Raw genomic sequence first — 70355 nt, 5'->3', positions numbered from 1 at the left:
TTACATAATTACTGTAATATATCAGTGGCCATGTAGTTTTAATTTCTAGAGCCCAGACTTTACCGCAACTGATGCTATGCATATTTCTTTTCTTTTTTTACAGCCACCGTGGTATATATGTTCTCGTGATGGATGTCATGATCATGAAACATCCATGGAGCTGCTGATGTTGGACGCTTACAGCGGCTTCGTTTGAAAACTGAAATTCGAGGGAGGAAGGACACATGGTTTTACTTGGCGCCATGCATACTGTACTGCTACTGCCACAACAGGTATCTGGATTCTGGAATATGTACATAACATCCATCCATGCATGAAGGTGCTGCGATAAAGCGTTCTGGTTCAGTCATTGGAATTGTTAAATTGATCTATGTTCAGGATTAAATTTTTTTCCAAGGGGCGATCAGGACATGCGGTACCGACTGACTCGTCTGATTTATATTTCCCTGATACTGAATACGGGATTCAGTTGTTTGACCCTGCAAAGAGTTTGACATGCATGGCTTGTATGAAATCATACGTTAGCATCATGCATTCACATATATGTTCGACGTATAAATCATAGAAGCACCTCCAAATATGAATGGCTTTGTGAATTGCCTGAAAGAATAGAGGAATGTTGGGCAGTGCGCACAACTGCGATCTTACTATATATTTTTGAAAGATATATGTATATGTGATAAATTCATGTTACTCGTTTTCGTCCTTTTTGATTAGTTGATTTCTTGTTATGATCACTGGTAAGGTATTGGTAACTAACTCGTGCTGTTATGGCTTTGACATGAAGACGCTGTTATGGCTTGCAACTATTTTTTTTAGCATGATCCACTTTCTCTTTCTGTACTTTACACGTTTGCAACTCCCGTTGCAAGTGTGCAGTATGGAAACACTGTTATATTCCAGTATTCTCCCAAAGCTATTTGCATCTGTTCATGCATAGGCAGGAAATTTTTTATTGCATTTTCTAGGAAAGGGAAATTGCAAATTCCCCATACAAGTTACCTGAAGTTTAATACATTCTTACAAGTAACATAGTTATATTAACCACCCCATAAGTCTACCCCGGTGTAAAATCCCCCAAGTGTTCTTACTCGATCTCTTATCAAAATATTTGTCGTGATGTGACATTAAATATTGTGCATACTCCATATAAGATGGGATTTCTCAGTTGGTCTAGTTAGTGGAACGAAGTGATATGAAATAGTCGATCCATATAATGCGCAGTTAATACCCTGAATATTACCTCCTCTTGAATGAGATTCGGATCCAAAACACCATTTGTATTGATCACCGATGAGGCATCGTGTACAACAAGATATCTTGTGCCTAACTAACTTCCTGATCCTATTGTTGTAATTTATGGAAATTTCAATGTTTATGCCTTGAGTCGCTTTATAGGCTGTCAGAACTAGGCTATGATCTGCTTTGGCCCAGGCCCACGATGGGCACCATATAAGTGCGGCTTCTAGGGTTGGGAAGGGAATTTTTCCCCTGGCTGTGGCGCTCTTCGATGGCTCAGGTGCTGGCGGCGGCGGCAGCAACGTCCGGCCGATTTCCCGGGTCGCTTGGCTGGTTGCAGGAGCACTGGAGGCCATCGGTTCGTTGGGTGGCGCGCGGGAATCTCGCTGGGGAGCTGGCGCCGGTTCTCTGCGATGAGGATAAGGCCCCTATTTCTTCCCCTCTCCCTCTCTCGGTGTGAAGGCATGAGCTTTGGCTAATTCCTCTCCCCTGTGATTTCTCTCTGTGTTGTATCGGGAACTAGAGCCCGAGGTTTCTCTCGTGCTGTCTCTGGTACTCTACTCTAGAGAAAGGGTGTTGGTGGCCGGAACTACAGCGTCGAGGCTCGCCGGTATTGCAGTGGCAGTACGGTGGAGGACTTTGTATCTCCGATCTCCTCTCACCGCCGGCAACGGAGGGTGATAGGTTTTTTGGGTCAGCGGCTTGCTAGCCGTACCTAGCCATTCTTTATTTTGATTTCGGTCAAATTTTCACTATGAGTTTTCTTCCACTTCCTCTGGACAGCATGCTCTGTGATGATTATATATGTTTAGATTGGGCTATTAGATGAGTACAATAGCTATAGACTTGTGATCTGGACAGGGTGCTGATGTTCCTATAGTAGGCACAATTTTGGACATAATTCTGTTATTGCTGTGAAAAGAATAGCAGCTGCAGACTTGTGTGCACATGTGGTTGTATGTTGACTGTAACCTTATGCGCATGTGTTGCTGATCTTGCTTGTAGCACTGTCAGTTCCTTTGAAGGTGCAGTGTGCAGCTCTATTCTGAAATGTCTAGCCATAACATACTTCTGTTGATCTCATATTTTTGTATGGCTTAGTTGGTTCTGTTATGGCTAGATGGATTATGTTAAAGAATTCTTTTTAGTCACTGTCCAGAACATAAATTGTTTAGCTGTCCAAGTTCTTTGAGCTAGTTGAGATCTCATTAATAGTCCAATCTATGATAAAGAGAAAAGAACAATTAGGGAGCAAGACTTCTAAGTCTTGGGGCCAATTGTTACACAAATCTGAGAGCAATATATTCTCTTTCACTTTTATGCTGTCATTACATTCTGGAGATCATACTCATATGCTTTATTTTAGTATTCAGCTATTGGTGATACACCTGTTTGAGATGTTTGCTGCTGTTAGTTTTAATTCTCTCAGCTGCTTATTCATGTGTATAAATAGCTCGAATATTTGGTATAATATTTGTATATTTGGAATAAGGTATATGCTCATTATATGGCATTATATTCTTCAACACCTATGTGAACTATGCCACCAGAAAAGGAGCTGAGCAGGCGACGTGCATGGCGAGCGTGGCGAGGGAACCGGTCAGCAACAAACTTTGGGTATTTTTGTTTTCTTTGTTCACTCTTATCTACTAACCTTATTTGGTAAGATTAGGTTAGACAAATCTTGCTAGAAGAGGAGAGCTAATTTGGCTCTCTTAAAAGCAAGAAAATTCTTACCCATCTTGCCCATATTCAAACAAAGCAAATGAACCAAACATGCAAGGTTAGCCAAGGGTGGGCAAAGGATCCAAACATTTTATTGCCAACACCCCGCCGCGGTCGATGCGTCCGGAAGGCCGATGCAGAGACTGGACTTGATCCAAGCAAATTGCCAAAGCAATTGACGGAACTCGTTGAACGTCGTAGTTTGGAGGCCCTTCATCATGATATTTGCGAATTGCTGACGGGTAGGAACGTGCAGAACACGCAGAGCGCCGTTGTCCACCTTCTCTTGGATGAAGTGTATGTCCAGTTCTATGTGCTTGGTCTACCCATGATGCATAGGGGCTGCCATGTAAACTGCATATATAAGTTGCAGCGGACTTCACCGAGCAATTGTTGAAGCCAAATGCACTCATCGACCGTGTTAGCGACGGTGCAATATTCGGCTTCTGCGCTCAATCAGGATATGGACAGTTGTTGCTTTGAAGACCAAGAGTACACCAAAGACGCACCAAGACATACGCAATAGCCTGACGTCGATCTTCGAGTGTAGTTCTCTTCTGGTCGTTTTACTAAGCATTTTTAGTTCACTGGATTTGTATGTGAAAAAGGTGATTGGCCCTATGTTCGGCTCAATTTACAAGTTGATTTTTCCAATTAGCCCAGGATTGAGAATAAGTGATTGTCTGACAATGAGCAAGAATATATGTCTTTCTATTAAAAAAGATCTATTAAACTCATAATTTATTATATCTTTGTTAGCAATATTAACTAGGTATTCTAGGCAACCTGCCTGCCTAGTCCCACGGGCAGATTTACCAATATGGCAAGCTATGGCAGCCATTACCGAGTAAGGAGGAGCAAACTAGCGATTGCAGAAGCCAGAAGGAGGAAGGCTGTGAGTCTGCGCCGAACCGTTGATTGAATTTTTTGGGCCTGGTGCAGTGGTGCCTACCGGTCCATGTGGCCTCGATGCCTTACGGCTTATGAACTGGTACGGTACACAACTAACTAAAGTAGTGTTTGATTCCTAGGACTGAGTGGGACGGAGCGGATTTATCCAATTTTTTAGCTGCTTGGTTGGAGTTCAGTAGGATAAGATGATTCTGAATTAGAGAATATTTTTTAAAGATTCGAGACGGATCTGTTTAAAAAAAAAGATGAACGTAGCGGTCCCGAGTGGGACGTGTCGCTAACAGTGGGCCCAAAGTCCAAAATAGACTCGTTGCATCCCACCAAACAAACATCTATATATAAATGTAATCATCTCATTCTCAAATATATGAATAGAATCATTCCATCTCACCTCACTCTGCAACCAAACACTATATAAAGGACTAGTTGATGTGACTACTTGGACTTGCAAGCCTAGCCAAAAAGATGTTGAACTTGAAAGACACATCGTGTTCCCTTCATTATATCGCCTCATGGAGTTGCCATTGCTTTTACCGGTGGTGACAACATCAATTGAAATGGCATTCTCGGCAATAAAGATTATTAAGACCGAGTTACGCAACAAGACATCCAATGATTGATTTAATAACTTGATAGTGTGCTACATAAAGGACTTGATATTCAAAACGGGCGACAAGTTCAAAAGGGACATATATTTGCATTTTTTAGATTTAAAAATATAAAAATAAAAAATTGTGGCCGTCAAAGCTTGGGTTGGTGTCTCTAGGCGAGGCCAAGCAGGCTAGATCTGGGAGTTTTTATTTTATTTAAATTTTTTAATATAATACATAGCATATCATGGTGGTACGAGTACCTCTACCGCGCTCTCAGGAGGGCGGTTAGGCCTCACCCCTTGAGCGTAGAGCCTGTACCACCCCTATCTGCCCACTCAGAGAGCATGTAGGCTCCCTCGAGCGCCCCCCACTTACCGCCTACAGAGAGCGATAAGGCCCTTGCCGCCCTCTCAGGAGCGGTTAGCCCCCCACCACGCGCCTCTCCTCCATCCAACATACTACAAATATGTTGAAAATCAATTAAAATAGATATTTAAATTCAGAAAAAAAGGAAGAGAGGGGACGAGAGGAGAGGGAGGCAGCGCGACGAAGCCCTACTATTTTTGATCTGTAGATTTAGGATCTCGATTTTCAGTAATTTTTCTAGACTTATGTTTTTATTAGTAATTAAAATATCACTAGATCAAGGGTTTAGTGACATAATAGTAGTTACATTATATGAGACCTGGAGTTTAGCAAGCTAATCAGAAAATAAAGTTTTTCTATCTTTTGTAGTATATTATAAATATATATTTCAACATGGTAGAACAGTCATTTGATATATAGCCATATTTAGAGTACGGTAGTTTCGATTATCTAGATTTTACAAAAATAGTTATTTAGGTAATAATTATAGATATTTAGAAATTGTATTAAGTTGATGGGGGTTTAATTAGTTTAAATTAGCTAGTTTGCTTAGGAGCAATATTAATTGTAGTGAATTAAACGTATTGTTAGGTGATCATTGGTTCCAGTAATTTTGTCATAGTTTCGATAATCAGAAGTATAGTTTTCTGGTATTAACGTTGGACATATTTTCGGATGTTTCTAGGATGTCCAATACGCTATATTTTCATATATATTATGGTGAAAGACATATTGGTTATGATCCTACCGGTGTAGATGTCTCTGGATTTTAGCATGTCATCAAGAGACTTAGTAGAGCCAATGAGAGGACTATAGTGGGCGTGCTACTCAAGGGTACTTCAAAGAGCTCGTACCGATTAATGTGACATCTACTTGGAGACAATAAGTACATATAGCATGTGAACGTGGTCTCCCTCTTGTGCTGCTAGCTGAGGCGTACCAGAAGGATCCAACAGAGAAAAACATTAGGAAAGTAGTAGCAGAAACAAGTTAGGTAGTGGTGGATGAAGCACACCCGACTATGGGGCACGAGCAAGACGTTAGGAATGTGCAGGAGATGCAACCGAGGGGTGTAGCCAATGAGGGGAGCACATCTCTAGCATAATTGTAGAGATGGAGAGGGAGGATCAGCAGCTCGAGGAAGCCATTGCCGATGAGGATTTATCTGATGAGGAGGAAAATACTCATGTTCTTGCAGAGTGGAGGAATCAGAAATTTTCATAGCTAGTGTTCAGTGAGGGTCATCGGGCACCGAGTGTAAGTGGTATGGCTAGGAATCTGGGCACTTTATTGATGAATTGGAAGGGAATTATAGTGGCTAACTTAATTGGAATAGCAGTTGCAGAGGAGATCGCCCTCCCTGGGAGGCTCTGACCGACTAACTCTGCTTCTGCTTGTCCCCTAATGCCCAGCCGCACCAGTGGTTATATCTCCCACCTGGGCGGCTGAGGCACTAACCACTCCCTATTATTTCTCCAGATCCTATTCTTTAGCTAGCTAATCCAAATAACTGAGCCTAATCCAACCAACTGAGCCGGCTCTAGCCACTAGAGGCAGCCGCACCCTTCTTCTTCTTCCTAGTGTACTGCTGCCCAATGAAGGAGTCCACAACAGTAAGACCCTGTTCCTGAGATCTCATGTATCTCCTATATTAGTCCCTAGATCAAGTAGCTGAAAAAATAGTATAACAGTTGTAGTATCACAGTCAAACTTTGTACAAGATTATTAAGGTTACATAGTATAAAAGGTTACAAACCATAGCGTATACATTACAAACCTAGCCGAATGGCAAATAAAACACAGCGGAGAGCAGAGACCCAAGCCACAAGCAGCTAGGGTGCGAACGTAACTTCTACGACTACTTTTCATCCTCGCCTTCACCCCGTGCGAAGTCTGCATTGGCTTCCATATCTGAAAGACAACAAGAGTGAGTACGGAAGGTACTCAGCAAGCCATTTACTACTTCAAGGTGTTTGATAGATTCATAAAGGGGTAATCCAAGGGTAAGGCTTTACGGTTTAGTTTTACGCTAAAGCATTTTATGCATGTATTCAATTGTATCATCTAGATTGACTTGAAAACAATTTGAATAGTTCAAACCAAGTAACAGACTATATCTAGGAGGATTTTCGGTCCTGGGAGGGGCTAGACCTCGCTCTGCAGTCCCTATTATCACATCTGGTGTACCTCTAGTACCACACAGCTTCTGACGGATTGAGGTAGGAATCTCATCACACGGATATCTACTCCACACACTCACTCATCAAGACACATGACCCTGATACTAATCAAGTGAGGTCAGTGCTTCATATGTCCATGACCATGAACACGACTATTCAAATAGATTTATACTCTGCAGAGGTTGTACACTATTTCCACACGATATGCTCATCCTCCATCCGTTGTAAGCAGAGGAGCGAATCATACCGATACACTTGAATCACTTTTTTTTACCGGGTTTTTCTACATGATTCATCAAGTTCTTCAGGTCTCGTATAGAGGGTATACCCCCAATGATCGACTGGGCGGAAAATCTTTCGCACAGAACCTGAAGACACATGGCTCAACGTTGCCTCTCAGGCCTCCTAGTATTATGCCCAAACCAGTTCGGTGAAAGAAGAGTCAAGTCCTGCCCATTCAGGACGCATGGTTGCACTGAGGTGGTTTAGCATGATGGCCCAAGACTCTTTGCTTAAGCGGCTGGGGCAGACATCTTCAGCATTGGTAATGAGTATCACCTTAAGCCCCCAACGTATGAGATAACCTCCAACTCTGAGGACTATCCAGCTTGTCCCTGCCAAAATAGTTTTCACCCATTTTTACACATCTCGCGTCATATCCCACACGATATCAAGGATTTAACAACCATCATAGAATTCACAACCATCAAGGATTATGAGTTATCATTGATAACAATAAATCGATATCACCGAAGAGATATATTTTAAAAGCGGCATCTCCGAGGAGGCGTATTCCATCCTAAGCATGCTACATATCAAAGTGTCCCCCATCGTTAATAAATTTAACAACAGGTACTCCTAGGGTGATATGTATTCTGGATGATGACATGTAAGATATGACAGTGTTGATAGGATTAACTACTACAAGTAATTTGAAAGAAAATGCACTATATAGCACGTGCGATAATAAGTCTGGTTTTAGTTGACATGTAGGTTATTTTAAAACATAGGCTCAATATGAACAAGAAAATAGGACTTGACTTCTTTGAAGTTTGCTTCAAAGTCTTGGTCGAAATCTGGATCCTCCGAGTTCTCCACAAAGTCTTCCAGTTTTGCAAACGTGACTACGATCAATAACAGACTACTAGAAAAGAAACAATTAACACCAAATGAAAATCCAAATGGGTCCTAAAGGATATCACACTGTGATAGATATGTAGATCTCGAATTTAGATGAATTTCGGTGAAAGAATCACTAGATTCAGAGTTGGAACAGAGGAGATATGGTGCTCCGAATATTTACCGGAAAGGAAAATGCTAGAAATTAGAAAATGAGCACTAATTCGCGAACTTAGTTTACTAAAATTGTGGCCCGGGGGAGGGTTGTGAGGGGAGTCCACTGTGGACCGGAGGGATGGTGCTGTCGGTGGGCTCGGTGCATGGATTTGGTGGAACAATGGGGCTGTGGGTGGCCGGTCCACCGTAGACCAGCTTGTGGACAGGGCTAGTCTGGTGGGGTCCATCAGTCGGTGGGGTTGCCAAAGGGATAAGGTTAGCTTGGTGGTCTCACGAGCGCGTAGGCTCATGGAGAGAGAGAGAGGACTCCGGAGGGAGGAGAGGAGACCGAAGAGGTAGGGGCGACGCTGACGGTGGAGAGATGACCAAAGGGGCCAGCTCACCGGTGAATGGGGAGAGAGAGACCAGAGGGAGGTCAACGGAGAAGACGTGGTGGCCGACTAGGGGAGAAAGGAGGTAGCGCCATCGGGGATCTTGCCGGGCAGGCATAGGAAAAGGTGGCCGGCGAAGAAAGCTCGGGGATAGGAGGTAGACAGAGAGGAAGGGGATGGGCACCGGGAAGATGAAGGGGAGCGGTGCGTGGTGAGATGGTCGGGTGGCACGTGCGACGTCAACACAGCGCGCGCACAATCGGCGCAGCGTGATACGGTGCGGCGCATGGGAGGAGGCCAGGCGGATCAGCGCGCCGGTGGTGCATGCGACGACAGCATGGCGGCGGCCAGAGAAGGGTGCAGCCGAGCTGTGGTGTGAGCTAACGACGCGAGGGCGGGGCAATGGTGTGGACCAACAAAGAGGAGGGTCGGGCAGATGGAGAGAAAACCGGCCATGGTTTCTTGGCCGAGCAGCGAGCGGCTACAGTGGCGTGGGCCACGGTGGCTCAATGGGGAAGAGTAGAGAGGGTCGAGGGAGCAGAGGGGCTCACCGGGACGGTGCGGCAACACAGGTGGCGGCACTGGCCGGCTACGCTCAAGGAGGCCCATGGTTGCTCGGTGGGGAGCGGAGCGCGGCACGATGGCGGCGCGCATGCCAAGTAGGGCAAAGGAGCAGCAACATGGCTGGCGGCACTGCTTGGTGTGCTTGCAAGGCTCGAAGAGGAGCGAAGGGGTGTTGCTGCTATGAGTGTGTTGTGGTTGTGTGTTTGTATGCATGTGTGTTTGCTTGCAGGTGAAGGAATAGGGAGAAGGAGAGGAAATTGGTTTTTGCTTGCTCGTGGAAAGATCGTGGAGAGGGGGATGGGCATGGGCCGCTGCTCGGTGTGAACGCAGAGGAGAACAGCGGCAGGGTCTTTGATCTATTGCAGCCTAGGGTGAGAGCAAGCAGAGGGGTGAGAGGCTGAGAGAGATCAGAGAGAGTGGGAGATGGAAAGGGAATATTTGAAGGACAATTCAATTGTGTGTAATTGAATGTTCGATAATTCAATTTGGATGTATTTGAATCGAATGGATTTGTAATGATTCAAATAAAGTATTCAAATTTGAAATATTGATCTGTGATACTTCCATCAAAGGTATTTGAATTTTGAATTGGATTGTATGGTGAGTCAATGAATGACTTTGAAATTGAATCGATTGGGTGGAAATTCCAATTGGATTTGAATTGACATGCTTTTTGGAACGAGGGTTCGAATATGAGATTCGAACTTAGAACTTGATTTGAATGAGTCTGGATTTGAATATGATAGGATTTGAGCTGAATAAAATCTAAGAATAGATTTGAAATTCTGAGATACATAATTCCTTGATTTTAGTTAGCTTAATTAATCACAAAAAGTTTTAATTTGGAGTGAAATTTGTAATTAATTAACATGCTAAAACTCAGGATGTTACAAACCTACCACACTTAAATGAAATCTCGACCTCGAGATACAAAAAGCTCATCGAAGAGTTGGGGAAACTCTTTCATCAGGTCCTCTTCACGCTCCTACGTAGCTTCTGCTTCTGTGTGATTACTCCACTGTACTCGGTAGAACGGCAGAACCTGTCTGTTGTTCTTCTAGTTTAACGAGTTGCCACATCCAAGATTCGGATGGGTCTCTCCTCATACTGAAGATCTTGCTAAAGATCCATGATTCTAGGTGAACATGATCCTCTGGAACTCTCAAATATTTCTTTAATTGTGATACATGAAACACATTGTGCACATCGAACATTTCTTCTATAAGTGCTAACTCATAAGCCACTGCTCCAATCTTTTTCAATATTTCATATGGTCTCACATATCGAGGTGTCAATTTTCCATAAACTTGAAATCTCCAGGTGTCTTTTATTGGGGATACCTTGAGGTAAACGTAGTTTCTGACCTTAAAAGTTCCTTCTTCGGTTATCGGCATAACCTTTCTGTTTACTCTGATCTGCTCTCAGATTTTCTCTAATTTTGGCAACTTGTTCTTCATGTCCCTGATTAACGCAGGTCCGAAAAGTGAACACTCTCCAACTTTTGACCATAGCAGAGGTGTTCTACATTTCCTTTTGTACAATACCTCAAAAGGTGACATCTTCAGGCTAGCTTGCATACTGTTATTGTAGGAGAATTTTGCAAATGATAGACTCTTCTCCTAGTCATTTCCATTGGTTATCACACAAGCTCTTAGAAGATCCTCCAGAATCTAGTTTACTCTTTCTGTCTACCCATCAGTCTGTGGGTGGTAAGTAGAACTAAGGTCCAATTTAGTTCCATGTGCAGTGTTGAGGCTTTTCCAAAACCTTGATTTGAACTGGAGTCCTCGATCAGAGACGATCCTGCTAGGAACTCCGTGAAGTCTTAGAATATTATCAATATACAAGTATGTCAACTTGTCTCCGCTATAGGTCGTCTTGACTGGTATGAAGTGGGCTACCTTGGTCAGGCGATCCACTATGACCTATATACAGTTTTTACCCTTCTGAGTTATGGGTAATCCAACTATGAAATCCATACCAATTTCATCCTACTTTCATGTCGGGACCTGCAATGGTGCAGTAATCATGCTGGTCTTTGGTGCTCTGCTTTGACCCTTTGACAGGTGTCACATCGAGCGACAAAATCTGATATGTCAAACTTCATACCTGTCCACCAGTATTTGGCCCTTAGATCTGTGAACATCTTGGTACATCCAGGATGAATAGAATAGGGAGAGTTGTGGGCTTCATCCATGGTTAACTCTCTAAGATTTTTCCAATCTGGCACGCATAACCGATCCTTGTACCACACAGTTCATCGTGGATCTATTCTGAACCCTGGTGCTTTATCTAACCCGAGATTCTTCTTGACTTCCAGAATCCCTGCATCTTCTGACCGGGCCCTACAAATTTTATCCTCTATTATCGGATGTACCATTAGAGTGTGAACTTTTCGTTGTGTTATGTGCAGATTCAGATGTTGCATCTCTGCAAGAAGCTCTAAACTCATGCACTTGTATGTTGTTGCAACAAGCTTTCCTGCTCATGGCGTCAACCATAACATTAGCCTTGCCTGGGTGATATTGGATACTTAGATTGCAATCATTTATCAATTCTAACCATCTTCGTTGCCTCAGGTTCAATTCTGACTGAGTGAAAATATAATTTAGGTCCTTATAATCTGTATAGATCTCGCACTTATTCCCAAGAAGATAGTTTCTCCGTATCTTGAGTGCATGTACAACTGATGCTAACTCCAGGTCATGGGTTAGGTAATTCTCTTCATGTGGCTTCAGTTGATTGGATACATAAGCCACAACATTTTCATCTTGCATCAATATACAGCCTAAACCCTAGTGTGATGCATCATAATAGACCACAAAGTCCTTCTAGATATCTGGTAACTTTAGCACTGAGGCTGTGGTTAGCCTCTTCTTGAGTTCTTGGCATCTTTTTGGAGGAGCTTGGTTATTGGTTTAGCCAACTTTAAAAATCCCTCAATAATATGTCAATCTAAGGAAGCTTCTAATTTCTGTGATATTGATTGGTTGAATCAAATGGACCACTGCTTCAACTTTGAAAGGGTCCACTGAGACTCTTTCTGTTGTCAGCACATGACCAAGAAATGTTACTTCTTGAAGCCAAAACTCACACTTGCTGAATTTGGCGTAGAGCTGGTGTGCTCTTAGCCTTTCCATAATCACTCTCAGATGTTGTTCGTACTCTTCGGCATTCTTTGAGTAGATGAGGATGTCATCAATGAACACTATCACAAACCTGTCCACTTCTTTCATGAATACCTTATTCATCATATTCATGAAGTATGATTTTTGGAACGAGGGTTCGAATAAAAGATTCAAACTTAGAACTTGATTTGAATGAGTCTAGATTTGAATATGATTGGATTTGAGATGAATAGAATCTAAGAATATATTTGAAATTGAGAGGCATTTAATTTCAAATCTCCACTGAAAGAACCATAAAAACAATAAACCAACACACATGAATCAATTTAATGCATGGAGAAGTTTAGAAATTTATTTAGTGTATTTTGGAATACTTAGCCAAACTAACACATATGAATATATATATATATATATATATGTGTGTGTGTGTGTGTGTGTGTGTGTGTGTGTGTGTGTGTGTGTGTGTGTGTGTGTGTGTGTGTGTGTGTGTGTGTGTGTGTGTGTGTGTGTGTGTGTGTGTGTGTGTGTGTGTGTGTGTGTGTATGTATGTATGTATGTATGTATGTATGTGTGTGTACATATTCATATACATAATTCCTTGATTTTAGTTAGCTTAATTAATCACAATTTTTTTTTTTAATTTGAAGCGAAATATGCAATTAATTAATATGCTAAAATTCAGGATGTTAAACCATAGGAATATCATGAGAACGAGGTGTCTCAGGGTGCTTTGTACGCAACTAATGATGTTGTTATTGATGTAGTGAAATTTAGTCGCTATCTCTTTAGAGGCAGTTCAAGGTTGTGAAGTTAAGCAAAAGGGAGTACGACATCAAGTGTTTGGTGTTTGATTGTCCATGACGGGTGCACATATTCAAAGGGAAATAGGTTGACCACTGGGAGTGCTCAATAGTTATGGAGCATAATTGTCACATTGAGAAAATAGAGTTATCACATAGGAACCTATCATCTCCTTTTGTTGCCAATATTTTCTATGGACGGATTATGGACAACCTAAAGTATGAGCCACATTCAATAATCCGTGCTATTGAGGAAAGATTACAGTACACAATAAACTACACCAAGGCATAGAGGACGAAATAGAAGGCTATTGAGAGGAGGTTAGGGACATACGAAGATTTATATGACAACTTACCACGTCAATTGGCCACAATATGTGCGAGAAACCCTGTAAGTTACTTTAACATGAAGCATTACCCCTTGAGTGAGAAGCCTGGAAAGCGAGTATCACGGCGTGCTTTCTTTGCATTTGCAGCAACCATCAAGGCGTTTAGGCACTATGGACCTATCATTTGCTTAGACGGGATGTTCCTCACTGGAAAGTATAAATGATAGGTATTATCTGCAATTGGGGTAGACGGGAACAATCAAGTCATGATACAGGGGTTTGCCTTCGTGAAGAGCGAGAATAGGGACTGTTGGTATTGGTTCCTTGAGCAGTTGAGCGGGTCAAGCATGCTATTGTTCTAGACCGGTCTGATGTATGTTTGATTTATAATAGACATGTAGAACTGTTGCAGGCTTTGCTAGATATGCAATACGGTAGTGTTCCATGGTGTGTAAGAGCAAAGTGGCCCGACTTGAAGAGTATATGGTGCATGAGGTATATGGGTGTAAACTTTTATAAACAATTCAAAAACAAGAACATGATGAATTTTTTCAAGGAATTGTGCAGCTAAAACTAGCAGAGAAAGTTCAGCGCACTATGGGCAAGACTAGATGAACTAACCACGAAGCAAACAACTGAGGTAGCAGACATTGGAGATGAGCCGGTTGCTCTTGGACTCATCCCAATAGATACTCCCTAGATAGTAAGGAGGTTAGGATCAACTATTAGGAATTTTTCGCAGTGGATACAAAATGAACCACAAGAGAAATAAGCATTGATGTACGACACTAGAGGGGCAAGGTCTGGGATAATGACAACAAATCTTATTGAGATCTACAACTGGGTTATGCAAGGTATGAGGTCGCTCCCACTTGTTGGAATTGTTGAAGGCATTTTGCATAAAACTTGAATATATTTCATTGATTGCTACGTAGCTACTTCAAAGATAATGACAGATAACTGTATGTTGTATGGATCGATACTATGTGACTACATGAAGAAGGCCACAAATAAGGCACATATACCGTACAAATCAAGAGAGAACTGCGGAGCACATGTTCAGTGTCTTATGCCGAGATAAGGGTCATAGGGGTGGAAGACATGAGCGTCATGTGCAAGTGTACTTAGGAATGGAACATGCATTTGTACGTGCCAGAAGCTACAATTGGTATACAGGTCATGTACACACGTTATAGCTGCATGTGGAAAGTCTAATATGCTGTCCCGATAATATGTTTCATGCTACTTTATGAAGTATCAGATACTAAAGACATAGAATCATGAGTGTTATGGCTACGACATTGTTGACACGTTTACAAGTAATTCAGGTCCCGTGCGAATGTACGTGGTAGACAAAGAGAAGATGAAGTACACACCACGCAGAGTCCAGTGGGGTCCACGCAATGGGGTCCGCGCAGAGTCGTCCAGGAGGTCTGATGTGCAATGACCTCCACCGAAACTGGCATCCACATCTCCACCTCGTCCACAGCCTCTAGGGCTGGTAACAACAGGTACGCATTTTTCATACGCATAACGTTTAGCGATATCCTTTTGTTACTGATGCATTAATTTCAAAAATTATATTAGGTGTGCCTACACACTTATCAGCGCTGACACCTATACCATGGCCAGTGTCGACACCTTCACCGTTTGTAGGCCACTCAGGTAATGAGCGCCAATATACTGTCGCATTCAACATATTCAATAGTATATCTAATGTAATCATCCTTTTGCAGGTTACTACGATGATGAAGCTGAGACGTCTTCATCTGCACCTCCACCGTTCGCACCCTGCTTCGGCACCCAGGCCTGGCCATCTATAGCTGCCTCTGCATACCATACAGGTACAACATTGCATTTTTACTAATACATTCATTTCCACATATATCATATCTAATGCATTCATCCGTTCACATGCTCCTCTTGTGATTAGCATGGATGACAGTGGCACCATCGTAGTCGTCTTACTCGAGTCACGAGGATGAGCCTAGGTCAGACACCCCATTTGACCTCTTTAGGGACTTCTTTGAGACACACCGGACTACGACGTCGTCACGCGGTTCCAGTTGCCCGTTTCTCCACTACTGACGCAGTAGACCCAAGATGAGGCCTCGACTATCTTGATTGCTATGAGGCTTACTAGGCAGGTTGTTCTACCGAACAACCTGACCTACTCTAGGGGCCACGTGAGGGCGAACCAGCGGCAGCAGGGACAGAACCATGATAGTGGGAACAACTGACGACAACGGGGGAGGCAGTAGTAGGATTTTATCTTTGCTTTCGTAACTTAGATGTTTGTTTCATGATGCATGTTCGATTCGCAAACTAGTCTTATATATTTCGGATGTGTCTATTTTTTATGTACTACATGTGACCACACGCTAGTGCCTTTTCAGATTAACGAAACTGCTTTTTATGAGCAATGTGACCGCACATCTATTTTCTATATATTACAAGTCCACACATTATTACTTACCATATTTTTAATGCATTTCTTAATCCCATGTGACATCACTCTACCAGCTTCTCAGAGTAAAGTCACCTCTCGCTGCCACCTTTTCAGGGAGTTGTGACCCCTCGCTGTCATCTTTTCATACTGACAAAACTGCTCGCAGTCACCTTTTTAGACCGATGTGACCACACACTGCTGACTACTCATAGTCCAGTGACCCAGGTAAAAGGTGATGATGTGTTCAAGGAGAAGAACCTAAACAAAGTTCTGTCGAAATGGCAGACCATGACCCAATGTTCCTGTTTCACCACAGAGGAATGGCAGCGAACGGTAAGCTCTGTGACCTCTATATACCTAAAGACGCACTTCTTAGAGGCGGTGAGGGGCGGGCACGAGGAATAGGCTTGGCACGGATGCTAACCGTCCTCTCATAATACGGTAAGGGGAGTATGGGGCCTAACTGCCCTCTCAGAAGGCGGTAAAAGTTACCCGTGTCATCATGTGATCCTAATTGCCATCTGAAAAGACGATATGCGTCTATTCGTATAAATATTTCTATCAAAAATCTATTTATTTAAATATTAATATTAAAAAATATAAAAGTAAGATGATCGTTACATCGGGAGCCTGCCACTGGGCCAAGCCTGCACCATTCCGACCCTTGGATTGAAGAAGATTGTCGTTCGTGTGCCAGGTGTTGAAGGAGCCTGGCGCGGCGCGTTCCTAGAGGAACCGCCATCGCCGCCGCCGGAGTTGGTCGAGACGCCGCCCGCCGCTGTTGTTGCCGAAGTAGGATTCACGCCCCTTTGTCTTCTTCTTGGGGCGACTCCCACCGGAGTTGGATCCTGCATCGCCACTATTAGCGGATGGGACGGTGATAGCTAGAGCCGTGGCCAGCGAACATAGCTTGAATGGCCTTCATCCGAGCCCTGCTGCTCGTCGCGGTGCTCCTCGAGCAGCAGGTACGAGCGTGCACTCCTGTGTCGTAGTCCTTGTTCCTCTTGTAAAAAACTTGCTGTTCAAGGGTCCTCTGCGAACAAGTGCGATCGTGCTTGGGAGTTGGGAAAGCCGTATCGGCATTTCATCATTTTCCCCGAACGGAATCAGCATTCCATCTTGGTTTGATGAAAGATAAGAATCGAGTTGAAGTGCTGCCACTTGATTTATCTGCATATGTGTTCCAGAACTGGCGTGCTTATTGTTGATCCATCGATTTTTCACATGCACATGCAAAATGATGCGAAGCAAAAGCAGCGTCAAGAAACACGCCCATTGGCCGGCCAATACTGCAAAGCAGGAGAACGGCCGGCGACAAAGTTCCCCGCCGCCTCCGGTGGCCCGGTGACCCACGAGGCCATGGCTCCACGAGATCCGGTGCTGACTGGCTTCGTTGTCTCGGCCAGCACTAACACCGACCAATCCGCGCGTACTTGCTGTCGGAGGAAACACGCGTGGGCCCCGGAGGCAGTGAGACGAGGAGAAGGGCTGCGCGTTGGCTGCTCGAGGATACCGTTCAACCCCTGACCTCTTATTCCATTTTGTTCGCAGCCTAAATCGCGACGAAAAATTCTGAAAAATTTCACAGAGATGGGTACTGAAATGCATCAACAGCACGCAAAATTTTAGGCTCAACAGTGACCTGTTCAGGGGAAACTGAAAAAGAGAAATAAAGTTGCGGTGTGGTCGGTGTTTCAGATAACGACCACCCCGACCTCATATTTTGCTTTGTTCCCCAATCAAATTCTGAAACAAATCACAGAGATGGGTCGCGCGATTGAGAAACGCCACACGAAGTTTCAGACTCAAATAGAAAACGGTGCTATGACTATGAGAACCAAAAAGTAGAAATTTCATATGGACGGTAGATGACTGGGAGTTTCTCTTCTCCAATCCTTCTCGTTCCTTCCTCCTATCGAGAACTCGCCATGTTTTTGGGTTTCTCCGGTCGATGGATCGCCATGTTTTTATCGAAAACACTGCAAGCATACCATGAAAAATCAGAATCAAGTAAAAGAAGTTCTGCTTCGCCGTGGGACGACCAAGCTGCTTTGGCAGGTGGCGCAGGAGGTGTTTTGATGCTGCAGGTCGAGTTGGGTTCAGCATGCAGGGCCTGTGATCGATGTACTAGCTAGAAGGCTTGGTTTTGATAGTTTTGACGTTTTGTTTCTGTGTCCGAGGAGTTGCAGTTTGTCTCGCAGCTCGATTCGGGCCCCGCCGACTCGCCGGAGCGCTTGCTGCTGCAGCACCGCGCCGGCCACGGCTGAACCATGAGCGCACCATTGAACACGCATCAGCTTGATTATGCTTTGCTTGGTTCAGCTTTCACAAGCACACCACGTTTGATGCAAGAAAAAAAAAGGGGAGCCAATTTTGTGGCTGCTTAGTGTTTTTTGTTTTGTTTTGTTTTCCTCCCGCACTCTTTTCCCAGTCGCGTCTTTCAGGCTATGAGTCGTTCTAGTTATTTCTCTATGGGTAGCATGTGTACTCCTTTCTCTCTTACTTAATGCATCAGCATAGCTCCTGCCTGTTTCCAAAAAAATCATAACAGCAACTGCCATTTTGTCACATCTGCGAAGCATGAAGCATTCCTGTGAGATTCTATACACATTTGCATCCCTACTCACATATGTTTTCTTGACGAGGCTTTCGCCAAGCATGTATTTGCTCAACAATTTCATTCACAGGAGAACAATCCACGATTTCGTGAGAGGTGACTCTAACGAAGAAGATGATAATTACGACAGGAGACGTCATTGTCGACGCTGAGAAATTAAGGGGGCGTTTGGATGGGAGAATCCAATCCGATTCTCAACCGAATCAGCTGAATCCGTACCAAACGCGCTGATCCGCAGGTGATTCGTTTGGCAGGGCTCCAGATTCTTCTAGAAACGTTTCGGTTTCAGATTCTTCCTAGAAACGTTTCTCCGGTGAATCACCCTCAATTTTCTGAAAACGTTTGGCAGGGATTCTGGATTCGGATTCTTGAAGAAAAATGAACTGAGTGATTCTAGAAACGGGTGAAACACCATTTTGGGTGATTCTCCTCGTAGTGTTAAAAATGAGAAACGTTTCAGGTGATTCAAGGTGAAACGTTTCACGTTTTAGTGCGTTTGGCAGAGATTCTAGAGAATCACCAGAGAATCTGAAACGTTTCTTGCAACCAAACGGGGCCTGAGAATCAGATCAGGTGATTCGGCGTTTTGGCCTAGGATTGAGAATCGCCTCAAAAGGTGGTTTGCAGTGATTCTCACCCTTAACGTATAGGCTTCCCCATGTCAAACAAATCTAGCCAAACATTTTCTAAAAGTAATTTGATTCACACCAAATAATCATTTTTCGGAAAAATTCGAATCTAAAATGTTTATGAAAGAATACAGATCTCTACCAAAGTGGCCCTAATTGTATAGCCTCCTTTGGGCAAAAGGAAAGAGAAAGAAATTTTGGAAGATTTAAATCGTATAGAAAAATTTCTTACGAAACCCATTAGAACAAATGATTGGGTTCCTACAAACCTTATGAGATTCCTATGAAATGGTTAATTCCATATAAATTTTGGAGGAATTTTAACAAGAGGATCAACATCCCTCAAATTTTAACGATCATTCATGCAGGAATCCTCTGTTTTGCACTTCTAATCCTATGTAATTCTTGTGTTTTTTTCTATTTCTGTGTTTTATCATCATGCGTTCCTTCCAAAGATCCCCTATGTTGCTAGTTGCTGGCAACTAGTACCGAGTGCTTGTATGGACTGTCACGCGTCCATAGCGCCAGTGAACTGTACATGTACGAAATCTGATTCGTGTCCTGTTAAGATACCAGATTGTCTTGTGCACAATTCCGTACTCTGAATGCGGTTTTCCCACGACATTCCAGCGTACTCTGAGTGCTTTTACATGTTTGTATTCGCACGCGTAGAGGTCCAAGTATAGAACAAAAACATATGGCATTTCATGTTCGTGCTACACAGGTCAAGTAACAACATTCCCAGCTGAGCCATTTGACGCGGTGGACCGACATGCCAGCTCAAGTAAAATTTTGGAAAACAGGTGCACTCGCATCACAAAGAATATACATCATTACACGCTGTCGTTCAATCGTCTTGACATGCTGAAGACTAAGATTGTTCTACCCTACATTGACGAGTGGTAAACTATAGAAAGAACGTCGAATCACAACTACACTACAGCACACAAAATACACAATGCTAACACCTCACCTCAGCGTCCCTCCTAATCGCTATGAAATGCTGAGCTCATCTATAGATCTGGAGAGTTCTAGATCAGCAGCCAGTCCATTCGTCCCATTCATCTTCTGTTCCGTTGCATGGTTGCTACCGCTTGAATTTGCTTCTCTCTCATCAGTAGGTTTAGCACCAGTGGCGGCAGCTGCGCATTCAGCAAACCGGTAACAGGAGATAAGGTGGTCGTTGGTCATGCCAGAGACTTGCATAAAGGTATAGACCACTGTTGGACCAACGCTGCGGAAACCCCTTCGAACCAGATCTTTGCTTATGGCATCTGCTTTAGATGTCTTGGCAGACACTTGACGAGGATACCTGAATCTGCTCAAAATAGGTTTGTGGTTCACAAAGCTCCAACAATATTTATCAAATGATCCAAACTCCCCTACAATCTGCAATGATAAGCACTTAATTCAGAAAAGAAAAGGTATTGTTCAAGAATTACTTGGGCTAAAAGGCATATGTAGCGCTTTATCAATATAAACGTGCAGGAAATTGGCGAGTCACTAAAACACAGAAAAAGATGGTATTGTTTTAAGAAGGATTTACAAAATCTTCAGAGACTTTACATGTGATTGTTTTTCAAGAGCCATTCCACTTTGTCATTCTTAACACAAAACAGAGACTAGACTAGATGTCATCATGCCAAAAAATAATTTAAGAGTGTGAAGGGCTGACCTTGAGTATTTGGCGTGCATTTTCAATAACTCCCCGGAGTTTCTGTTCAGATAACAGGGAGCTGCTAGGACTTCCAGGAGCAATAATCTTCTTCTCACTTAATTTCGAGACCAATAAAGGGTCAAAATCCATGAAAACTTCCCTGTGAGGCATACTTGAAGGTGTTACTAGGATTGCCAAATGCCAATAGTAAGGTTCAGGCAAATCAGAAAATGCAAACAGATACCTGAATATAGGTCTTTTGTTCAGAATTGCTGGCCATGTTAGTTCAGCTAATGCGCCGGAGAGCACCAGCAACTCAAACAACTTTCTGCAATTGATACAGAACATTTGAAAAATAGTTTATGCTTTTATGAGGAAAAAAGAAAGATCATAACAGCATACTTGTCATCATGAACGGGAACTCCCCACTCTTCATCATGAAATGCAGCATAACAGGGATCTGCACTTGTAAGTGATTACGATTAAAAAAGTATTCAGCACATAGAACATAATAGGAAATTAAAAAGTTGCACCTTGCTCAGGCAATTAAGACAAACAGATGATAAATGGTGACCATTGATGGTCATAAAATGTGCTCAGGAGTCCCATATGCATTCATACATATATGGTCATATCTTCAAATTTAGCAAGCCCCTGCATTTGATTTCAGTTTGAACTATCTCTTTTGAGGGATGGATAAGTGACAGATTAATTAGCATTAAATTAGCACCAAGTACTTAGCAATGAACTACACTGTTGGAGCCACTCTCATAAGGAAATCCAGACCTGTCTAGTTCAGCTTCAATATGTACAATTGGCCAAGTGGGCAAACAAGTCAAAATGGTTCTTCCAACTTGTGGTGCATAACATAATCAAATCCCATTTTGGATATATTTGAGGTAATTTTTCTGATTCCTGACTAAATAAGAAATTAGAACACTAAACTAATGACTAAATTCTGTAGCCCAATCCACAACCTACAGATGGGTAATGGCACATATAGCAAACCTCTGCCTCCTGATGGGTAGCTAACGAACCACTTCAGTGTAAAAAACATATAGATTGCAACATAACCACACAGAAACAGGATTTCTGTGACATTTTGATTCTGGAATCTTAATATAAATACCATAGGAGAACTGAAGACAAAAATGCACCACCAACCATAAAAAATTAATATGATTTCCAAGTAACTCTGACTACTCACTACTCAGCACTAAAAACCATTATCCTAGACCAGTGACAAGTTAGTATTAAAGCAAATGCTAAAAAAATGCAACTAAAACCCGAAGCACGCACCAGTATTTGCTGTCACCCAAGCGCACCTCCTCTTCACACCAGCGGCATCAATCGGAGAAGCCAATCCACTCTCCCTTTCCAGCATGGAAACAGCCTTATAATCAGTATGAGAGACGGTCTTCTTCTTCCTAGCTCCAAACGCCGGCCTGCCAATCCGCCCCGTGGACGCCCGGCTGCAGAACGAGTCCGTCGACGCGTCCGACGAGCACGACGCGTCAAGAGACAGACCCGAGCGCAGCAGCAGCTCCTGCCGACGCATCCCCGCCGGCGCGCTGAGAGAGGGCAACAATGTGGGCACAGCAGCCGGCTTCTTCTCCTCCGCTGTTGCTGCCGCGGCTACATCCCTCCCGGGCCTCGGCGAGGGCTTCCGACCGCGAGTAGCAGACACCGAACGCGTCCTGCTCCCCGCGGACCGCGGCTCGGAGTCACCACCGCCGGCCGCCGGCGACAGCCGCCCCCTCGCGCTAGCCCCGGACATTGCAGGCAACCGAAAACACCCGATTTCTCACAAACGTCCCGAAAACCCCTCCCCTTTCACAACCTCAGAGCGAGACCAAATCGACGAGTCATTGCTGCGGAAACACCGAATTCGGGCCAACGCAAGCGCCGTATTGCAGCCAGCTCCCGCACTTCAAGCAACCCCCGGCTCTCCCCGCGAAATCCACCAGCGAAACCCTAGCAATCGTCGCCCGACCGCCCCGGCATTGCGGACAGACAGCTCAGAGCCCTCGATCCAAACCCCACAAACGTCCAAACCTTCCCATCCGAAGGCCTAGTCACAAAACCTCGCGGGAATCAGTACAAACAGCTCCCGAGAGGCTCGATTCGGGTTCCGCGAGCGGCGGAACACGACCCACGGCAATGGCGACGCGGCGCGCCTAGACGAAACCCTAGGAGGAGGAGGGGGAGAAGGGTGGTGGAGCCGAGCCTCCGCAGCAGGTCGAAATTTACGGCCGCTGGTATTAGTGGGTGGGTGCCTGATGACTGGTGTGGTGTTCGGCAGTAGATTTGGCTTGGCAAGCTACTCGGTGACTTCGGTGTCGTGCTGGTTTGAACTCTGAAAAGACGGAGAGGGGAACGAGGGCTGCTCTAGTGCTCCGCTCACTTCAGGGGTTTGTTTCGGTGCAGTGTTGCCATAAAATTCTTGTATTCAAATAGAAAGTAAGATTTGCTTAGCTACTGTTTTCTTATATTCTTTTTTTGCAAAACTATTTTCTTATATTCAAACCTGGAATGCATACGTTTAATTGTCGTAAGATGGAATGTGGGGATTTTATGGAGTTTCCTGCTTAATTGTGGTGTTCTAAATTACATCTTTCGTGTTTGGATTTCGAAGCATATGTTTCACATAAAAAAATTAGTAGATAAGTGTTTGTACGTTATAATAAAAATATAAAATTAGTATAGTAATATTAAGTATAAACTTAAGTATAAAGATATAGATAGGTAATAGAAGTATTGCTGAACAAATACGTCGGGTGTATGCCGTAGTTTGATTTTATATGTGATCCGAAAAAGAAATAAATTATCTGCTAATTTTCTCTTAAATTATTTATTTATTTTTATTAGTAAAATGAGTCTGATATTTGTAGTCAGTAAAGATGTGAGAATACTAAAGGATAAGAGTCGATAATAAAAATAGATAAATTATTTAAATTTTAAAAATAAGAGTAGAGGTGATACGAGAATTAACTGTGTTTTATATGTAAAGACTACTACAGTATCAAGGTTTTACAGTTTGAGTAAATACTGGAGACTGTCCGGACTAGGGGCCAAACAGCGATTGGACCACTTCGGAGTATAGTTTTTACCGTCTAGTTTGACCCGATGGGCCAGCCAAGGCTGGTTGGGTGCACCCGGTGCTCCTGCACCAAGGAGGGCGCCTCCCTCGCTCTGGACCTCGTAGGCCGGAGCGTAGGACCACCCATTTATAAACGGAAATTGTCTGCTTGTGGTATCTCTGTTCGACTTATCCCCCAACCATTTTTTTCCACGTGTAAGACAATCTCATTCAACAATCGCTTTCTCAGAAAAAATACTCAGTAATCGACACAGCTACTGCATGCTGGTCCCTGAGGCCATCTCTAATTTTTTCTAATTTTTCTCCCTATTTTTATTTCTTTTATTTTTTTTCTTATCTCCAATAGTTTCTTTTTAAAAAGAATAAAAGAATCTTGAGAATTTCTTTAAAAAAATCATGAAGAAAAATTGTTAGAATATTGAAGAAAACGAAAATTTCTTTAGGAAGGAAATACGACTCATGAATGAAATTGGTTAAAGATGGTCTGACAGAACGCTTGGATGGGAATGTGCTGTATGCCGGTCCAGTCAGTGTATTCCATGGAACTAGCAGAAAGAAAGAGCAGGTTCGAGACAATTTTACATTTGCTGGATAAGCAGGTGCAAGTGCAACTCGCAGTAGCAGCACTGGTGTACTACTGTACTACCAGTCCACTACGACGACCGCATCGGCATTGCCATCTGTCAGGGACTGCCCCCTGCTGGGTTGGAACAGGCTGGTGCCCGTCGGGCTGGCTCGACTCAGGAGTACATATGGGGCAACACGGCCAAAAGAAAAGGGGTTGAACAAGGACGAACAGAACAGACGACACTCTTCTTCTACCTTGGCTCTCTAGCTCTCCTTCCTCCTGGACCCTCCCTCTCCACTTCTTCTAGAATCTCCATGTCCTTCTAGAATCTCTAGTATCCTTGGATCGAGTACTCTCCATTTGTGAGCGCAATTGTACAGAGTGTTAAGCTTCGTGAGTGATTAGAGATGGAGGTTTGTAACACCATCTCTGATGCGCATCGTGTAGCTGTCAGAACGGGTGTAAGTAACACACGCTATGCAAATACTTTCTTTGAGAGAACGACACTTACCTGTCGCATATACAAACAATAATAAAGGTGTACAGCAGAGGGGTGAAGCTGCACGATCAGCACCGTGAGCTTGAAAAGAAAAGCTCACGTGTACACAGCTGCATTATCACGGTGCAATCGAGAAAACGCATGTACAATTGCCGTAACCAATTTCGAAGGTGTGTGTAGGTGTGCGTGTGAGAGAGATAGATGTGTGTTTGCGAAAAATGTTCAGATACTACAAACTGTACCCAAATGAGAGGCATAAAAAAAAGGCTGGAAGGAGAGAAGGATAACAAAAGAAACACCTGGCCTGAGAAAATCCACATCTACAAGGGGAAAAGCCTCCTCTTCTTGAAGTACCACAGGAAACAGAAGAGTATGACGCCGCCGCATACCCCTGTTATGGCGAGGGTCCACTCGAACGCGTGTGGCACCGAGAACAAAGGGACCGCAAAGTTCATGCCAAAAACTCCTGAAACAACTCCGAAGATGGCCACCACAAATGTAGCGGTGGACAGGAGCAGCTCGAATTGGATCAGTTGGTTTCGGACGTTATCCTGCAACAGCAGCATTTGTGATGATCATGTAAGCATCCTTTTTTTGTCAGGATTGGGACACAAGTAGTAACAGAATAGCCCTATAGAACATTCATTTCTCTCGTTTATGGAAAGTAACTCAAATTCCACATTGCTGGTGTCCGAGATTTAAAACCATCTCTTCAAATCTTTCTAGCCAAGCTATAAAAACTTATAGCAATAATGTAGAAGGAATATGATCGTAAAATCTTGCCCATCACTAGTTGCTGCTAGCCTGCGCACTGTTATCCTAAAAGAAGACATAGATTAGCATGTTTCTGAACAAAGTCATTGTCAGGTTCCACATCTGCTTTTCCAATCAGAATTGGATGGTTTTTCAAAATATTCTTTCCCTGTCTCCTCTTTACTAGATAACAGTGTTGTGGGCAAAAGAAATCCCACAGAATCAGAATTGGATTCTGCAATGGATACTAGTATCCCATCATGACATAGTATCAGTACCTATGCCAACTAGATTTATGTGCATACTGTAAAGAAAATGGCTACAAAAAAAGGGGGTAGGCAAAAGAAAGAAAAAAAAGCCACAAAAACATCTACATTCTATAGAAAAGAAATAAGGCAAGATGGAAGATCTTTTCCATATTAAGGCCCCGGTAAGCTAATATTTGACCTAACAGCCTTCTATAAGCTTCTGACATATGAGCCAACTTATTCTAAAGCCCCATCTATGCCAACATTAAGCTCGTTTGAGCTATACTTAAGCTCAACCAAAGCTCATGTTATTTCCAGCAGTTTATACTCAAATTCACATTATATTACCTAATAGTACTACCATGTTATACTCACAAAAAACATTTCAAGGTAACTTAAAAAATTAGCATATGCAACTCCCCTAATTTAAGGATCAGGGATGCCAATCGCCCAATCCCAAGTCACATTATCATGTAACATATCCTGTTGGCTTACAGGAGTGGCATATATACACATATATCCCCTAAAGTCTGCAGTTTTGGATAAGAACCAAACTAATTTCACTGGGGGCTTGACTCATTTCTAAACTCTAAATAATGATAATTCAATCGTTTTTGAGAACGAAATTACCAGTTGTATGTTGATGAAATCCTCTGTATCATCAATATACTCCTTCAGCTGGAAATATGTGTACGTGCAGCAGAACTTTAAACCAGTGTAATGCTTAATATAGGGGGGGGGGGGGGGGGGGGAGGCAAACTAAATACAATTCAGTGTTTATACCGAAGTTAACTTGCTGAGGGTGTAGTCGATGACCACAAAGTAAGCCTCCAACAACATTTCCAGTTCTTCTATGTTGTACTGATTGCTATCTGAGCTCTTGAAGCTCTTGAAGCTGTCATGCCTGCTTCTGGCCAAACTTAATTCCTTCTCAAGCCTCCGAGGTGCAGGGGGTGACGAAACTGGGGAAACTGGAGCAGAGAGAGATGAACCAAACCTATTATTGCCAATTTCCTGAAGGTCCTCGTCATCTAACACTGATCCTTCCATCCTCCTCTTCTTCTCTGTGAGATACATTTCAGCCATATCACCATCGTCGTCCATCAGCTGCTCTGTCTCATCTCTGACCTTAAGTGAAAATATGGATCGGAATATTGGGAAAAAAAATCTGTCAAATGAATGCAAATCACAACTAAGTCGATCTTTTTACCTTCTGGACTCTCCTTGTCAATGCAACCAGCTTGCTCTTTAGGCGCCGGACACGTTCCAAGTTGAGGGTACTGATTTTTGCTGTCAAATCATCTAGTAATGGGTAAGCTTCAGCTTCTAATTCGACAGCCTGACAAAATATGCAAACATTTTCATTTCTCCAATGAACCGACAAATCATTATCTGAAACAAGAGAAATAACTGAAAATGCACAAGTTGAAAACGCAGTATGGTATCTGCAAATTGATTCAGAATATGTGAAGAACGGTTTCACTTTTATTGATATTTGGTGGTAGTAAGCAATCTCGTACGGTGGAAATCAAACAAATGAACAACAAATTAAGAGTACTGAAACTAATAGCTGACACGTGAGAATCATACGTAAGTCAGATACTTCACCATTAAAACATTAGAGAGGTTAAGGGTGGCACCTGCGAGTCCAGGAAGGAGCAGGCGTCCTCGAGCGCGACCTCCAGGGCGATGAACTCGAACGGCAGGTCGTCAGCGCGGTACACGAGGCGGCGCTGCAGCTCGTCCACGTACCTCCGCACGGCCTCCTCTGCCGCGGCGCCCCCCGCGGAGTCGGGGTCGCGCAGGACCAGCGCCTCGTCGGCGGTGATGATGCACCGTATCCGCTCGAGGTTGCAAACGATGGCGCGCTCGCGGCCGAGGATAGCGGACGGGTAGACGAAGAGCGGGTCGAGGAGGCGGAGGTCGCGCGCGGGGAGGTCCAGGCGCCGCATCAGCGCCGGCTTGGCGACCTCGACCGACTCCGAGGCGCCCGTCGCCGCGTCCACGCGCACCCACGAGCGCCGCCCACAGCCGCGCCGCTTCAGGCCGTTGACGTCGATGGCCACACCGCCGCCCCCCGCACCTCCGCCGACGGATGCAGGCGTGACGCGGCGTTGGTGGGGCCCGTTCGCCGCTACGGCGCGGGAGGAAGGGAGCAGGAGGCGGTCCCTGAGATCGTGGTCCATGGCGGCCGGTGTCTGCGGTGGGGCCGGACCGCCGGGGTGGCAGTGACGTGTTAATGGAGGCTGCTTCGTAGGCGGTGGGGGCTGGGGAAGGGATCTCCCCGAACACCGGTGACGAGGATACACGGAGGAGTATCATCGCATTATTGGTTCTGTCGTCGTGGGGTCGGTCTGGACTGCAGTCGACGTGGTGAGTTTGCTGCCGTTGGATTCGGTACGTGTGTGGAATGTCATGGTCTATTTAATTTTTGTTTTTGCGTGCACTAATTATTGGCTCCTAAATAAATGCACTTGCTCCCATCTTATATGGACATGGTCACATGGATCTCGGTGGTACTCCCTCCGTTTTTAAATAACTAACAATTTTAATTTTCACTTTGATCAACAACACATTATAAAATATTTAGTAAAGTAAAATTGATATGCTAGCGTTAAATTTACCACTAAAAGTACATTAAGCATATTGTATACTTTTAACTACTTGCTTATGTATTTTTAAAAAACCAATGGTCAAAGCATGAACGTCAAAATCAAAATTGTCAATTATTTAAAAATAGAGGTAATACTAGGTTTGGCGGTAAGTGGCGGCAAGGCGCGTTGGAGATTTTTTTATTTTTATATCTATTAAATTAAAAAAAATTGAAAATTGATGTTCGTTTTGAAAAATCGTATATTTGCAGTCTGTGGAAATGGTGGCATATTTATTGTTTAAAACTTGTTGTTTGTTGGAAGAGAGACCTGCCCCTCCAACTAGTAATAGGAGTCTAAATATGTGATTTTTTAAAACAGATGTTTATTTTTACAATTTTCGATTTAAGAAATATTAAAGAAGTTCCCACGTTGGCACAGGCAGGTGGTCGGTAAAGCCCAGGTCAGGTCTAGCCCAGGAGCCTTGTGCAAATGCTAGACCGGAGTCTGGCCTAGCCCAGCATATCTGGGGAGAAAGCCCAAATGACAGTATTTTGTTTCGTTTTTTGGCGAAAAGACAGTATTTTCCTTTGTTTTGCAAGAAAGCATTCAGTAGTATTACTTGCTCCTCTAAGAAAAGTAGCACTATCATTTGTAACTAAAAATACAGGGAAAATTATATAAATATAAAAATCCTACATGTTATACATATTATTTTCAAGATAGTACTAATGTATTTGCTCGAAGGCATCAGAAGGTCGAGCCGGACTCGGTATCAAGAGCTCCGAGCTCCGTGCCTTGTCTAACAATAACAATAAAGCATGAGATGACATGTATATATCTTGCGAATACTTCACCGACCAGAACTACTTTTCAGAAGAGAAAAGGAAATATTTTTCATATCTTGCTATGCTTCATCCACAATCGCCAAGCGTCAAGCGCCGACTTTTAAATTGGATATACTCCTTTATCATTATGATTATACTTATATACTTATTTTAAGATACTTCAATATAAATTAAATGAAAAAATTTAAAAAGGAGTCCATCAATTTTTATAGATTTGGATAATACCTTCCTATTTATACATAAAATGTAATATACTAAAAATATATACAAACCACTAAAAAAATATACATATTACTTGGATGATCTTATATACTCACATGCTTCATGTACATACTATTTATCACATAATACACTCCTTATGTTATGAGATATATAGAAAAACTAGTCTGTACTCACAGGAGGATATACTTTCTACTATGATATACCATATAAATGAACTAGATATACTCATTTATCACTATGAGTATACTTATATACTCAGTCTAAGATACTCTAATGTGAACTACATTAAAAAATAGAAAAGAAGTCCATCAATTTTATTAGATTTTGATAATACACTTATAATACTTTTGTATTTGTATATAAAATTTAATACACTAAAAAAATATGTCCAAACCACTTTAAAAAACTATACATACTATTTAGATGATCTTATATACTCACATGCTTCATATACATACTATTTATCATATAAGATATTCCCTACCGTAATAAGATGAGGATGTGGAGTATATACTCTAAAAGTACCAAATATACTATATATATATATAATCATTTGTAATGTAATATAAAAAAGAAAAAATAAAGAAGAGAGCTATACCGTATCTTACGTTTTTTATGTTCTTGATTGATCTATGCTTGTACTTGATTGGTCAGCAGAGACAGAGGAGTCCTACCAGATGGCAAATGTTATAACAACCACAGTATTTACTCGTGTCTCCATGATGGGAGCCAATGACCCGCCACGACGACGCAGAGGCCTACGCACACCTTGGTCGCCGATGAGGGCCGGTCTTGGAGGGCGCAAGCGGGGCGGTGCCTTAGAGCATTTTTAACCTCTCTCTCATTCGACCCGATACTTTATTTTTAAGGGACCGCCGATAGATTAGCAGGTTAGCTATAGCCTAAATTAGCAATCTTCTAATGCGTAGAGAAGTTGATAAGATCGTTTCCTCTTATGTAGTACTACTGTTTGTTTCATTTAACGTCGATCAGATTCAACGACTCAGCGTAAACCGTAAGGGTACTAATCTAAGGGTACTAATCGGTAACTCGGTAACTTGACAACTTTATACATCAAGAAAAAATACTGAATAAGATTGATATTGATACTATCACCAATAACTTTGTATCTAGAAATGTTGGAAAAAAATTGTATAAGATGATCTCTAGATAATATTTGAAGTGAGTGTTGTTTTTTTAATATATTTAAAGGTGTGTTCGTTCCCGGACGAGGTTTCGTAGAGTTACATCGTATAAGCAAGTTAAGCAGAGTCATATTTATTGAAAATAATATTATTTGATTGGTTGTATCTATCTAGTTAGGTTGAATTAAGTTTTCTGCTTAGTTGATTAAATTTGAAGTCACATGAGAAGATAAAAGAGTTGAGATTGTAATTGGTTACTCGTACGAAGATGATTTTGTGATACTGACAAGTGAATCCACCTATATAAATAGATACAGAGTCTGCATCCGTCAAGCTAGACTACGAAGAGAAACTCGAATTGAGTTTCACTCCCGTCTCAAGATGAGGAAATATATACATATATCGAGTCAGTCTGAAACAATGGATATGATCCACCAGGCCAAGCTAGAAGTGATTCGGGCAACCAAACACACCATAAGTGTTTATCAAAAATATTTTTAATAAATTAAATATCATCCTTACAATTTATATATTAATTAATTTTTTATATTTCAATTTAGTATGTCATATTTTTAGTTTCCACCCGAGCCGCCAAAATGATAGAATCGTCCAATCACCAACCACCACCAACACTGCACATCTACAAGTGCGGGGACGGAGCACGCTCCCCCGCCACGACACGTCCTTCGAGGCAACAAGGGCGTGTTTGGTTGCTGCCCTGGCAGTGATGTGCCTAAGCATGAGCAAGCCTGGCTGCTGCATGTGTGGTGTTTAGGGCCTGTTTGTTTCAGCTTCGGATTGTGGCTTTCAGCTTTTACAATCCGAAGCTGAAATAAACAGACAGCTTTTGGTTATAGCTTTTTAAAATCTGCCGGTTGGATTGTGAAAATCTGAGAAGTTGGTTTTTCTCAGCTTTTGATAGATTGTAAAAGTCTATTTTACTAAAGTGTCCATCAAATTTTTTTAGAATCTACAGTCTAAAAGTTTTTCACAATCCAGCTTTTTACAATCCAGCTTTTCACAATCCAGCTTCTATAAGCTACTTTTCAGAATCTCCAGCTGAAACAAACAGACCCTTAGTTGCTCCCCTCGTGTGTTGCCGGACTCAGGCAACGATGCTGAGGCTCAGACGCTCGAAAACAGACGCATGAGAACTCACGGTTCCACCGCTAAAGATGTCTAAATGATCATCAAACATGAGTCGGTTCGAAACACGATTCAGGCACAGCACGGCACGACAGTTAACGGGTCAGGCCGACACGATACGGCACGGTCTATTTAACTGTTTATATTTTTTAGTATTTTATATAATTTATTTAGATCTAATACCATATATGATATGTGGTGTAATAGTAGTATGTTTGACTCCTAAGTAGAAAGTCTAGTGTTTGATTCTGAGTAAAATTAAGTTTTTTAATTTTTTTCAATTTTTTGTAAGGTAACGGGCAAAAAAAAATTATCGAAGGTACTGTGCCACAAACCAACACGATACGATCCGATCTTAAATGAATTATGTCTGAACTGAAATCGAGACACGTGAACCGTGGCCTAAATGAGCCGTACCTAAACAGATGGTGCCTCGATAAATCCATGCCGTATCGGACCGAGCCGCCCGTTTTACCATCTCTGCCCACCGCTTCGTCTCCGTGAGCTGATGGGGTTAGCGATGAGTGCTGAGGCGGTCGAACGCGCACAGCCAGGTGACGACCGCGTGCATGACCTTGCCTCTGCTGGAGCCGTCGGCAACTAAGCTCGCACGTCCATGCCGTGGTTCCAAGTGGGCTCCGTGGGGGTGGGCTCAAGCAGCCGCCATGGGGGAGTCCGCGCAGCTCTGCGCCCCTCACAACCTCCTACCTGACGATGCTCCCCTCGTCCTGGAGTCGCACGACAACACCCTGCAAGCTCCTTCCTTTTTTTTTCTCTCTATTCTATACCCCAGCCGCAAATCCGCAAAATTCGCAACACAAATCATGTATCAGCCCAAATTGATCACACCAACATCCTCTACCCCACCTAATAACGACTCCATTTTGATTGTCCCCAACGCTCCTCCGACCGAGCCTCGCAACCTACGATCTCCCCTGACCCTGAGGCTGTCATGGGTTGGGAAGAAGCAGCGAAAGCGCACCTATGGCTGTTTGCATATTTCAGTTGACAAAGCGTAGTTTTAGCCTGACATTTTCTCCTCCGGTATAGTCTTTGACCCAACAGGTCCTTCCACTCCATGCCTGAACAGGCAAGAATCATCCTCTACACCCTGCCCTGAGCAGGCACCCTTTTTTCCTCAAGCATGGTGGTCAGGGGAGCAACCAAACAGCCCCCAAGTCCGGGAGCGTCGCCGAGTTCCTAGCCATACAACCGTACAGGCGGGCTAGCGCGGTGGCGCACGTCGTGGTTGAGCGTGCGGTTCCCTCTGGGTTGCGCCGAGGGCGTGGAGCGGTTCTGCACGCGGGCGCGGTAGGACGACGTGACGGTGACCGTGGTCTGGAAGCCGGCGCAATGGAACCCAAGGCAACCGCGCGGAGAGGTGACGGCTGAGGATGCCGGTGTCGGTCTGTTGCAATTTGCATCGTCGTTGTATTTCCTGGGCTACTTGGATTACCATGTCAGTTCTTCGCCGAACTCCAAAGAATCACAAGATAAATATCACACCATAATTATCCAATAACAATACTCCCTCTGTCTCAAATAAGACGTATTAGGATTTAAAAAATCTTTAAAAATATACTTTAATTATTAACTTATTCTGTAATATATTATCAATTGTTACAAATTCAATATATTAAAAGATCTATTGAATACAGATCTAGGTATAACTTTTATACATTAAAATATTCATATAACTTGAGTAATTATTGATCAAAATTTACAAAGTTTGACTGTCCTAAATACTAATACACCTTATATTTTGAGAAGCCTATCAGCATCATACAGGCCAACAGGGAAGTTCAAGTTTCAGCTGCAAATGCTGCCATTATCAAGGACAGGGATGTATGACGCGACAGTAAAAACTGTCATCAGCAATCATAAACTGAAGCCAATCATAATGTCAGAGCAATGCAGAGTTGCCAACATAAATCCAACACCAAAACAAGAGGTGACATCCGAAATGCTGAGAATAGGCTCACAAGCAACCAACGGTATAAGCACGTGCAGAACTCAGAAGCACAAAACAGGTCACTTGGATGGTATCAAATTCATAAGTGTGCATCAAGACAGGTAACTGAGCCACCGAGGCCCCTTGCTAAGGAATAGCTACAAAACTCTCGTTTCACATAAAAACCAGGACAAATAAGCCCTAACGCAGTAGCCTGTAACTTAAATGATGCCGATTTTGTTTGCCACATCGAGAGCATCATAGTCTGGCGTCAGCTTCACGTAAGCCTTCTTCTTCCCATCAGGCCTGCACGGCACAGGTTTGATCGTTTAGTTACAGGATTTTTTTAAGGTAGACCCAAGTTGATATAAACTCATGTGAGATAATAGGAGAAGCAGTACCATGCAAAGGCTATTAATGTCAATTACCACACAGTAAATAAGGAAAGAATATTTTCTGCGCATGTGATTAATACCATTTGCCATAGTTATACACTGTACTTATCAATTTTTCTAGCGATTTCTACATTTTACTGTCATACACATCCACGTCCTCAATAATGAGTATTTCAAATTTAATAGTACAATAAACTATTAAATTCTTCTAATAAAATTTCGAATTCAAATTTGAAATCACAATATTGAGACTACAAAGGAAATAAATCTGGTTTTATTATTTAATCTATAGTGAAACCTTACATGTCTTATTTAAACACCAAATTAATTTGAATTTATACCCACCACGTATGCCCATCTAGACTTTGTCTAATAAAATCCCATATATTGAATATAGCGACGTATGTATACATACATATGCTACCTTAAATAGGAATCTGAATCTGCATACGTAATTGATTGTTGATTAATACTGTCGCACTGATTTAGGACATTCCATTTTTTCTTTGACTACATATAGCAAACTAACCTTCCTTTTCTCTAAAATGACCTTGATTAATCAATGGCTAGGATTCATTACTCCTCTTACCTCTCTAGGGGTAAGAGGTGTACGTAAAAGAGCCCTTAGTTACATGATATAACAAATAAGGGAGGTAAAAAAACTGACAAGCAAGTGCTAACCTGATCAGGGTGTTGACCTTCTTTGCCTCAATGTCATACATCTTCTTGACAGCAGCCTTGATCTTCTTCTTGTCTGCCTTGAGGTCGACAATGAAGACCAGAGTGTTGTTATCTTCAATTTTCTTCATTGCAGATTCAGTGGTAAGGGGGTACTTGAGAATTTGGTACTGATCAAGCTTGTTCCTTCCAGGGGCACTGACTCTTGGGTATTTTGGGTCCCTTGCCTTCTTCAGGGTTTTGGGGCGGTGAAATGTCACGGATGTGCGGACCTTCTTGGTCTTCTTCTTGACTGCCCCAGACTTCACTGCCTTGGCAACCTTCAAGGCCTGGGCCTTGACATCGCCCTTCTTGGCAAGAGCAGCTAATCAAATCAAGCAATCAGAAGAAAAAAAAAAGTTAGCTCGTGCATACGATACAGTAAACCTGTCTAAAAAGGTAGATTGAAGTTGGCTCATGGACTGTGATTTGATTATGCACAATATTAGACAAAGTTTGGCACATTGGAAACAACAAAATTACAGTATGCTGCCCATAATATGCATTGATAGCATTTTAGTTTAAAGCTCAGCTCCCTTCCATATGCAAGTGAAAAGCACAGTTTGCAAATTCTATACTTTTCCATTTCAGATTATTTGCAAGTGTATAAGGCATGAATATAAAACAAAGAGGTTGAAGTTAGATCATCGTGCTCAATTTACAAATACCAACTAAGACCTTATACAATTCAAAAGGGAGACACACAAGCAAAGGAAAGAGGAACAACTGAACACCCCAATCTATATCAGCTTAAAGGTTGGCACAATATTTTCCTTGATAAGCACACGGAATTATGTGAGATTAGTTGTGTACCTTTAGGAGCCATTTGAACCTCTCTGAACTCCTGCTTGAACTGCACGCAAAGAAAGACGGTTATGTCAGGTGGGTGAAGACGATTGTTCTATTACGCGAGTAACCCTAAACCTACACCATTTAACAACAGTTCTCCATGTAGCATTTTAACAGATCCCAGACTAGCACCAACAGTGGCAACCTAAACACAATTTTTCTAGGGTAGGCAACCTAAGCACTAATTCAATCTCATTGAACGGTTAACAACATAGGCCCAATCAGATTTTTTAGTCGCGTAACCACCAAAACCCATATAACAAACAGATTAGAGCTCATGCATCCAAAAGACACCTTAAAACTAAGCAACCATCTATATCATGTCAAAATCAACCATGACAAGCGCAATGAAACATAAGCATGAACCATCATTACTAGAGGATCGGCGTACTAACGTCTAGGAGATTCTCCACAATACCTTCATGAACAAAGCATAAGCTACGGCTACAAACAGCGACGTGAGCTCGACGAGACGAACAAAATCCTAGCGCGCGTGCTACACCTCGGGACACAAGATTCTAGCTAATAAACCGGCGAGAACAATCGCGTACGAAGAAGATCCGGCCTTCTCCACGAATCAATACCACGCCTTGTACCGAACGTAGAAATGCACCCGATTCGGGAGGCAAAGGCAAGCATAGAGCACGGCGGCCGGGGAGGGGCGAGACGAGATGAGACGGGAGGGTGGCGGTGGCGGTGACGGCGGGTGGCTTACCTTACCTCTCGTGGCGGCTGGAGGTGGCAGACGCGAAGCAGGGGAGAAAACCCTAGGCTCGTGGGCAGAGGTTATATAGAACGGATCAATGGACCCGATCGAGCGAGTCACTCCATGGGGTAGGCGGGCCTCTGTGTGGGCTGGATGGGATTAACGTGCGGCCCACGGTGGCACAGCAATTTGTGTCTGCTTGTTTATGGGCTAAATGGGCCTGTTTATGGGTCATCCCATGTAGATTTGTAACGGGCTAAGGGCCTGGAATTTAATCGGCTCGGTCAGCGTGACGACAGTACGCGCTGCGTCCATATCGCGTCACGCCCAGCACAGCGTTCCCGCGCGCGCCTGGCGCCGTGCAGCTGCCTCGACTCGGCGCAGCGTCGCGTGGTCCCGGCCGTCCCGCCCCCGCATTCGGCTCCTCGCGCAGCCCTGCTCCGCGCCGACTGTCGCCGTTCCCCCGTGCGAGGGCTCCGAGGCCTTCGTGGCGCTGCTGCGCGCCGCGTACTACGCCGAGAGGCCCTTCCGGACATGAGCCGCCTGACGCCCTGGTGGAGTTGCTGCTCGGAGCCGCCGAGCGGTACGAGCTCGACCGAGATGCTGCGGCGCGCTGAGTTGCGAGGAGTGACTGTGTGCGGGTTCTAGCTTGGCCGTGAGTCTCAACTCTCAAGGTTAGGTACATCGATCAATGCCAAGGGTACAAGGGCAATCATGCATGATGATTGATGAGCATCCGAACGTCTACTTCTATACTTGATGTAGTAATCCTATTGCCTCGTAGCTAAGTAGCACCAGCATCAGAAAGTGCACTGCTTCTTGCGCCAGTTGGTTTCTGAATGCCAGCTACGACAATCTTTGCACAATGTGGTGAGGCCTCCTAAAGTTCGCACACCCATCTGAGTCTGTATGTGTACTAACTAGCATAGCTTAGCTCACATTCAGGCATAAGAGAGCTACGATCAAAGACACACAAAGCATATAGAAGTTCCGATGGCAGTAGCCATTTAGAAAGTGCACTGCTACATTTTATTAAGCATCCTCCAGACCGTAGAAAACTTTACTCAAACGTACGGCTCCCAGGCCAAAATCGTCAGTTAGCAAACTACTCATAAGATATCATCCTACGCATACAGTGAAAAATCAAGTTCATCTTGTCCTGATAAAACGAATCCAAAACTGTGTGGCTAAGATGCACCCCACATGAACGAACCAGGGTAGGCAAGCTCATATTTTCCTGACAAAACAAACTCAGAGCTCTGAGCTCTTGGAGCGCTGTGTCTCGGGGAGCTGGTCGTAGACTCCGCCCGCGATGGGGCCAGCGTCAGCACCGCCCAAGTTGACGGAGGGCGGGGCGGAGCTGACAGTGTGCTCCACGTTTGGCGGCGGCGGCAGCACGATGGAGGACGACAGGGCCCCAGGGTGACCGGCGGCATGTTGGGGGGCGGAGGGCGCTACGGCGGCCGCTGGCGCGTTGGAGGACAAGACCCCAGGGTGGCCGGCGACACGTTGGTGGACGGGGCGACCTTCGGCGGGCTTATTGAACCGAACCAGTATGACAGACATGTTGTCCTTCCCTCTAGGTTGTGCTAAGCAGTGCGAAAGAAGGGACTCACAGATGCGCCACAGGTCTACGTTCTGTCAAGACAACAGAGATAACAAATGAACAACATGCAAATAAAAAGCCATGCACCGGACCATCCATATAGAGAAACTCTCTACACTGAAGAGAGAATATTTTGCACGTACTGTATATGCTCTCAGTATACAAACACACTATGTCAAAACGAGCAGACATGTTGAGGGGGAAGAATACTCACATTATTCATGTATATCGTTACATAATTAACCAGTTGCTGGCTTGTCATGCAATCCCTACAAAAGAAAGACATGTGCAAGAGGGGTGCGAATTTAGAGCAAACAACGTAGAGAGAATTAGTTACACCAGCGAGTACTACTCTCAGGCTGGCCAGGATCCTTATTACAATTTCACCAGTATGTTTCATTAAATACCGATGTTATGCAGACCCGGTATGTTAAGATTCATGTTCTTCAAGTTCTTCCAAAATAAATCAACTATATCTGACGATCATGTCCAGCAAACTAACTTGGTAAAGAAAATACAGCATCAAGAGTTAATAATTATCTGGACATTAGGAAGCATTAGCGCACACAGGATTGGCAGACATTGCACCTTGCTGTGACTTTGACCTCTCTGGACCCATCACACTGAACTCAGGAAAGGACTTAAACCCACCAATTCGAGAAAACCATACAACAATGAAATATGCATGGTGGTGAGTGGCCCAGTCTAATGTAAATCAAATTTAAACGAACCAAAATCTACAAACTCCTTTCTGGCACATACTATCCTATCTTGGAGTTGATGTGTTATGCATGGAATCAGGGACATGGGAAGCAAAGCATAATAGAACAATGCATCTGTGTTTTTTTAGCTGAAAACATACCAGATTCCATCACATGCTATAACAAGAAATTCAGTATCATCGGTTATCTCTTCCTAACAAAAATAAATTAATTTTCCATTAGATGATATCCAGCTGGAAAAAATTACACTTCGGCAACCTAACTTAGTTACACTTACAGAGCGAACTTCAGGTAAGGCAGTCACCGCTTGGTTTTGGGGACTCAAATTGGCATTATCCTTGTACCTCAGGTCACCTGAAATGCAAAGAAAGTGACACACCAATTACAACACAATCAACTCTATAACCACACAACGAATCTAAAAGTCAGGCAGAACTGTACCAATTGCTCTCGAGATCGCAATTCCATCATCAATACGATGGATGTTTCCTCTATTTGACATAGCTACCTCATGTCCTGCATCTTGTATTCTCTGTGTTTCGGCTGGAAGGTTTGGTTTGTGATCGGTGGATAATTCAATTGCCTTTACATACAATGGAAATAAACAGAATACTTAGTCACCATTAGAATTTATCTATTATTAAAAAATAGCATGCTGATTTGTTATCAGATAGACACTTCGACAAGAAAATTAGTCACTGCACCTGACCATTCCTTGAGAGTACACAGCGAGAATCACCAGCATTTCCAACAATGATTTGGTTGCCTCTAATGAGAGCCACACACGCAGTACATCCATCCCCTACTGGCCCCGCATATGCAGGCCTCTGCGAAAAAAATCCAAGCTGAAGCAAATATGACATACCTTCATATATTAGATTTTCTATAAATAAACAGTTGAATTAACACCTGCACACAGAGAGGTAAAAAACAACTGGTGAGAAGATTTCTTCTATATTTTTTCCATTGTTCGTTACCACCATACTTGGATAATTCCCACCCTGCCCTCCTGTCTCTCAACATCTCATCCATTCTGCAACAGTTAAGTAGGAGCAACGATTACATATTTCTTATTTGTATGTGCAACAAGTGCAACGAAGGGATATAACTTATTTGACCTCAAAATATAGAATGCATGAATTAGGAAAGCTACATAATTAATAACCTTAAGAACGTTCTCTCCACTGCATAAGGAAGATTGTCATGAAACTCTTGAAATTTGAGAAGCTCAATGTGTAAGTGTTTCGCGCAATACTTTGCTACAGCTGGTCCTGAAACAGAACATAAATAACTCAAACGGTCATCTGGTATAAATATTGTAGTAAATGCTACCTATTATTGATAAAAACAAAAATATGAGGTAACAGTACTCTTGAGTGTATAGAAGGTTATATGTCAAAAGAATGTAATGAACTCAAATAGCTAAACATTCCGTTGACGGGTATCCTGCATTTGAAATTTCTTCTTCATGAGAGGATTAGATTGAAGATCAAACCTCCATGGCCATCATAAACACCAAAGAATGATGTGGCAGTCGCAGCATCAAGATCTAGAACAATTGCATGCTGTAGAACAAGAAGGCTACAGGTTAGGCTTCAGTGTTTTGCAGAAACTACTAGCAAGTTAATCATGTATATTTCATAGAATTATGCTCCCAATGATCCTACAAAAGGCCGGTAAGTTACTCACAGCATCTTCCATATTTTCACGGTATCCTTGCATAGCTGACACGGCATAGTCAAATCTTCCATTACCACCATGCTCAGTAGTCTTTATTGTCACAGGCACAGAAAGTGCCATAGCGGGGCTTAATATCCTGCAACATAAAAGTATGAGTACAATAGCCCAAAATCTGTATCTAGAAAATTTTGAAGAAATGAACAAAATGACATCGGATTACAGATCACACATACACCAGAAAGCATTACGCAGACAAGAAAGCTTCAGTAGCACCGGCGTCCTATCGTATGTAAAATTAGGATTTCATTGCAGAAAGAAAACATGGAAACTTCATTGCTTGCAACGCTCAATGCATAACTCGTCATTCCTTTGGCCCCATGTTTTCTATGGATGAGAAACCAACAGAGAAAATAATCTTGAATGGCGAGATGTAACTGAGGCTCGGAAAGAGGGCCCCTGGCGCTGGGTGCATTCCAGGATACTATATAATCTGGAAGAAGTAACAGTTTTCAGGGATGCACTAAAACCATGTTTTCCACCTAAGATCTATCATAAAAATTAACCCTAAAGTAAAGTGAACTAAGATTTTCGGGTAACAAAATACTGCACAAACCCAAATCATAATAGCGTACTTCAATGCGACAGAAGATGTTCAACTAATGAAATATTTCGAGGACTTGTACTTCTGTATGCCAAACAGCAAACTATATATTTGTCCAGACACTATCTGAATGAAGTGGAAAAAAAAAGCAACAGACATGTTTTCAGAGAATTCAATTCATACGAGGATTTAATGATGTCTCACAGACATTTTTACCAGGAAGGAACTACATCGTAATGTGACACTGCAAAACACCCTTGGCAAGAAATTATAGTAATAGACAAGCACACACCACTCAATCTTGCAAATATGATTCACTTGGTCTGGACGAAGTAACCCACATCTCAACTACTTGGACATACAAAAACTGAAGGGAAAAAAGAAGAATAGAAAGGTAATCTGCGGAGCACGCTAGCACACAACAACAGAAACGATCAGACACCATTGAGCAAAACAAAATCAAGAAACGGAGACCTGACAGATCCAAAACATGGAAACAAAGCAACGAAACAGGTAAGGGAGACGGACAGAGACCATCTCTGTCGCGCGCGCATTAGTGTCGGGAACACATCAACAACAAGAGGGATAAGAAAACGATGGTTCAAATCCACACGTTTCTAAAACCCTAAACACACACACACAAAAAAAAAACAGCGACCTCTTAAACATTCCGAACATAAGAAAAGAAAAGAAAACAAGAGAGACGAACAGATTTAACCTCGAGTTGTGATGCTCATCAACAGCAGCAAGAACGACAAGAGGCATCAAGAAACGGATGATGAGAACAAGACCATAGAAATTCCGAGAGGAAAAGCGAAGAGAGATCCATGGAATCGCGGTGCTCCTTAGCCGCCGCCTCTCCCACGAAACCACCACCAACAGCAACGGCAACAAGAACACACGGGACGCAATAAAACAAGAGAAGGCCGAACTGCGGGTAAAATCTCGCGAACGTTTCGGAGACCGAAGGGCCTCAAGAAGAGCGAGGAACTCCCAAACGAAAGTGCTCACCAGCACTAGACAAATTCCACGATTTTAGCACCAAGAACAACAAGATGAGGCATCAAGAGACGACGGCAGGAAGAACCAGAAGAACCAGTGCACCGAGTCCCGAGGAGAGAGAGGCGAGCGGAGATCACTGTCGCCGGTGCTCGCTAGCCTCCTCCTTCACCACCAAGAAAACCACCGCAGCAGCAAAACCAGCAACGGCAACATCACCAAGCAGCAAGAACTCGCAAGAACTCACGATAAGAACAAAGCCACGGTCAAAATCCTACAAAGTTTCGTGAACCGAAAAGCCTCAGCACAGCAGGAATCCGCTCCGCGACAAAGAAAAGCAGCAGCAACATTTAAAACCACTGCATGGATGCGCAGGAGCAGGACGAAATCGCAGCGAAAGGGCGAAAGGAGAAGAAATCTTACGAGCTTCGGAAAGTGGAGGATGGGGTTTTGGGTGAGGAAGCAGACGAACAAATATAGGAGAAGAGAGGAGGAGGAGGGGGTGGAGATCTCACCTTCCCGAGCGGTCTTCACAGGAGAGAGAGAGAGAGAGAGAGAGAGAGAGAGAGAGAGAGACTGCGGTCGTCCATGCAAGGGAGGGGCACTTATAGCCTCCGCTCCGCTCCGTTGCTTCGCCCGGGTGCGGGTGCGGGTGCGGGTGCGCCGCTGGATCGGCTCGCCCTGCGCGGCTCCGGCTCGCGCACGTCCGGACTCCGGACAAGTTCACGGCGCGCGGTGATTAACTTGTTGCCGCCTTGTCTTGGAGCCTAATCAGGAATGTGGTTAGTAACTAAACCAGATTCCCGTGTCATCAATAAACAAGCTGTGCAACAGGGGAAATGTGGTTTAGCACTTAATCTTGTTTGCCGATACGCGTGATAAAGTGGATTAAAATGAACCAGCATTTTAATTTCATTTTACAATTTTTTCCAACAAGACTAAAATTCACAAAATTTCACCAAAATTCATCCTCCTCTCTATGAGTCTCATATTTCAGTAAAAAAAAAATCCAAAATTAAATATTTTATTCTCTTCAAAAAATTATCAAAATTTTGGTGAAATTTTAATCCTGCCAGCAATTAATCGTCGAAAGAAACGCGAGTGCCGCATCACGCGGCCGCGCTTTCTTGGAGGGTACGTACTTCTGTTGTTACAGCAGCCTGCGCCGGGCCTCCTTTTTGACCGAGACAGCAGTAGCACATTCCGCTCTCCATTTTATTCTTTCTCGGCGGAACATTCTAGAACCATGGACGAAATATCTCGCCGGCAGAAAAGCAGAGCTTGCCAAGCTCTCTCAAGTTCGTTTCAGATTTAACTTGATAGCATCAAATTATGGGGACAAAGTTGTGTTAAATCTATCAATAGCGCTGTGATCATCGATCGGTGTTCGGCTTAACAAATTGGTATGACCAGTGAATATCGGTCTGTAGATTAACGATTTGAATTTTGAAGAGACAGCAACGTCAGCCGGAAGCGGGCATGAGGAAAGCTACAGGACGCTACCACAGGACTGGGGGATTCCTATCGAACAGCTAGCGTAATCAGGAAGCAAGATACGGATTCAAATTCTCTCGAGGTAATTTGGGTTTGGTGCAGGAGTGGTACCTGGTGCCGGCGTGGTCCCTCGTTTCGCACGTGTGGTACGGCATGCAGGGAGACGCCGCGGAGTTGCGGAGGCACACTGGCGCCAATGCGCGCGCGCGGCTGGCTGGCACTGGGCGATCGCCGCGGCGATCGCGGCAGCATCCGGCACGGGCTCACGGCGCGGGGCAGGAGGCGGGGTAGAGGCAGCGTCCGCGGGATCGAGGCGCCCGGCGACGCTCGCGGCACGGCGGGTGGCCGGCAAGGGCTCGCGGCATGTAGCGGTCGTCGGGAAGAGCGCGGGGCCACGCCGGGGTCCAGCCAGCCCGCGCGGCGCGTCTGCGGCGGCGGCTGCCCAACATTGGCCGCACGGCGTAGCCCTCGCGGCGCGCCGGAATTTCGCGAAACGCTCGACGGCGGCCGGCGCCTAGGCGGGCGACCATCGGTCGCGGAACCACGGGGCCTAGCCCGGACGAGATGGGAGGTGACACGGGGAGAAGAGGAGGCGAGTGGACGGAGGCGGCGAGGTGGGAGTGGGACGCCCCCGCACCAGGCCTCGGGCTGCGGGTTTCGAATGGTGGGGTCTCGAGTGTTTCTGCCTCGGCGTCCGTGGCACCCCACATGTCGGCCGCGGACAAAGCCCTAGCCTTCGAACGGGACAGCCGTTACAGGACACGCGTCCTCCCCGCACGGCGCTTCTCTCGCTCGAACCACCGAACAAAGCCAGCAGCCCCGAACGAGGCGGACGTGTGTCGTCTGTGCCACGGCCTGGAACGGGCCAATCGACCCCCACCCCCCCCCCCCAAAAAAAATCCAAATGGCTCTGATGTTTTATGTTTTCTTCATCCGATGCATCCCCAGTTCAGCCGTCCTGCGTCAGGCTATTTTATGTTCCACTCTGGAAGAAAAGAGTGAAGCTTTACACATGGTATGCATGGGCCACATGACCTGGAAGAAACATCAGGAATGCGGATCTGCCATAGAAGAAGCTTGCAGCCAATCTGATATGCTATATTCACTTGCAGCTCAAACTAAGTCAAACGTATTTTTTGTTCGTGCACTGGAATCATAAACGCAAACAGCATCAAATTACACCGGTAAAGTAAACGTAATCGGCTAAACTAGGATTTGTTTGATTGGACAACGCTATCAAAAACCCATAGCAGAGCTCTATCCCTCCCAAGCGGTCGCCGCCGTCGACCTCAATACCAGCCACTTTTGTTGTATGCCCTGAGCCACCTCGTCCATGGACAAGTCCGTCACCCTCGTTCAAGGCGACATCACCTTTAAACTTGGAAAGACCTCATCGCAGATCTAAGATCTACCTAGAGTTGGATAAGCTGTCCCTTCGCTCGGACAGGAACCTCACGCATCGCCGGTGGTTGGCTCATCCTCGCAATGCAACCCGGTTGCCCTCGCCTTGCGGCCATGCCCCCTCACCATCCCGGTGGGCAATGGTGAAAAGCCTAGGGAAGCAATGAGCATGGGAGACGGCCCCTAGCAACGGTGGCAGCAGCACTTCTAAAACGACGAAAAGGAAAATGGATGCAACGAACCTAAGCGACAAAGAGCTTGAGGAAAGCTGATTGCTAACCGGAGGCCAAGAAGATGGATGACAGCATAGGCGATTGGGTGGTCGAGAGAATGAACGAGGCCTCAAGGAGAATAGTTACGACGTCGCGATACGGGACATTTCGAGCGGTATGCGATTTGTACCAGGCCGTTTTAAGATCCCGTGGCATCTGATTACTGACCACTCAAACCAAACACCGGGTAACGTAATCAAGTCACAATGTAATCGGATTACACCCTGAAACGGCCAAACCAAACAACCTAAGCTAGAGCAACAGACAGTATCCCATACTGAAGGATGCACCAACCCAGTCTGGTCTGGATGTTGGACTGCTAGTTGCAATGATTTTGTCAAATTTCTTCAATATAACCTCTTTCTTCACTGTTGATTTTTTTTTTCCCCAGAAGAGAACTAATTATTCATAACTCATACAATTATATGTTTTCCAGAACACCCCACAACTGAGGGCATAAAATGGCGTCCCGCTACAAGCCTCGAAGAGTGAAAGCAGTCGCTGGGTTCATGGAACTTCAGGCATTTTAGCAGAGAACCTGGGTACAGCCTAAAGCCTCTTGCACTATAACATCCTCCTTCAACAAGGAATGCATTCCGTTTACAACTCAAAGATTAGCTTTCGGAACTTCTCCATGTGCTCAGCCTGCAATGAGATGGCGATAGAAAGGTTACCGTCTCCATTTGCGCTTGGGAGGACGAACGCCAGACCCTCATATGCGATGCCACCTGGCCCCATGAACACAGGCCGCCCCCATCCGAAGTCAGCATCATGGATTGGCAAGCGCACCCAGCTCGTGAGCCCTAGGTTCGGACACCGGAAGGTGTGCGCTCCACGCACCAGTGCTGACAAATCTGGTTGCAGCTCCAAGTAGTCTAGCGCCGAGCGGCAGTAGTTGTTGTCCATCCTATCTAGTGCTCCCTGGATGACTGCTGCTCCTTCTGCCAGCCCGCTGGTCACCTTGCCTGCCTCGGCAAGTGGTGTCGCGGTGAAGATGACATTGCCGAAGTAACCATCTGGAAGTGGGGGCTGTAGCCGTTGTCGCCCATCAGTGGCACAGTACAACTTGGTGGGCTGTTCAAGAGGTAGGCCGCGTGCAAGGGAGACACATTTCCAGACATGCGCAGCTAGCACTGCATATGTGCTGAACCGTGGTGCACCTTCACCCACAGGAAGCTGCGAGCGCAGCCGGCCAAGGTCTGAGCGAGTGAGCTTGAAAATGTCCACAGCGGTGGCAGGTGGTGTTGACTTGGAAGTGAGGGCCTGGTGCGTCGAGGACATCATGGCTGGGGCAGGCTGGTACTCAACATGTTGGAAAGATGGAGTTGGCGGATCACGAGCGCGAAGGAGAGTGCGGTCAATGAAAGGCATGACAGAAATTTGAGCTCCACGGCAGAGGTCTGACCATGAGTTAATGAAGTGCAAGCCAGACATGCCATCCGCAACGTGGTGTTGCATGCCGACACCAAGGGAGACGCCTCCGCATTTGAAATAAGTCACCTGGAACAAAAGAATCAAGGAGAATTAGCCTCTTCAAATGTTCTTAGCTTCCTTTCTAACTTAGAACAAAATGCATATTTCCAGTTCCAGCTACCAAATAATAGATGGTCAAGACAATAAATTATTGTGCATGAATGAATAGGCATGCAACACCATATGACCTCACTATAATTAACCATAGGGCTTCAAAAAAATGAAATTAACCATAGGGCAACAAATTGATAATCATTAAAAAAAAAGAGTCCACAAGATATAGATGCGTCTTTGAACTGAAATCCAATTCCATACCATCCTTAAGCGCGTCCAATTGAAACCACGGCCAGACTTTGCAGCTCTTACTTAGGATGCAAGATGGAAGCATTGTTCTCGAAATAGCCTTAGCTGCAGCCAGCCAGCAATAAGCATATGGACTCTAATTTATCAAGTACCAACAATATTTTGTTATGACGAGCACTGGCAATCTCAAGTTCTCAATTCCAACATACCATGAGGCCAAGCATACCGATGACTATCTAATGTGGTACAATAGGAAGAGTAATTGATTCGTATTAAATGTATGTGTATTAGGCAACATTATGCTGTGGGCACACATTTCGTTTTCAACATGGTAGATGGGTAAGTTTACAATTGGACTACTGTCCCACTGAGCCTAAAAAGACCAAATACATCTTGAGGTCATGAAGGCAATGAATTGTTGATTATGTATCAAAACAGATAATTGGTGAATCGGAAATGTAGAGGTTGGTATGAAGGTCACTGGTATGTAATAACAAAATAATCGCACCTGACAAAACAACCTACCTAACTAAAAAAAAACTAAAACTGGAACGGCAACATGAGATGGCAGCGCATTCTAATATGAAAGAAATAGCCCAGTGCACAGCATGGTGTTTCTAAATTGTAAACTTCTGATTCACACTATAAAGGGGTATAAATATAATAAATGAGAAGTTTCGGCGAGCAATCCCAAACTATCTTCAACACATCTGTGAGGCATTATATTGCCAATTATGAAAAAAGCTTACACTGCATATGGCTTGTCTGCCCCCAGGATGCAATAATACTGCTCACCTAACATAGGGTCACCCCTCATACCGAACTTTTTTTTCCCTTTTAAAGAGGCCATATGGAGTCCCTACTGGGCATGTACCTAAATTTCTGATTGATGATGGAAATTAATATCAAGGTATAAAAATATGGCGTAATGGGGGTAAAAAGAGGTTAGAAAAGAGCATCGTGCCAAACTCCACTCGATAACTGTTGTGCTAGCTTCAGGTGTGAGACACGATACTGGACAGTCTGTCTATAACCAAAAGCTCACACTTAATGTCTCCCATGCCAAATCTATAGTTAGCTCCCTCGCACACTGGACATCTACTATACTAAATTACAGTGTAACAGATTATTCTATATCTATCTCATCTACCTAGCAGTATGAAACAAGTGCATAACTTCCTCAGATCCATAACTTATGCATGGCAGCACAAGGATTCAAGATAATCAAATCATGCAACAACATCCAACCTTATTGTTAACATCAAAGAACAATACAAGGTTTTAGCTCTAGTGAGATAATGCAGTCCAGTGAGAACTGTAGACCTTAGTTCTTCTAAAGTTGGAAGTCCACCCAACAGCACTAACTAGGAATATTGGGAGTAGGGGCAAGTTTCATTGCTAGCTCATCAATAACTAGTCCTCATAATTGGACTAACAAGCTATCTCTTGGATTTTAAGAACTGTTAAAAAGGAAAACCTAGAGGTTAGATATAACTAACTTTGTTGCAGTGTTTATCTTTTAAAAGAAAGGGAGAAGGGGGGGGGGGGGCGCAAAGAAGGGAACAGGGAAATTTGGTTGAACATAATTCTAACAATATAAATTATAACCTTAAGTACTACTCTTACTTTGGAGATAAAATCCTCTGTTCTTTTATTTCCAATTTTCTATTCCTTTAATAGTCTGCTTTATACTCCATGTGGGAATAAACAAATAAGTAAAATAAGCATGATTGTATCATATCAGTTTGACCCTATGCTATCCATGAAGCAACCAGTTTCGCAGAAGTAATAAACACACACACATGGAGTAAAAATATGTGCGCAGTTTGTACAAAACCCTTTATTATACATGAAGCAACCAGTTTTGCAGAACTACCAAACACATACTGCAAGTGCAATGTGGATAAACACAGTTTTTGAATGTGCAGCATAGTTGAGAAAGACCAACCAACAACAAATAAAGACTGCTCCATTTGGGTAACTTGAAAGGGAGGAAGTCAACTTGCCATCTAATTATGCACGCATCTCTGATGAAGACTAGAATCAATACCGAGAAAGGTCTTCTCAAGAATGGAAAAAAATGTGGGAACACAAACATAAGCTGAAAGAAGTCTTTTGCACAAAATTATTAATGAGCATGCCCCAGTTAGGCTATCGCTTTCATACCAACCAACATGCACTGTGCATCCCAAGCACAATTATTCAGCATGCTGTTGCCGACAAGCCAGTGGATAAAGAAATTGCAGGGTCCACACAAACTAGGACTTAGTAACCTGGTAAATATTTTGTTCATTTCAGTTTTATGCTCCACAAGGCACCATGTGAAAAATCAAGGTTGCAAGGTAAAACTGCCAGTATGAGCCACAGTTATTAGTCAAGCCAAATGGTGCTCCAATAGTTTTAAAAGGCAAAGCAACACCTTTTCCACTATACTTTGTACTGTACGGTAATACTTACTTTTTTAAGGTCAAGTACTTCGGATATTACAGCGGTGATTCATCCTATCCGATCTGTTATCCCAAAATGAAATAGCATGTGATGAACGACCACCAGAAGGCAAGCAGGTCGGACCAGTTTCATTTAGGACAAATTGCACGTGGGACCTGAATGACATATGATGTATCCACCAAAACCTAGTAACAGAGGAATAGCCTACAGGAATACAAGGTTTCACAGGGCACAGAGTTTCGTTCTAATACAGGCAGAACAAAGCTATTGAGCTAGTTTAAGACTAACAACCGGACATGTCAATATCAAACTCAATTAAGTTAATACATGTCCAGACAATCGAACAAATTATGATCATGGAGAACTTGACCACATCAACCCTAATTGGAAGCCACATAGGCTCTCCTAGACAATACAGGTAATGAACAACACCATTCAGATATATGTGGCATGATCAATGCAGTCTGCTTGTTATTTCTGGTACAAAAGGGTTGAACACTTAAATACTTGAAGGGCTAAACATTAAAATTACTAGGAAGGTTGAGAACATGATAGTTATCAATTATTGGTATGAATATAATGAGACAATTTACAGAGTAAGATACAAGCATGTAACAACATAAGCCAAGGCAGCAAGCGTCCAGATTTTAAATGTTAAAAGGTCAGGAACATTTAAGAAGTGGATAAGCACATGGTATATAAATGCATCGCATTGCATGAAGCCTAATGAGTAAAGTGCCCTTCTACCAAAAACTTCTCACGTTTGGCGGGACTATATTGTCACGACTGACCTGCTTGACTGTTTTTTGTGTACTATGATATGATGCAATAAAATGCACGTAACATTAATTTAGGCAGTACAAGACAATGTAGACAGATACCAGGTTTCAAACGAATAAAATACAATCACTTGACGACAAACCGATTTGTTAATAATTGACTTCGAGCTGATCAAGGTGAAGCGAGAGTTAATTTCAATGGACACTGACAAATAAAATGATGATACCATATATTCTTAGGTAATTATAACCGAAGTTTCCACCAGACGGATCAATTCAGACAAAATAGAGCCCCCATCCAGAAAAACAAAACAGCAACTGCTCCGGTACAACTATACAAGTGGCACAGCTAAAAAAAGGCCAACCTAGAACACGAGGTAGCTGACCCCTAAGCTAAGCACTAGGATCTCTCGGAGTCTAACATCAACTATCATAAAAGGGACCCAGCTATCCAATCATGTACCAAATAGTATTACAGGTAAGCCAAAATTAGTTGACGTGTGCAGCTTGCAAAGCATTGTGGGGTACTAGTACTACTTCCAGAAAGGTATCTTGTCCCGAGTCGAATTGCAACAGGGGATACTAAGAACTGAACTCACCTGGAGCACGAGGAGCGGGAAGGCTGAGATGTCATCGGTGTAGTCAACGGCCGGGATCAGGCTCTTGAGCTCCATGGTGGGCGCAAAGTCGCCGTAGTCGTCGACGGCTGCGTCGGGCGCGTCGGCCTCGACGAAGAGCACCCCCTCCCCGTTGCAGTCGATCTCGACCCTCCCGTCCTCGTCCCGCGCGAGGCGCCCGGCCATCGGGTAGAACGGCACGAGCGCCTCCGCCAGAGCGCGCCGCATCCGCTCGCCGTCGAAGAACCCCTCCGGCGCGGCGGTCCCCTCGGGGCGGCGGTAGAAGTAGACGCTGGGCGTGTGGAAGCGCGGCACCACGAGATCGAGGTTGGAGTTCCACAGCCGCCGCTGCGGCGTCTCCCGCGCCGGCCGCACCATCGTCGACCGCCTCACCGTGATCGCCATCTGCATTCCATTCCACCGAACAGCTCATAAGCACCCCGAAAATCCCCCACCCAAACAAACGAACAAAAAAAATCGAAGCTAAAAAATCTACTACGAGCTAGATGGGGCAAGGACGGCGGCCAACCTCGGCAGAAACGCGGTGCCGTGGATCAGATCTGGGGCGGCTAGATCGGCAAAACTCCGGACGAATCCAGAGACCGGTTAGGTGGTAACAGCAGCTCTGGGTGGAGAGCAGCTGGTGGACGAGTGGGGGGTGGGGCGGCTTTTATAGGCGGAGATCTCGGAGCCGCGCTGATCATGTGACTTGCTCGGTTTCGCCACCGTTCCTCCCATTCTTCTGCTCGTCTCCTTCGGGCGCTCTGCGTGTGGAGGAGGTGACCAAATGCGGTGGGGGGTTGGTGGGACAGGGACTGCGCCCGAGGGGCGATCGGGATGGAGACCCGGAGCTGTTGGTTGGTGGGCATGGTCCACCCCACCGGAACCTGGCCGCTCTGGGACCTTCCGCATCATACTATTATTGGTTTAAGAGAATTTTAATCTATTCTCTCTATTTAGTTCTCTTCCTCTTTCTTCTTTTTTTCTTATTCTTTTTATTTTTTTCTTATTTCTAACAGTTTTTTCGAGGGATTCGTGGGCATTAAAAAATGACTTTGAAAATTCTTATAAAAAACTGTTAAAATATTGAAAGAAATAAAAATCCCTTCCTAAAATGAATCCCGGATGCTCTAACGAAGGAATCAGCATGAGATCTTCTAGTACGGTCCTTTGTGGAATAATGATTGTTAGGGCTTAGGCTCGTTTGGAACGGAGAAAAATCGTAGGAAAAGTGAAACCTTCACTTCAGAGGAAAGGAATTGTGCGCGCGTGTTTGGAATGAAGGAATTGGCGAGAAATGAGCTTGTATTTTTTTGTAGGAATAGAAAAAATGAGGTATGAGTTGAGGCCCGTTTAGATTGGAGAATTTTTACAGGAAAAGCGTAGGAAAGGAATACGAGTAAGGGAAAACTTTTCCACGGTGCTCGCGCCTGAGATTGTGCGATAACCAAGTTTTACCTGACATTCTTTGTCCTCTTTTGCAGTGGTGCAAACAAGCGCCCACTATTTTACCATTTTCATCCACTTAGTTGAACTTGGTCCACGTTTACAATCAGGGAGGATAAAGAAAATGGTGCCAAGTAAATCCAATGCTATATCTATTCCTGCATTTGAAACAACCATTCCTGTAAAGTTCCTATTTTAAAATATTCCGTTTTACCATTTCACTAGTTCCTACAAGGTAAATTTGAGATTCAAATTTTTCATGCGATCTAAACAGTCCAAATTTTCCATTCATGTGTTTTAAATTCCTTTAATTTTTCACTTCATCTTATTCGTGTGTTTTTCACATTCCTCTGTTTTGTATTCCTTCGTTCCAAATAAGATCTTAGTGGCATCTCTGACTATCCAATTCTACCATCATAGGTGATAACCTAAGTGGAGGAAAAAGAGTGCCCAGTGGTATGTGATAATGCCGGCGCATCATGCTTGGCATAACACCTTATCATTTATACTTTACACCAGGGTTTTTCTACTTGTATCGGAGGTCATATGTAAACATGATTATTGGATATATCAAATAAAATTTAAATAAAATACTGATAAATATAATAATTTTTTCTATCAAAGTTTATTGGTAAACCGGAAATATCAGATATACCGGACCTAAATTTTTAGAAGTGTTGCTGTCATGGATGAATACGGTGGAGGGAAGAGGGTATACCCTCGATAGACTCTACGGTCGTCATCTCCCCGCATCGATGGTTTGTATTAAGTAGCACAAAACATGTGTTGGAACATAATCGGCATAATATTATTCTTCCTTAAGCCTATATTAATTTAAAGATAGGGAGGAGGTCGATGTGATGTGATATTACCCATTCAATGCGATATTACCTATGAGGCGGCCTGGAGAGAAATCAGTGGAGAAATTATTCTTTTCGAAATGACATCAGGAGAGAAATTGGATTGCAAATGATCTAGAGGTAACGCTGGAAGTGCTAGTGGTAAAGACAAAAGGAGAGAGAGAGAGGCCGTGCTTGCTGGTGTTTTTCACTAGATCATGAGCTTGCTATGGTCCAACAATCAAACGGAAGAAGCTCTTTGCACCAGAGGTGTCCACATAGGCCTCTCGGGCTAGCCCGGTACTAATCCGGCTAGACACAGTCTGACTATGCTATGATCTGATAGACTCTACTACTATAACAAGTTTTGTCATATCGACTCGTGTGCCGTGCTCTCAGTCCATTGCCTGTCAATTATTGTACCGTATCAGGTCAGCTCGGGTACAATTGCAACACGGTGGCACGACGAGCACGGTGGAGGCACGGCTCAAGGGCAGCCCGACGACACACGGTTGGGTCGGCGGGCATGGCAGAGGCACGACACACGGGCGGCCCGGTGGTGCACGGTTGAGCACGATCGGCCTAGCAGTACTCCGAAAATAGAAAAAAAATAGCTATAGAATTCTAAAAAATAAAAAATATAGAAAATAAATAAAAATAAGCTTTGATTATCTCGTTAAAAACCTTTCTACTAGAAGGAAAAAAGAGTAAAAACTATACCTATACTCTGAAAATTACATGATTTCATTAAAAATCTCAGAATTTTACTTGCAATATTTAATATGCTTTCTTAAGTGTCATGTTCCATTTATAGACCTGGCACCTAATTCATAACTGCATATATTACACTTAGCAAATCTTATATATTCCGCGTTAATTTCTCTAAATACCTTTTTAAAATGTCGTCACACCTATGATCATGCACACGACTTCTCGGTGTCTTGATCCATGAATGGAAATATAGAATTGATTTATTGAAGTGAGCAAGTGGTTTTGGCTAGTGCGTTCACTGGGAGTTTGACATGGATATATGGTGGCTATTTATAGGTCAAGATAAGAGAGGGTGGCGAGTCTCGGGTCTCTTTTGAAAAAATAAAGAAAAATTATAATAAAATAAAAATAAAAATAATAGGGAGACATAATTAATTTTTAAAATGAGTTTTATTGATAGATTATCTTATTAAAAACCTTTCTAGCAAAGAAAAAAGAGTACAACTGTACTGGAATCGTTCAAATAATATTCTAGTTAATCACTAAGTTGATCATTTACATAATCATAACTTCAATGATTAACCAGAATATTGTCCCGGTAGTCTCGTTACGTATTTTGTGCTCAAGATCGAAACACATGTCTTTCCAACATAAGCAATCATATCCAAACTTAATAAAAAGCAAATAATTAAATCATATTACAAGTTCTTAACTATTTACAAATTTAAAAATTTATAACAAAAAGGATCTAAAAGAATACTAAAACTGATCAACTCATAGTCAAAAGAGAAACTACACAGCGGAAACAAAAACTAAAGACAACAAAAAATAGGTGAAGCCATATGCTCTTAGGCTTCACCCCAAAAGTGCAACCTACGAGTAGTTGTCTACTCATTCCCACCGCTAGCATCAGCAGGCTTGAAGTAGCCAAACACCGCCTCTTCCTCACCTGCAAAACCTGTAGAGCAGCTGAGTACGAAAATACTCATAAAACTTAATCTATATAGGGTACATATAAATAATCTGACTCCAAGGATTATGTATTAAGCTATTAGAAAGGAAAAAACCACAAAGTTGATTAAAACATATGCGCTTGTAACCTAGATACATATGTGTGAGTATCTAAATATAGCCAAAATACCATTTCAAACCTGTAACTATCAATCTGCACATAAATGTAAATAGAATCATAGTAATACAACAGTAGCGAACCATCGATATTACCTAACATACCATCCATACTATCACCCTACATTCGTAACTCCACGACTGATGCAAATGGACAGAAGTATGCTCATGATCGAGAGCGCTATAATTTGAATTGTTTTTACACCTTACAGGGGATACTCATTTACCTACACGAATTGAGGACCATACGGCTCACGTGTCCACACAGGCCCACGCGAGGGGTACTCATATCAACCTTTCCCAATAAACCGCAACCATTTGATCATACATCGATAGGTGCGGAGGTCATCCAGAACTACTCCCGGAGCAAACTGGATACCCTTACATGTCCGCTCACTCACACCATCGACTCACACACCAAAATGTCACAATTAAGAAGGTATTCGACTTATCGTTCTTATATACGACATGTAGTAAGTACGAAAAGTGTTAAAACCAACTAACCGATGTAAAGCCGTCTATGGTGCCTGAGCTCCTCTCCCGAACTACCCGAGGAACTCCTTCGGGCCAGAAGACACCCTTAACACCGCTAACATCTCGTCTCATCCTCACATCTCATCCCACCATCGACATCATGATTAATATTCATGAACAATAAGTAAGCTCTAAACTCGCGAACAATGGTTGGACCATCACTCGACTTCTACTAATGACATATGCATTGCTAAGCATTTCGAATAACTTTTAAGTTAGACATCAATAATATTATCAAGGCTACAAGGATATGGATAATCAAATAACCAATATAGGACAATGCATCGTATATGTTCTACCCATATAAGCTCGATATCGACTCATTGAACATGCAAACTTATATAAAGAATACTTTATCAATTTTAGACTCCACAATTCAAATCAAATGATGTAATATATTTAGATGCTTGCCTTGTTGCTCTGGATTTTGCATGATACTTCTCGCACAACACTCGCAAAACTTCAAGAGGTTGGCGTCGTCTTCACTCACTTGGATTGTCGGCGCAACGCCCTCTAAACGAATCAACATGCATTGCACAAACAAATAAATGATAGAAAAAAAAGTGCAAATGATACATGTTTGAAGTATAATAGAGCGTCATGTTTTGAAAATATTTGCAAAGGACCGCTAAGTGATTAGGATTTTGAAGTTTGAAACCACGGACAATGTAATCTAAGCATACCTAGCCTTAACAAGCTGGTGGTCAGATCGACGTGTAGGTGGCGGTCTGACCGGCAGCCAGCAGAGAGTTTTGGCATCTGGCGGTCTGATCGTAGGCATGGTGGTGGTCAGACCACCCACCAACAGTCAGATCGGTCCTAGTGGCGATCAGATTCCTGTATAAGTTTTCAACTCGGATTCTTCAGTCTCAACTGACGGTCAAACCAGTCCTAGTGATGGTCAGACCGCCAGACCTTGTCGGCAGTGCCTTTGCGGGGTCGCCGGTGAGGACTTCGATGAAACTTTCGACAACGAAAGGTATCAAAATGTTCTATGGAACTAGTAGAGTGTTCCTAAAGTGATTCATACATTATTCACCAAGCTAAATTCTAAATACCCCATGGATTGGTTCTAGACTAGGTTGAACTTGGGCCTAAACGACACGAGGGTCGAATCGAGCTCGAAAAAAAATGGGGAAATAGTAGGGGATAACTCACCTCAGCTTATGGAAGCTTTCTATTGGATTGAAATGCTTCAGGGAGGCTCCGATTCGCGGATTGGCTCCCGGAGTCGTGGTGAAGCTCGGGGAGGAGGAAACACCCGATGAACGCTTTTTCGGTGAGGAAAGGAAGGAAAAACTTGGGGAAATCCCCCGAAAAGCTCGTGGGAGTTCCCACCTCCGATCTTCGGCATTTGAAGGTGACGAATGTACCTCTCTTTCTCTCTCTAGGGTTGAGTGAAGAGAGGGAGAGTGAGAGAAAAGTGAGAGGGAGAGAGCAAACGAAAGTGATCGATCTACTTAATTCGAGCCTTTGTGTGCTAACGATCAGACTGCAAGCTCAGGCGGTCAGACCGCGAAAAATCCATGTGGTAGCCCACGTGGCAGCGCACCTGACGGTCAGACCGCGGGTTACTCCGATTAGACCGTGAGGAGGTTCTTTTGCTGAAATTTTTCTAGGTCTCCCCTCATCATCCTTCTTCTATTCTTTTCTTTCTCCAAAGTATTTAGAGATTCTCCAAAGTGTTCTAAACCATCCGTAAGATATTTGAAACATGTTTAACTAGTTTTTGATAGACAAATACGTGTATACATGTAAGCACATGCGATGACAATTTTTGCATTTTTGGGACGTGACAACAACCTAGCTCAGAAAATTGGAAATTACACATTCTCATCAACATCTAGATACAAATTTTTGAATAAAGCTTCAAGCTCAGTGTTCTCTGTAGTATGTTGTATTTGCACTTCAGCTTGTTCTTGATCTTTTACTATAGTGACTGTTTCCACCATCTCACTTGATAGAGTTATTTTTCTCTTTTTAATTATCCTTTCAGTGAGACTGAAGGCAGACTCAGAATAAACTGTAGATACGAGAACCATTAACAAATTCTGTGCTAACAGTTAAATTACTAGATAATTCGTCTTGTGCTCATACCACCATTGCAGTATGTTAAAATTTTCTTGTTCATGGCTGATAACGTCGTTGTCGATGAAGGTAATTAGCTCCCCTCCTGATGTTAGATTTCCAGCGCTCGTAGACGATCGTGATGAAGAGTCTGAATTTCTTGATGAAGAAATTACACCAAATATTTTTTCCCCACATTGCCATCTTCTTATTGTGGGTGCTGATGAAGGTCGTTGCAAGCGAACTCTAGTATACTTTATTTCATATTTACTATAAGCATCAAATAACTTATAATAAATATTAGTATAATAAGTAGAATAATCGTGGCTAAGAGCATCACTAAAATTGTGAGAACTCTATAAAAACCTATGATTTTAGTTTTAGATCTAAAATAAAGGCAAATGCATACAACAAAGAAATTTATTTCTAATATTTTAAAAATTTAGATTTCATAGGAACTATACAATCTCTTAGAAGATTTTTCATTTTCATAGCTGTCTAAATAAGTAGCAATTTTAATAATATTATGCATTACTAAACAAGATGTTAGATAATAAACTCATGATAAACTCATAGTTGAATCATAAAAAAGTTCAAAAAACTCTAATATCCTTTCGGCAACATACCAATACGCTTCCGTGAGTAAAGTTTGCCACAATGCTGATGATAGTGTGTGTGTATGAATAAACACACCAAATGTCATCTTATATGGTACACTATTTTTTAGCATCAAGAAAATAGAGTTCCATCTTACCGATATATCGACAGAAAACTTATGTGGACGCACACTCATTGCAACACAGTACCGCTTATATACTGCAATTCGTTGATTAGGAGAGATCACAAAAGATATCGCGGTACAAAAATTATCTAGGTATTGCGACAACCTCTTCAAAGCGAATTTTACTATAAGATTGAAAATATAACAAGCACAACATTGATGTAACAAGAAAGATTCAGCATATGTGCTAACACAACAGAGTAAAAATATCTATTGCTCTAGAGTTTGCACCGGTATTATCTAAAGTGAAAAAAAAATATTTTATTTGTGAGACCAAAGTCTTCAATTACTTGAGATATTTTTCAGCAATATTTTCACCGATGTGTGCATTGTCAATAAGTTGAAAACTTATTATTATCTTTTCTAATTCTCAATCATTATTAACAAAATGAGCAACCACACTAAAATAATCTTCTCTAACCCTACCTGTCTATATGTCCAAAGTCAAATCAACTAAAAATGTACATATTTGCAATATTTATTTAAGCTTGCTACGACACGTATTATAATATTTTACCATATCTCTACTGGTTGTCTAGCTAGAAACATGCGTGAACATATGATTATGAGTTTGCTTAATGTAATCTTCAAATACAACAGACTCATCGATGTTGAGTGATAGATCCGCTCTTGCAATGAAGCGGCATAGCTTTTTTGGAGCATTGGTGGTTGGGGTTGTACTGCAGCACCGTCTGCTTTATGGCTGTTGCACTCTTTCAATTGCAAGTTGTGGCGTGCCTCTTCAAGTGCCCCGTTCCACCTGAGGGCTTTGCAGATAATTCATATTTGCAAATATAACATCTAGCATACCTAACACTCATCCCATCTTCCTCTCTGTAGAGCATTTCAAAGTCTTACCAAACTTTTAAATTACTGACTCTTGATCTTTTAAAACCGGTGCTTACTGATATATGTGTGCACTTATAGAGCCTGATGATGAAGGTGCTGCTGCATATAAACCAACCAGAGGTTCATCTTCAGGTTCTTCTTCACCCGCAACACTGCTATCAAAGGGACTATAGTCCTGTGTGAGTCCTTGAAGAAAAAAAATCATGATCAATGGATGTATTATTATGATCACCGACGTCCATGATCAATATCGAATGACACTAAAAAAAAATCAAATATTCGGAGTTAGAAATAATCAAATAAAAAAAATAAAAAATAATGATGCAAAAAATCACCAAGATTTCTTCAAGGCAGTAGGGCGATAGTTTTGAATTTTTTCAGATTTTTGGTAATAATTCAAACTAATTTTGTCAAATTATCGTAAATTCTCAAGAACTTTGAGACAAGAATGAGAGGAGAAAATAAGAGAGCAAATGTTGCTACTAGTATGGAATAAAAGGGTAGGATGGTCCTCTATTTATAGGTGAAAATGATGATTTTTGTATTTTTTTAACATTTTTTGAGCCAAAACGTTTACAGAACAGCTAAAAAATAAAAAATAACGAGTTAATGGGTCAAATAGCCCAAGCACAACCCATTCAAACCGTTAATATGGGCGTGCCCCCTGCGTGCCCTCCCATGCCGCCTGTGTCCAGCCAAGCTAGCCCCGCGCGTAACGACTCTTTGCCGGCCCAGACGAGTCATGCTATACCAGGCCGACCGTGCCTTGGCGTGCCCTAGCAGCCACACCAGACCACTACCATGCTATGCTTGGATGGGTAGACCGTGCCTAGCTGAGCCTAGACGCGCCGGACTATGCCGTGCATTATCCATGCCAGCACGTTGTGCCGCACGCTTAGACGAGGTACTCGTGACATGTCGTACTTGAGACGTGCCTAGTAGACATGGCTCGTTTAAACAACTTTAGTTTGCACCAAGTCACTCAGCTGAACGGATATGGCTGCCATGTCAATTGAAGTTCATGCAGCACTAGCAGTACACTGCCAATGACTTGTGGTGGTTGCTGTTTTTTACCGCTATCGTTGTGATAGAAGGTTCCAGCTTAAGCGTGCATTCACCATCAGGCAGTCATTTTCTCTCCACGGCATGCAATCCAGCTTCAGGAACCAGGCACTGGTTTTAGTAAAGGAATCAACTTTCTATAATTTCACCTAACGTGGATGTGGAAATAAACTGAGCGTGGGGTATGGGCGTGGGCGAGCCAATTGTTGACGTCCATCTAAATAAATAAGCCAGAGCAGGATCAGCACCAACTTTTTAACGGGGCGAGCGCCGGCTTGGATCCAAACCGACCCTTCAACCGGACGGAAGACGTGTACCGTCCCGGCGCCATCCTGTAGAACACCGTCAGCTTGTTTCACTTTCATCCGTGTTCTCGATCAATAGAGAGATCCAGTCAGAACCTGGTGCTTTTGTTTACCTACCCCCGTGATAGAAGCAAGCCAAAATTGTTGTTAAACTTGCCTATCAACCTTACACTGCAAAGTGTAAAAAGGGACACCGGTTTTCCTTTCGAGATGTCGTATAAATTACATCGCATGTTGTGAGGTCCTGGAGGTGCAGGTACAGCCGAAGGTGGCAAGGTCACCATGATGCCCGGATAGCATAAGAACTTTAGAAAAAGGGATTGTCTATATTTCACTTGGACAATTATGATCTAAGTCTCACTTGAATCATGAACCATCCAATCCTTCTTCTTTTATCACAATTCAAGGACGGATCCTTATTTCTCTTCCGACCCTTTTCTTCCTTCACGGACTCCCCTCAATCTCACCAACCGTCGGTGAGCTTGCCCCTACCTTGCCCTCCTGCCACGTCTTCGGCGGCTCCCCATCGCCAGATTCATCTCTGTCGCCCATTTTCTCGCTAACCCCTGTCGTTTTGATGCCCCCACCATCAACCCTCCCCACCGATCATCCTTCACCACCTCAGCCGATGGTGCTCTCGTCGTCTTGCCGCACCGCCCACCAACCGTCTCCTCTGTCGGGCTAACCTCCCTTCTCAGCAACTCTTTCTAAGCCCAGAGATACTAAACCCCAAATCACAATTCTGAATCCCAAAATCTCTAACCCTAACATGTCAGAGTTTGAGAGAGAAACCCCTCGCTCGAACCTTAACCTCTCGAAGGCCCGAGGCTCGCAGCGCAGGAGATAGAGAAGATGGATGAGAGGGTAAAGAGAAGGAATAGAAAAATTCGAATAAGACGCGGCTTCAAATTGACTAGACAAAATATAGCAATCCCGTAGAAAAAAGAGGTATGCATGAAAGAGATATGGCTTCGTATCCTCTGTACATTTATATCGGCTTCATCAAGACAGTAGCTTGACTGAATGTCTCTCGATCACCTCTTTCAGTCAAAGTAATAATGCATCTGTTTCACCTTCGTCTGTTGTTGGTACTTCTTCCTTCTTTTTATATATATCGTAGATATTTCAAGTTTCAAACTTCATAATCTTTGACCAATCCTTACTTTACCAATCTGTAGATTTTTTGATACATAAATAGTACCAGTAAATTCGTATTTGAAAGTATTTTCTTATCATAACGATTTTATTGTCATGGGCAATATAATTTAAGCAAAATTAGCGGTCAAAGTGGACGTGCATACAATTTGAAACAGAGTGAGTATTATGATTTGGTGTTCTCTTCGTCGAATCCTTTATCACTGGATATACAAATCACAGGAGTGGCGGGCTCAATTAGACATGTCTAGAGACCGTGATATTAATTTGCCGGTCATAATTAAGTGTCGTTCATACTGTGAGAGCAGGATAGGACGGGACGATCTCGAGACGGTTGTTGGCGTAGCTTCGACGTGGTGGACTGGTAGCACGGCGTATGCGCACAGAACAGAGCAGTTGCTTTCCGTTGGACTGCATCCGTCAACGGAGAACCAAAATGATCTGTACGCCCCTGATCATCGATAAGAGTTACGACATGGGAGCTTGATGGTAACATTCTTGGATGGAGCCGTGTCGAGGGGGGGTTTGAGCCTTAGTCTCGTATCCTCAGGTCTCCAACGAAGATCCTATCGTAGAGAAGCACCGTTAAAAAAAGTCACGATGGATGAGCTGGTGCATGTACGGTTTGGTGCCAATCACAGGCTCCGTTGAAAACATAATGAGTGTGTAGGTGGCTGTTTGGTTGAACGCTTATTATTATCTTGCTAAGACCAATATTAGATTAGCTAGTTTATTTTTACACCATATCCTGGCGAACCAAAGACATATTAGAGCGGCGTTTTAACGGGTTAGGCGGGAAACAATTCAAAGGTGCGCTAGGTTTTAGTGAAATGAAAGAGAGCTGACTTTTTTTTTTATCACGAGACGACACAACACATGTCAGCGTTTCCTTGTCACATGCATAGGAAAAAAAACATGATATGAATTACAACTTTTATTATTATATGGTTAAACCGAATATTTATATTAACCTATTTCTAAGTTATTTCGAATCTTTACATTAACCTATTTCTAAGTTATTTGGGTTATCCCAACGGATATATCAAACGACTACAGAAGCATCGTACGTGGTCCTGCTAGTTTTTGACAACGGCAGATCCTCCGTGGAATTGGCCTCGAGATCAACTGGGGTTCAGAACTTGACAGGCGCCGTCACGACGGGCCACAGTATGGTAGACTATCCAGTAGCTGCTCGATGGTCCACAATTCGCACGGCCGCTTCGTTCAACTTTGTGCTGGATGCAACATATCTGCACACTCAGATGGACCATTTTAGCCACGCTTGTGCGCTAGCTTCTTGTTTGTGTGCTCTGTCGTCATTGAACCCAATAGAGTTCAGACACGAACTGTCAGCCCGAGTTGTACATAGAATGGTTTTTTTTTTTTTTGACATGATTGTTTGGTTGGAGGATAATGTTGTATGTAATATGATTATTTATGTTTTGTTAGATGTGGTGATCTATTTTCTTATTTAATAGTATAGATATAACGATCTAATATGTTATTTGGTTGGATGGATAGAATTTATATGGGTTAATCAAAATGTTATATAACTCATTTGTCTTATATTTAGTTTTTTTAATTAAAATATAATCATACAAGATTTTATTTTATTAATTTAATTATAATAAATATAATATCATAATCGAATCACAAATCAGATAAACGATTTAGAAGATAATATCATTTAAAATGTGTTAAAAATGTATTTACTCTAATAAATCAGAATATATCAGTAGATATATATAACATAAATAGCTTCGTCTAGCAATTTTTATGGATAAAATCATCCAGTATAAAAAAAATTCTTTTAGATATTTATCCTATCCAACTTATTCTCCAATTAAACATCTTACCATCTTCCATCTAGGAATATCTTGCAACCAGACATACCCAAATTGGATCGAATCGCGACCTCCTGACCCAGTTCGAGCCTGACACGTTTGTTCAATTGTGTTATATATAATGTCCTCGCATTGCATGCACTAATGTTTACCATGGCAGATCCTTCTGTGAAATCTCGCTGGTCGGACTTGCCCAGGGACATCCTCCTCGACGTCCTTCAGGATTTTTTTAATATTATTTTTACGAGAATTTCAAAAGTATTGTACAAATCGTAAAATTACAAAAATAATACGTAGTCAGTGAAAATCATTTTTCACTCCATGGAATAGTGAAAATAGTAATTTTTGCACTTTAGTCACACGAAAAATTAATTTTCACAAATTGGTTCCTTGAAAATTTAATTTTTAATATTTTTCGTGCTACTGTAGTTTTTTTTACCAATGTACCAAAATAGTTTTAATTTTTTTTATGCATGCAATTTTTTATATTTTTCGATGTAAGTTGTTATTTTGTTTTAATGCACAGTCCCTTTTACGTAATTAATTTTCGTGGTTAAGTTATTCAGTTGCAGGGAGAATAAGGCAGCTACTTAGTTTGATGAATAGTGTAACTGGTAGGTAGAAACATTATGTACTGATAGCACCAATAGTTTTGAGCCTTCTCTGATTTCATTCGATATTTACTTTCTCAAAGTGTGACAAAAAAATTAAATTGTAATTATAGTAGTATTTTAATATCCTGTCAGAGGACCAAGCATTTTCAGTTATCTATTTTCAAGACCGGATGCATTGCCCTCTTCCTTTTAGCGCATAAGCTGTCCTATTTTTTAGACGAGTTCAATGTAAATGCCTTATATTTTTGTATGCCACTGATCTTTAGGGACGTGTTATTTCAGTAAATGATTTATATTTTTGTATGCGAAATAATAACTTACATCAGAAAAAATTGCATGCATAAAAAAATGAAAAATAATTTTCGCACATTGGTTCCACAAAAATTATTATTTTTTAATAATTTTTGCACTACAGTGCCACAGAAATTAGTTTCGCGCTATAGTACCACGTGAATTATTTTTTGTAAATTTTGCAATTTTCGCTAAACCGTCTGGCGATTGCATATTATTTTTGTAATTTTTGCAATTTTATGCAATATTTTTAAAATTCCTATAAAACATAATATTAAAAAGACTTTGTCCTTTAGCGCAGGTCCCAGAGATACTAGCTCTTACAGCCGTCTGCACATCCTAGTGTTTTGCTGCCTCCGCCACCTTTGTCCTTCCGGTCGAGCACCACGGCTCTTGTCCCCAGCAGAGCTCCATTTGAAGGGGAAGTGTACGAGGTCTGTTTGAAAAACATAACAGGAAATTCGTAGGCTTGAGTTTGGCTCGACATTGGATTTTTGATCAGATCAGGTTTTTTTTGTTTTTTTTTTTTTCTGTTTTGAAGCTAAGCTTGGCCCAGCTAAACCTGTGAGCCTATATTTTGAAGTCTAAGACTAGCTCATGTATTGATGAGGTCAGACTAGGTCAAGCTTTTTCGGGGCAAATCAGATCGGGTTCCTCAAGTTGGGTTGCTCAAGAACATGCCTGAGTCTGTGTTTGGTTGGGCTGATGTTTTGGTTTTTGGGCTGAAAAGCTGTCTTCTGTCTGATGACTTTTTACTATTGATTTTTTAATAAATTTTTAGCTTCCTAGCACGTCAAAAGCTAAAAAAGCTCTTTCAAACAGTTTCTCAACTTTTAGTTTATTTTTTTAGAAACTAAATTTTCAGTTTTTCAAAAACTAATTTCTCAGCAGCTTATTTAGTTGGGCTTATGACTTTTGAGTAGAAGCTAGAAGCTCAATTAAACGAGTCTAAGCAGTGCAACGCTGGTTTGTGCAGGGCAGCCATGTGACCAACGAGTTCCGCAACCTCCTCAACCAGGACAAGACCTACAAGGTGGTTTCCAAGAAATTTTAAATTCCCTTTCCTATTTTCTTCATTTGTGATGTGTACTGGTCCATTATTTTCTCTTGCATTTACCGAATAGGTCCCTCACTTCAACTTATTTTTCATGCAAATCTCCTTGATATGTACTGGTCCACGATTCGCACGCAAAGTCCATATAAAGTTGCATGTACCATACGCCCGATTGCCCGCTACTTAGTTCAACCTGTGCTGATGCCATATATGACATATCCGCACGCTCAGCCGGACCATATTAGTCAAGGAATGCAGCCTGTCGCGGCGGTACCCCCGGCAGTTTCAACGAGCCCGCGTCACTCCTCGATCTCGCTCGGTCCCGCGGTTGCGACGGCGACGACGTTTGAAGCCGAGGCGTACGTACACGCGTACCACGATCTGGGCAACTTGTGTGTGCATGTTTCTTCGATCGGTGTCAGTCCCTCTGCTCAGTAGGCACCGCTGTGCACACTATCGATCAGCTGCGAAAGTACGTAGTCCGAAGCATGCTCTCACCAACTGGCGCGACAGGGACAGGGAGCCACGCCAACAGATGCGCGTGGCGGCTGCAGGGTCCGAACAGAACGATTTATTTGTGTTGAGATTAATGTTAAAAAATAAATAAGTAAGAAAATCAACGAATAAATATGTATTAAGTGGAGGATACGTAAGGTATGTATGTCGGCAGAGTTGAGACGACGACCACGAGCAGCATGGGTGCACGCACACCGGCAGCAGCCAGCCGACAACTATCGAGCGAGCGAGCGAGGTACTATGGTGGAGCCCGTTGGGGCCTTCTCTACGCAGGTAGGAGAAGAGGCCCGGCTGCAGCCTGTCGCGGAGGATGATATGGAAGAACATGTCGCTCGCGCAGCCGTTGTTGGCGTTGTCAGTCATCAGGTCCCAGTAGGGGCACACGAAGACCTTGAACGCCCCGCAGCACTGCTCCGCCGGCGGATGCCCGCGGCAGCTGCTGATCACCACGCCGATGTCGTTGCGCATCCGGTCGAACCGCACCGGGCATACACCCCTGCACCTTACGCATGCACATATGCATGCTCCCGCCGGTTAGCCAGATCGATCACCACGCGCGGTGGTTTGCATGCGTTGTTCTTGTTCGACGCGAAATGGAACCGCGCGCGCCGCGCCCTTGTTTAGGTTTAGAGCATCGATCGTTACCTGGAAGAGCAACCAGCTTGCGCGGCGAGGTTTCCGTTATGTCGGAGCACGCAAGGGCATCCGCTGAGTTGAAGCGGAAAAAGAAGGGACGCACAAGTTAGCTCATGGTTCCAGCTGATCCCCAATGCTACGATTATTGTCTTCGATATTGCAGTAGCTGATATAAATCTCGGGCTGTTGTCAGGGCCGGCGGACCCGGCGGCGACCATGGACAACGCGACGCAGTAGAAGAGGATGGCGGCGCCGCCGGTGGAACCCATCTCGCTCGAATTATCTCCTTGCTCTCACAAATCACAGGGGCTATTTTCTGCCTTTGTGATTGATATTCGAGAGCAGATGAGAAGAGAATTCGGAGCGGCGGTGGGCAGGGATCGGAGAAGCACCGACGACGACGACCGGCCTGAAAATTTGTCTAGTGTTGGTTCTTGTTGAAGACCTGTTTCTATAGCAGGTTGACAATGGTGAGCTCATCTAACGGATGATACGTGTGGTTTGAGCTTGTGTGGACATCCTGATTTGGAGAACACGAGACAGTGAGCAAATTACTGTGGTGATCTTGAGGCAGGACCGGGTCAACACTAGCTATAATTTGCGGTTCTCAAGTCTCAATGGTTTCTAATTTAGTACTAGTTCCTCATTAGCAAAATTTCAGGAACCTACTGCGTGACCTTTGTTCATCAACGCAGAAGTTTGAAAAATACACGAACGGAAGAAAAAAAAAACGGAATGTCTAAAATATCAGTCGATGCATCGATCATCGTTCGACCTGAGTTGCTTCACGAATCGTGGCTAGTTTGGCTGATTTTCATCTGACTCTAGGGAGAAGGTGACCGACTACGTACGTTCCACATTTTCAACCACCTAATAGCAATGCATCTTCTAGAACATAGATTTTCTCCAAATATTAAACCCTTTTGGATGCTTCACAAGAAAATGTGCATAATCCGGAAATTAGATAGAGACACTATATAAGGAACATTAATTTCTCTGTGATGTAATACCATGCTAAGATATATATGCACCGACATTATTTCATAGTTTCATATAGTTTCATAATGTCATAAAGATTTTTATATTACTCTACTACTCCCTCAAAATTTCACAATATTTTCCTAAGAGCGCTATGCACACAAGTATGATCACTAGTCTGAGAAAAACATAAATGTGGAATGTCCAAATATATACTCTTATAAAATATCACACTACAGTCATTTATACCACTAAAGTATGTCACACTACAGTCATTTATACCACTAAAGTATCTCACACCATTAAGTGAAAAACTGATTTTTTTTCAGATACTGCAATAGCTACTTTTGTTTTTTCTCAACAATTAACTTTTTTGAAACAACAAACCCTAAGAAAATGATAAATATTTATGTAACGGATGGAGTACATCGATGTGACTGCAGTTCCCTTCATTTGGTTGGCAAGTGGAGTACGAGCCAAGCCGAGTCCAAACCTTCTAGCTCGGCCACGGCTCACCTCAACCGCGGAAGCCGAGCCACCAGCTTCGTGGTCCGACTCAACCAACTTCGGGTCCAACACTCCAACCAGACACGAGCGCATGTGTCGATACAAACCCTAACACACCCTACTCCCAATTCCCAAACCCCCGCCGCCGCCAATGATGGCATCCACCACCAGCAGCCGCCTCCGCCGCGAGGCCGCGGTCCGCGCGGTGGCCGCGGTCCTACGGTGGCTCCAGCGCCACCCGACCCCGGCGCCGGAGCCCATATACCTCATCGTCACCCTCAAGCGCGCCCCCGTCCGGCGCTTCGAGCACCGCCTCCGCCTCCCGCACTCCCCCTTCCCCTCCATCTCCCTCGTCACCGACCGCCTTCCCGCCGACCTCCCCAATGACGTCGACCCGCTCCCTGCTTCCGCGCTCCGGTCCCTCCCCGCCGGGGCGCGGCGCGGCCTGGTTCTCGTCGACCGCCGCCTCAGGGTCCCCAGCGGCAACGGCAAGGCGGCAGCCAAGGGCGGCAGGCCCGTGCCCGTGGACCTCGCCGACCCGGCGTGGGCGGAGTCCGCGAGGGAGGCGGCCCGCTGCGTGGAGCTGCGGGTGGAGGGCGGGACGTGCCGCGCCGTGCGCGTGGGCCACGCGGCGATGACGCTGGAGGAGGCGGTGGAGAACGTGGTGGCCGCGGTGGAGGCGGCCGCCGCGTGCGTGCCGAGGAAGTGGAGGAACGTGCGGGCGCTGCACGTCAAGTCCCCCGAGTCGGTCGCTCTGCCGCTCTACTCCGCGCCCGGCACCGGCGGCGATGACCACGACTGCGACGGCAATCCGGAGGCGTGGAAGCGGGCCGGCGCGGCCGAGGAGCAGGGGAGGGTGAAGAAGAGGAAGAAGAGTGGCGTGGGTTGTAATTAGGTGCATTGGTCGGTTGTTCGTTGCCTGTGCACTTTTGATTCGTCAAATTCAAATGCATCGCTAGAAACAATTTCTTTCTCCTTCTGAGTTGTAAGAGCAAGAACAACAATTTGCAGTATACTAGATAAATGCCCTTGCGATGCTATGAGAATTCATTTGCACCTTAGCATCCAGTGTCGAGTATCTTGCATTCGTTACATTTTGCGGCTTTGCATCACATATTATGGGTACTGAATCCTTTTGGGTGTCTGCCCCTGCACTATTTCAGATCAGCATACTTTGTTCATGTTAGCATTCATAGTTGTTCATGTTGACCGGCATCAAGTAGATGGACGCCGATGGCCAGACGAGGCTGGTGATCTGAGTGATTCCAGCTTGACAACTTCGCCCATACGCTTGCTGCTACGGCGAGTTCAACCTTCCATACCCTGCCCTATCTGAGAGCGTTACTTTCGATTTCAGCCTAAAATGATCACATTACAGCAAATTTTGGTTGTAAATTGCAGTTCACAATACATTGTACAAGACAATTTTGGCTGTATACTGTTACTTGAGTGGTTTTAATTTAAACAAGAAGCTGGGGCACCCCATGTTTCGGTCTAGTTTGATTCACGTACTGCTGACCTTTGATTTCTCATCTCCGGCTCACAGAATTTGGAGTCACTCTTTGGCCTTCAATCACAGAATGGAAAAGCTACAAAAAAAATAGGAGCTCGCATGCGTAGGCCAACAGGAAATGGTGACAAAAAGACGCTCCTAGGTTTGCTCATCTGCGGAGTAGTAGCGACACAGAATGAAAACAATACTCGTACAGTTATACCCAAGAACGCGATATTCCCTTGTGCTTGCGCCTGTGCCAAGACTCACCGGCGTTGCCGTGGTGAGATGACCTGAAATCAGGAGTGTGTCGAAAGAATGGCTTCACCATCAGAACCTAAATTTGGCCATGCAGAATGAGATAACTATCACTTGAATGGCTTGGCGTTTCAGGTGTTGAACAAAGACACGTTACATAGAAGGCAATGTGCATGCATGCACCAAATCAAATACCAAAAATGTCTCTGAATAAACAAAAGATACTTTTAGTTTGCCTTTTAAACATGGGCACTATGCTAAAATGACTGTTATCTGAAAAATAAACTGCTTGGGCCTAAA

At 43.5% G+C, this 70355-nt stretch overlaps 6 protein-coding genes and 1 long non-coding RNA gene across 12 annotated transcripts in view; 2 read left to right on the top strand and 5 right to left on the bottom strand.

Moving 5' to 3' along the window:
• Window positions 1-3549, top strand: part of LOC133924524 (uncharacterized) — a 10435-nt gene extending 6886 nt beyond the window's left edge. The window contains exons 2-4 of one of the 2 annotated variants that reach the window (XR_009910820.1): window positions 104-272; window positions 2790-2856; window positions 3028-3549. This is a non-coding gene — a long non-coding RNA (uncharacterized LOC133924524). Of the gene's footprint in view, window positions 1-103; window positions 273-2789 lie in introns of both variants that reach the window. The other variant, XR_009910819.1, reaches the window with a different exon arrangement.
• A 16412-nt stretch (window positions 3550-19961) lies between these two features.
• LOC133924523 (uncharacterized) lies at window positions 19962-23526 on the bottom strand. The gene is made up of 5 exons (XM_062370102.1): window positions 22155-23526; window positions 21258-21315; window positions 21100-21183; window positions 20874-21015; window positions 19962-20587 (listed from the first exon to the last, which is right to left on the bottom strand). Exons 1-5 carry the CDS (start codon window positions 22630-22632, stop codon window positions 20192-20194), a joined length of 1158 nt encoding a protein of 385 aa, XP_062226086.1. The 5' UTR covers window positions 22633-23526; the 3' UTR covers window positions 19962-20191.
• LOC133924522 (magnesium transporter MRS2-C-like) lies at window positions 21131-28345 on the bottom strand. Of its 4 annotated transcripts, XR_009910818.1 has the most exons (7): window positions 27664-28345; window positions 27234-27362; window positions 26807-27151; window positions 26654-26701; window positions 25322-25573; window positions 21258-21315; window positions 21131-21183 (listed from the first exon to the last, which is right to left on the bottom strand). XR_009910818.1 is itself a non-coding variant. In XM_062370099.1 (6 exons), exons 1-5 carry the CDS (start codon window positions 28207-28209, stop codon window positions 25343-25345), a joined length of 1299 nt encoding a protein of 432 aa, XP_062226083.1. In that variant the 5' UTR covers window positions 28210-28345; the 3' UTR covers window positions 23764-25132; window positions 25322-25342. The 4 variants fall into 4 exon arrangements, 3 of the variants coding, with proteins under 3 accessions (XP_062226083.1, XP_062226082.1, XP_062226084.1); XM_062370099.1 differs by lacking the exons at window positions 21131-21183; window positions 21258-21315 and adding an exon at window positions 23764-25132; XM_062370098.1 differs by lacking the exons at window positions 21131-21183; window positions 21258-21315 and having other exon boundaries at window positions 25140-25573; window positions 27664-28343.
• A 5646-nt stretch (window positions 28346-33991) lies between these two features.
• LOC133924520 (large ribosomal subunit protein uL23) lies at window positions 33992-36698 on the bottom strand. Of its 2 annotated transcripts, none has more exons than XM_062370096.1 (4): window positions 36603-36698; window positions 35852-35891; window positions 35003-35363; window positions 33992-34232 (listed from the first exon to the last, which is right to left on the bottom strand). In XM_062370096.1, exons 2-4 carry the CDS (start codon window positions 35862-35864, stop codon window positions 34148-34150), a joined length of 459 nt encoding a protein of 152 aa, XP_062226080.1. In that variant the 5' UTR covers window positions 35865-35891; window positions 36603-36698; the 3' UTR covers window positions 33992-34147. The 2 variants fall into 2 exon arrangements, with proteins under 2 accessions (XP_062226080.1, XP_062226081.1); XM_062370097.1 differs by having other exon boundaries at window positions 36608-36672.
• Window positions 36699-37844: 1146 nt separating this feature from the next.
• On the bottom strand, window positions 37845-40721 carry LOC133925535 (probable protein phosphatase 2C 42). Its single transcript, XM_062371431.1, has 10 exons — window positions 40611-40721; window positions 40417-40486; window positions 40087-40192; window positions 39831-39954; window positions 39626-39748; window positions 39363-39504; window positions 39199-39275; window positions 39062-39114; window positions 38414-38468; window positions 37845-38231 (listed from the first exon to the last, which is right to left on the bottom strand). The coding sequence occupies exons 1-10, from the start codon at window positions 40719-40721 to the stop codon at window positions 37845-37847; spliced, it is 1248 nt and encodes a 415-aa protein (XP_062227415.1).
• Window positions 40722-45690: 4969 nt separating this feature from the next.
• On the bottom strand, window positions 45691-51778 carry LOC133924519 (hydroxycinnamoyltransferase 1). Its single transcript, XM_062370095.1, has 3 exons — window positions 51518-51778; window positions 50971-51393; window positions 45691-46868 (listed from the first exon to the last, which is right to left on the bottom strand). The coding sequence occupies exons 2-3, from the start codon at window positions 51391-51393 to the stop codon at window positions 45969-45971; spliced, it is 1323 nt and encodes a 440-aa protein (XP_062226079.1). The 5' UTR covers window positions 51518-51778; the 3' UTR covers window positions 45691-45968.
• Window positions 51779-68356: 16578 nt separating this feature from the next.
• On the top strand, window positions 68357-69366 carry LOC133923564 (uncharacterized). Its single transcript, XM_062368847.1, has one exon. The coding sequence runs from the start codon at window positions 68457-68459 to the stop codon at window positions 69198-69200; it is 744 nt and encodes a 247-aa protein (XP_062224831.1). The 5' UTR covers window positions 68357-68456; the 3' UTR covers window positions 69201-69366.
• The last annotated feature ends 989 nt before the right edge of the window (window positions 69367-70355 follow it).

Source organism: Phragmites australis, chromosome 7 (assembly GCF_958298935.1).
Source record: "Phragmites australis chromosome 7, lpPhrAust1.1, whole genome shotgun sequence".
In the NCBI taxonomy this organism is placed as follows: domain Eukaryota; kingdom Viridiplantae; phylum Streptophyta; class Magnoliopsida; order Poales; family Poaceae; genus Phragmites; species Phragmites australis.
The sequence above is the reverse complement of the archived record's forward strand: the minus strand, read 5'-3'. Positions and strand labels throughout refer to the sequence as shown.

What these genes read in the sequence shown, in the direction of transcription:
- LOC133924520 (XM_062370096.1), bottom strand. An exon ending in AAGGTCAACACCCTGATCAG is followed by an intron (nt 34,233 to 35,002) that starts GTTAGCACTTGC and finishes TGTGCCGTGCAG; the next exon opens with GCCTGATGGGAAGAAGAAGG.
- LOC133924522 (XM_062370099.1), bottom strand. Translation starts at nt 28,209, where the DNA reads ATGGACCACGATCTCAGGGACCGCCTCCTGCTCCCTTCCTCCCGCGCC. An exon ending in GCTCCTTCCTGGACTCGCAG is followed by an intron (nt 27,363 to 27,663) that starts GTGCCACCCTTA and finishes ATATTTTGTCAG; the next exon opens with GCTGTCGAATTAGAAGCTGA. An exon ending in TGACAAGGAGAGTCCAGAAG is followed by an intron (nt 27,152 to 27,233) that starts GTAAAAAGATCG and finishes TTTTCACTTAAG; the next exon opens with GTCAGAGATGAGACAGAGCA.
- LOC133924523 (XM_062370102.1), bottom strand. Translation starts at nt 22,632, where the DNA reads ATGTCCGGGGCTAGCGCGAGGGGGCGGCTGTCGCCGGCGGCCGGCGGT. An exon ending in AACAAAAGACCTATATTCAG is followed by an intron (nt 21,016 to 21,099) that starts GTATCTGTTTGC and finishes TATGCCTCACAG; the next exon opens with GGAAGTTTTCATGGATTTTG. An exon ending in ATGCACGCCAAATACTCAAG is followed by an intron (nt 20,588 to 20,873) that starts GTCAGCCCTTCA and finishes TTATCATTGCAG; the next exon opens with ATTGTAGGGGAGTTTGGATC.
- LOC133923564 (XM_062368847.1), top strand. Translation starts at nt 68,457, where the DNA reads ATGATGGCATCCACCACCAGCAGCCGCCTCCGCCGCGAGGCCGCGGTC.
- LOC133924519 (XM_062370095.1), bottom strand. Translation starts at nt 51,393, where the DNA reads ATGGCGATCACGGTGAGGCGGTCGACGATGGTGCGGCCGGCGCGGGAG. An exon ending in TCCCGCTCCTCGTGCTCCAG is followed by an intron (nt 46,869 to 50,970) that starts GTGAGTTCAGTT and finishes CTTTTGTTCCAG; the next exon opens with GTGACTTATTTCAAATGCGG.
- LOC133925535 (XM_062371431.1), bottom strand. Translation starts at nt 40,721, where the DNA reads ATGGCACTTTCTGTGCCTGTGACAATAAAGACTACTGAGCATGGTGGT. An exon ending in TGCGATCTCGAGAGCAATTG is followed by an intron (nt 39,276 to 39,362) that starts GTACAGTTCTGC and finishes TTTGCATTTCAG; the next exon opens with GTGACCTGAGGTACAAGGAT. An exon ending in CCTTACCTGAAGTTCGCTCT is followed by an intron (nt 39,115 to 39,198) that starts GTAAGTGTAACT and finishes TATTTTTGTTAG; the next exon opens with GAAGAGATAACCGATGATAC.